At 41.1% G+C, this 72089-nt stretch overlaps 1 pseudogene across 1 annotated transcript; it reads right to left on the minus strand.

The window, feature by feature from the left end:
• Window positions 1–20968: 20968 nt before the first annotated feature.
• Window positions 20969–55689, minus strand: LOC307121844 (cytochrome P450 2K6-like; annotated as a pseudogene). Its single transcript has 6 exons — window positions 55538–55689; window positions 54288–54389; window positions 25169–25277; window positions 22233–22395; window positions 21226–21375; window positions 20969–21144 (listed from the first exon to the last, which is right to left on the minus strand). The product of its transcript is annotated as a cytochrome P450 2K6-like (transcript).
• Between the last annotated feature and the right edge of the window lie 16400 nt (window positions 55690–72089).

The raw sequence follows: 72089 nt of genomic DNA on the forward strand, positions 1-72089 counted from the left end.
CACGCCCCTATTGGAAGCCTTGACCCGGTTCAAAAGGAGAGAAGGTATATCAGTTGAAAAGCTTCACATACTGTTGAACCGTCGAAACTGTGCTGTGTCTGTCCCAGTGTTCAGCCGACGTGAGCGCCCCGCTCAAAGTGTCCTCCCCGCCTGGTGGTCCCCACACGCCCTTATTGGAAGCCTTTACCCTGCTCAGAAGAAGAAGAGAGGTAATTCAGTCGAATGTTCCACATATTGTTGGAGAGTTAAACCTTGCTGTATCGTTCCAGTGGCTCGCTTGCCCCCACCTCTGAGTACCTCCCTCCGGAGTGACCCCAGTGACTCGCTTTGCCCCCGCATCTGCATACTTACCTGGTTCCAGTCTGAATGGGGTTCGTATGACCACGGCCTCCCCTCTTGAGTCCCGTAGAGGAGTACTTACCCAGTGACCTACCTGGACGGCGCGGGGATTCCCCCCTGATTCCCCTCCAACGAGCCTCCGGTCCGTCACGATCGTCCCTCCCCTCCCGTCCCGGGAGGTCTAGAGACTCTGGAACTGTCCTGGTGGCAAGAAGAAGATTTTAATTAGGACCTATCCAATTCATTGATCTTTTAATATAATAAATAAACTGTAATATTTTATTCCCTTGTCTGTCTGGTCCTTGACACGTTCCTCGAGGTGGTTCCCGGGTTTTTCAGGGGTGGGTGCAGTCTGGCTTGGCCCGGCCCGACGTGTGACATTAACATGGATATTTCTATCGGACAGACTGTACAAAGGATTGCAGAGGCAACAATGGACCTGGAGAAACTCACAGCTGAGTTTTCTCTACAGCAAGACACAGTCCAGCAGTGGACTTCAGGTACTTTAAAAAAAATGATTTGATATATTTTAAAGAATCATTGGCTCTGCTCTTGTACAGGGGATCTGAAAAGAGGCTGATTGTAAACTGAAATGGGCATTACTTAATTTGTTTGTTGTCATCCAAAGGAGAAACCATCAAAAATGACCTGCAGAGGACCATCGAGGGGCTATATTTGGGCATCAAACAGCGAAAATTTCAGCTGTATCGTCAGTCTGGTGAGAGCAGAAAAGGCCACTAGTAATTCAGATTTGTGAAAAAATACATAGTAAAAACAGCAACGCCATTTATTTGAATGGCAGCATGCTGAAAAAATGTATTCATAATAAGGTTGAGTGCAATATCCAAATATTTCCAATTAGGGATGTCACAGTACCAAAATTCCAGTAGTCATAAAAATTTGACAGTACTCGGTACTGTAGAAGATTTTATTAGTTAAAAATTAGCAGTTTAAGGCTAATGAAAAGACACTATTATGTTCAAATGTGTGCTGACATCTCAAGTGTGTTCAAATGTGTGCTGACTGTGTTTGAATGTATGCTGACTTTGAGAATGCCCTTTAGAAGGACAAGAACAGAATTAGAACTTAGAATGTGGTAATATGTGAGCCAGGGGGTTGTTACCATGTTAGGAGGACAACAGTGGTTACCAAAATAGGAAGACAACTATGGTATATATATGACAGAAAATTCAAGTAGCGGGAGGGCCGGTGGCTGACGGCCCTCCGGCTTCATTGCTGTGTTTGGTGTGAATAAAGCCTCTTCTGGAATCTCTAATCCTTTGTGAAGAAATTTTTATAAGAAGAGAATTCTTCAACATATTTGGCACCCCAGATGGGACTGGCTCAGGAGCTGATAAAGAACCGCGGCAGGGTGTTCCTGGACGAATCAGCACAAACAAGTGGCCACGGTAAGCAGTTTTTGCTTAAAGTTTGTGTTATTCGCCAGAAATGTACCTGTTGTGGTGAGACAGCTTCTCCAAATTTAAAGAACTGAAAAGGATTTTTGATTTCAGAATAAATGCATGCTGTATAATTTCTAACAAAAAGGCCTTGGGGCGTAAATTAGGTTATGTGTATTCTTGTCAAGCCAGATAGTTTTAAAAAGGTTTTAATTGAGCTTTATCATGTTGAGGAAGTGTATTGATAAAGTTTCAATTGTGTTTTATCATGTTGAGGAAGTGTATTGATAAAACTTGAAAAAAAGGTTTTAATTGAGCTTTATCATGTTGGGGAAGTGTATTGATAAGGTTTTAATTGTGTTTTATCGTGTTGAGGAAGTGTATCGATAAATTTGAAAAAAAGGTTTTAATTGAGCTTTATCATGTTGGGGAAGTGTATTGATAAGGTTTTAATTGTGTTTTATCATGTTGAGGAAGTGTATTGATAAAACTTGATAAAAAGGTTTTAATTGTGCTTTATCATGTTGGGGAAGTGTATTGATAAGGTTTTAATTGTGCTTTATCATGTTGGGGAAGTGTATTGATAAGGTTTTAATTGTGCTTTATCATGTTGGGGAAGTGTATTGATAAGGTTTTAATTGTGGTTTATCATGTTGAGGAAGTGTATTGATAAATTGGACAAAAAGAGTTTTAATTGTAAGTTATTGAGTTGAGGAAGTGTATCAATAGACTTGACAATAAGAATTAGTGCATTGATTTGATTAAATTAAAAAATAAGAAATACAAATCGTGTTGAGGAAGTGTATCGATTTGATTAAGTTAAATAAATAAGGAAAAAATTAAGAGTAAAACAATAATTAATTTCTTAAAAGTATAGAATAGAGTGTGTTTGCTGGACTGCCTGTGGCTAAGAATAGTGTGTGTGTATGTGTGTGCAAGTTTGAGTGTCAGTGGTTAAAAATAAGCTTTTCCTCTTGTGAGGTTGTCTTCCAGCATTCTGTGATTGGAGGTGCACATTTCATTTGAGAAAGAGATAAAAGAGTCTGTATGAGCCCTGTTTCAGAATTAGAACAAAATAAAGAAGAGATATGACAAGTGGTGAATAATTTTATTAATGCAAAGTAGAGTTAAATAGTAAAATTAAAAATTGGAAAATTAAAAAGTAGCTGGTGATTAACAGATATTATATATGATAAAAATAAAAAGGCAAAGTTAAATAAAATAAAAGAAATAAATAAGTGATTAATTTGAAAATTATATTTGAAAACAAGTTAAAGTTAAAGAAAGTAAAGTAAAGTAAGTTAAAGAAGTAAATCAAGTCTAGAAATTGTTTATTAAAATAGTTATTGATTAAAGGACAATATGGCCACTCCAGTGGAAATGCTAGGGTCAAAATACCCATTGAGAATTAATAGATAAGATATCAAATAAATGGAAAAAAAAAGGATATGATAACCAAATGGCCAAAAGAAGGGACATTTGATGTAACATTATGCGAAGAAATGGAAACCTTGATAAAAAATTACAAAATCAAGAACAGTTTAAAGAAAAAGAAGAGAGAAATTAAAAGAAAAAAGGAAAAAGCAGTGCTGGCATTGTTCAGAAAAGAAGGAGAAGAATTATTAAGAAACATAAGACAGGCAAGGAAAATTTTAAAAGAAGTAGAAAGAAAAAAGAACACATGTTTTCTAACACTCTGTCAAATGTAACTCCAGAAGGGCAGTTCCCAATCCTAAATGCAAATGGAAGGACAGGTGGAGTTAGAAAACGAAAAACAAACAAGACAAGATGTGAGACAAAAAGAGAAAAGTAAAACATAAGAGAAAAATGTACCGTTAGGTTATGTATTAGAGCAACTAAAAACTAAGAATGAGGTTAAACAGGCAGAAAGAAGAAGAAAAGAATAATACAATAAAAAATAAATAAAAAGGTGAAACAGAAACACAAATAGAAGAATTAAATAAAAGCATCAAAGAAATAGAAGAATTATTAAAATGCACAGAAATACAGGCGAGTGATAGAAAAAAAATTATTAGAGAGTTTAAATATAGAAAATGAAGAGGAGGTAACATTTGATGAAGAAAGGTGGTCACAAGTAAGAGAAACAGGGAAGTAAAACAACTCCCTATTTTGATTATGGGTGACAAAAGATTTTGAGGGGCTTGTCAACTGCCTTCCTGACATCCAGGAGAGAGCTGGGAAATGGATAAGACAATGGGCAAATTGTGATCTGTGGGGGACATTAAAACACTTCTGGGAAAAATTCTAAGTGGATCAAAAAAAGGAAGAAATTCTTCAAGCCTCTGAACGAGACAGAACTGTGAACTCTTGCTATATGGATGAGACTGTTTTTGATGCATATCGTCCGGCAATATGGCAGGCATTGCAAAAGGAGTATCCAACCAAAGTAGACAGCTGGGAGACACAGAAAGTCCAATCATATATGTGCAAAGACAATAAAAAAAAAAAAAAAAAAAAAATGGAAGCAAAAGACTGGGAATCCAGAAGGAGACCCATTGAAGAGAAGAGTCAGACCAAATGGCAGTGCTCCTGTGAATGCTTCTGTGAATACCTCTGTAAATAACCCACTGACTTGTGCAGCTTCCCCCACCAAGGACAGAGAGGGTTGTGAACAGCCTGGATATAACAAAACCAATTGCCCAAACAATCCATGGCAACAGTCACTCAGGGGTGAAAGGTGGGGTGGTTGGCAACGACCCGCTCAAAATTTGCAAAGACAGGGGACAAATACAGTTAATTCCTCTGACAACTCCAGTTTGATTACAGACTAAAAATAAAAGTGTGACCTTACCAGTTCTTGTATCAAATCAAACTCCTGTAAACTTGTTAGGAAGAGATGCATTATGTAAATTAGGACTTCAAATTTGGTGTTCTCCAAAAGGAATGTATATAGACTTACAAGAAATAGAAACTCAAATGATGATTTCTGAGCCAGAAGCTCAGTTACTAAAGTCAGGATTTCACTGTACTATGATATATGATGAAGAGAGAGATGAAAAAATAGAAAAGAAATGGCAAAAAGAAACGGACAGAAAAAAAATTTAGATTACCTCAAAAGACATCATAATAGGTAAACAGTGAGCAGTAATGAAAATAACTGAAAATGAATTTATAAAAAAGTTGGTTCAATGTACCATAGTCTGTTCCACTTATCTTTATACAGGAAAGAATTAGGAAGCCAAAAGATTTACAGCCAATGATGAAAAAAGCTGAACAATGCCGGTTGAATTCAACAATAAATCCATAAATTTTTACTCTATTGACAAAAATTTCATAAAAGTCTTGTATGAAACAAAATTAATGGGGATTACTCAAGAGATAGTTATAAATCAAGAGTACAAACATAAATGATAGCAAAATCCCAATCAATAGAGACTGTTGAGAGTGAGCTATTTAAGGATGTTTAGTGGCAATACTTACTCCAGTAGTTTTGATAGAACCACAACCACAACTGGAAGATATTGTTCGAATACAGCAGCAAGCAGGCCCTTATGAACATTCTATGTGGTATCAGAGGGGGGCCAAAACAGATAGGGAAAAAAAAAAAAAGATGAAAACGATATTTGGCGTTCACATGAAGGACAGATTGTTGCACCAACAATGCTTTTGAACATTCTCATTTCAGATGCGCAGGGATTTGATCACTGCGCGAGGGGGGAAGTAATAAGAAAAATTAAACAACAAGGATATTGGTCTCCATATTTATATGCGATGGTAGACAATTTTAGGCATCTGGTGATGGATTATGTGGACATGATAAAGCGAGTACAAGGTAAACGATATATGCTTGTGATAATTGATCGATAGAAGCAGTACCATCTTCGGATGAGGGTTCAGGAAAAAAAAAAAACTGTAAAACAAGTATTGCAGCAACTTAGGATAAAACAAAGACTTGGTTGCATTTAAGGGCCTCACTTGCACTAATGACTTGTTGCATGCAAACTAACAGAATCATACATTTAACACCGCATGGAATGCTTACGGGTCGACCCATGCCTGTACCATATTGCAGAGGTAGATTGATTAAAATTGATTGATACAAAGGACTGCCTATAGAACAATTGCAAATGGAATTAAGATCTTATATGAGGAAACTAACTGCAAAATGTAAAGCTATATATTTACAGGAAAAAAGAAAGCAGCCCAGTGAGGAGACAGAAACATCTTGTCCAGTTGACCAAGGTGGCCAGGTGTATCTGAGGGTATTCAGGACCATGAGAACCAATGGACAATAAAGACTGGCCTGATAAATCAAACTGGAGGTTGCAAGCATTGGAAGTTGATTCAAGTACCTCCAATGAGGACGAAGAAGATGAATGATGAGCCTAACCCCTCCCCAAAGGGCGCAAAGTATCTGGGTTGAAGAAGATGACTACAATATAAAAAGAACTTTTGATAGTATAATGTATGATTTGATGTTTGATTATACTACATAACTGTGACAACCACAGGCAAGGCTGAACAAATTGCACACTCACGCTTATAACAATGTACTGATGATAAGACATAGGAATTAGGGAAATTAGAATATTTTACTCCATTCCTGAAAAAGAGAACAAAAGCAAAATCTGGAAGGAGATGTTTGGTTCTAATATTCCTCCGGAGTGTGGTTGCATAATCTAGTCATTGGTAGTGAAACTGAGTGACTTATTTTAAGTCATTAGGTAGCATAACTGAAAAAACTGGATTCTGAAACCTACACATCTGGGAAAAGGTTAGTAAAGGTGGGGCTTAGTTAAGCCCCAGAGGGGGGAATGTAGAAGATTTTATTAGTTAAAAATTAGCAGTTTAAGGCTAATGAAAAGACACTATTATGTTCAAATGTGTGCTGACATCTCAAGTGTGTTCAAATGTGTGCTGACTGTGTTTGAATGTATGCTGACTTTGAGAATGCCCTTTAGAAGGACAAGAACAGAATTAGAACTTAGAATGTGGTAATATGTGAGCCAGGGGGTTGTTACCATGTTAGGAGGACAACAGTGGTTACCAAAATAGGAAGACAACTATGGTATATATATGACAGAAAATTCAAGTAGCGGGAGGGCCGGTGGCTGACGGCCCTCCGGCTTCATTGCTGTGTTTGGTGTGAATAAAGCCTCTTCTGGAATCTCTAATCCTTTGTGAAGAAATTTTTATAAGAAGAGAATTCTTCAACAGTACCAATTTCGGTACCACAGCAAAATGCTATTTTTCAAAAAAGTAATTAAATTCAATGTGTTTATTATTTATATGATAATCATTATAAGTAAATAATACATACACATTTAAAGTCTGTATGCTGTTGAAAATTAAACATTGTTTATAAAAAAGATCAAGTGAAAAATAAACAACCATCTAGGCATAATTATTATTATAAGTAGAGACGTAATATTATACATAGAGACGTAACGTTAGTAGGCTACAGTAGTAGCCTAATATATTTAGTCAATTTCTTCATCTTACACCAAACTTTTATTCTGACGGGTTGCCGTGAAGACCTTTGAGTGTCTGTGTTCATGATATGGCAGTTTTCTCAATTAAGCGGTAAATGCTCATGAAGTGATAGTTCATGCATTTGTGTCCTCATATAATGACCTGATAGTGGCACACGGCAGTCAGCAGAGACTACAAACTAAGACAGCGAGCGAGTGTCGCATGCATGCCCACGCATCTGCGCCCGTCATTCACAAAGAGACGCAGAACATGCAGGACTAATATTTTAACAGTATTCTGCAGTTTAATATTGACATACTCTAGTATTTATTCGGCTACAGTCTGGAACCCTGCGCTTAGATTAGCACGGAAGCGAATGAACGCAGCTGTGGGTACCAGATATACTCAGGAGGTGATACTACCGGTACTACAGAAATGCTGGTATCGTCAAATTTTTTACATTTCAGTACCGACTTGGTACCGAAGTACCGGTACTTGTGACATCCCTATTTCCAATATTTCTGCAAAGTGCAGAGATGTCCTGACCTACCAATTTTGTCCTCTATTTTTTTTTATTTTTTATGATTTTTTAAAAATAGATTCTGATACAAATGTCCCAAGTTTTTTCACAATTTTTCAAAAGATAATGAAACGTGATGCAAAAATGATCACACAACATCTGTCACAATAATCATAAAACATACATCTTATCTTACAAGTCTTATTTTAAATGGTGCTTTTGTGTAGTCATCGTGTGAATGCACACTCATTTTGTGTTTCTCATTGTAGGTGGGAACAAGCGAAGGCATCAACTGAGAAGAAAGATTGCTGTTGAGAAGAAAGCCTTGGAAGTTGCCATCAATGACCACAATGCTGCTGTGGAGGAAGTTGAAAAACTGCCTCCTACCAATGAACTCCTGGCTGTGGACAACTACTCCTGACCATGGGAATGTAAGTAATTCCTCTGAAATGCACTGAATACAAATTTTTTGATGCACACATCTTGATGTAAATATGGAATCTCATTCTGTCAGGGTTTATTTCTCTATTGTCGTAGTACAAGCATGCAAAATATCTTCTATCCCAATATTTTATAGGAGGTTGTAAGATAACACTTTGATGTAATGTATTGCAGGTCATGGGGATATGGAGCGGAAAAAAAAGGTTTTTTACAAGGTAATGCTGCTGGCTAGACTGAAAGAAGAAGAAGTTATTGTGGTTCGCGAAGTCAAGCAGCACATGGAGTACATGAGGAGTGTTGCTGGACTGATTGAAGAGTTTAGCATTCAGCTCACTGAAGACGCCAATGGAAAATGTAAGGAAAATAAATAGTTTGTCTCTTTCTTCTATTTGCTTCTCTGGTTACCATTGGCTCATTTTAATATCACATTCTTAGGCAGTACAGAGGGCTTAATGGAGAAAAGACGTGAGGGACTACTTTGTGTGCCGAAGAGAAGACAGTGTGAAGTGGAAGCACAACTGGCTACAGCACGCACAACATACAAAAGTATTCTTGGACTGCAAACATTGCCCTTAGATGACTTCTCTGAAGAGGATGACTTCTCTGAAGAGGAAGACTTAGAGAATATTTTCTCAACTGATGAGGAACTGGGAGAGTAGTTATTAGAGAGATATGTATGACTCTAAGAAGATGTCTTCACAGTGTGTTGAACCCAAATGTCAATGCTGTAATAACTTGTATGTGAAACCTGAGGTTATTTTACTACTATTGTAAGATTTATTTATGTTTAGAGCATGTACTACAAATTCCTCTGAAACTATAAAAACCCATTATGTTAGCCCTATAGTCCCCACCCTCTGCCCCAACCCAATCACTGGTGATTCACAACTGTCAAACATGACATTACCTTGGTCATTTTTTTTTTTTTTTAGCATTACATTTTTGGTCGCAATGTATTGCGCATCCCTACATAGCTTCATTATAGTTTGTATATACTGTACCTACTGTAGTTTACATAGCCTATATTGTATTGTTACTCTCTCCAAGAGTGTGTTCCCATTCAGTCGGTCACTCTCGACGCCACGTCGGAGTACCGACGAATAGGAATCTCGCTCGCGAGAGCCAATCTACTTCGAGTGTAACTAAACGAGCCAATGCACATTGGCATGCAATGATTGCACCAGGTGCTCATGCCACGCCGTGCGGGTATAAATGAGACACAGGTGATTGCATCAAATCAACCTTTTGCTTCGGAGCCGGGTGGTAGATGGTAACGCCAGATATCACTCACTACTTCGCAGTCCTGACTGAAGACGGAAGCCGCCTTTCGGAAGCGATCTCTTCAGTCGGTGTTGGTGTGACGGCACAGCAGCGGTCGCGTGGTTTTCGGATCATCTCTCTGTGTTGTTTGTCTAGAGCAATCACAAAGGCTGTTCTCACAGCTGGTTCGGTGCGCTAGGTGGAGAGCGCTGAAAAGCCGTTCTTACGGCTGATAAGAGAGAGCCTTCATGTGAGAGAGCGCGCACGTCAGGCTGCACCCACCCCCTGACTGTGTCGCCGCGACCCCGCCCCCTGCGTGCTTCAGCACCAAGGAGAGCGTCCTTCTGAAAGAGCAAACACAGATAGAGCTTGCGTCTTTTTCAAGATGACATTCTATCTGTGTGTTTCTGGATGCGGTGGTTACCTGTCACCAAGGGATGGTCACCAGCGCTGTATCTCGTGTTTGGGCGTTCAGCACGCTGAGGCAGCGTTGGTGGATGACTCATGTTCTCACTGCGGGAACATGACCATCTCGGAGTTGCGGTCTAGACTCCATCTCGCAAGGGGTGGAGTCCCCGTTCCTCTGCCTCGATCTAACCCTCCACAGAGGGTTACTTCAGGCAGTAGCGCGGGTGATTTGAGGGTTACGGTGAGCGCGCTTCCCCCAGGGAACCAACCCCCGGGGAACCCTCATCCCTCACGCACTCCGCAGCCAGTAGAGCTGCCGTCGGAACGTGGTGGGCCGTCCTCGAGTTGTGCACCATCCGTATCCTTCGGGGCTCCCCCTGATGATCAGATGTCCATCGCTGCATCGGAGGGAGGGTCAGACTTCTCTGGAGATGACGTGTCGGCGCAGGGGGCTCCTTCGGGAAGATCCGCTGTGCCCGATACGGATCCGGAGATGATGGCCATGCTTTCCCGGGCCGCCGAGAAGATCGGGCTCGTGTGGAACCCTCCACCGTGTCCCGAACCTTCAAGGTTGGATGATTGGTTTCTCGGGGTGGCCCGTGCTGGTTCTCAGCGCCCCACCCCGGTTCCTTTCTTCCCGGAGGTGAACGAGGAGCTCACTAGGTCGTGGACGGCACCTTTTACTGCCCGAAACCGGCCCAGTGGATCCTCCTCCCTCACCACCCTCGATGGCGGACCTGCAAAGGGTTACACGCAGGTTCCTCCCGTGGAACGGGCCGTTGCTATGCAACTGTGCCCTAACTCCACATCCAGGGGGAACCCGTGTCTCCCCTCCCGAGCCTGTAGGTACTCGTCCGATCTGATCGGAAAGGCCTACCAGGCTTGTGGAGAGGCAGGCTCCGCCTTACACACTGTGGCGTTGTTGCAGGTTCATCAGGCCCAGGCACTGAAGAACCTGCACGAGGGTGGTCACGATCCCGCAGTTCTCCAAGAACTGAGAACCGCAACGGACCTCACGCTTCGTGCGACGAAGGTTACGGCGCGGGCCGTGGGTCGTGCGATGTCCACTATGGTTGTCCAGGAACGCCATCTCTGGCTGTGTCTGGCAGACATGAGGGAGACCGACAAGATCAGGTTCCTTAACTCCCCCGTCTCCCAGACCGGCCTCTTCTGCGACGCGGTCCAGAACTTCGCCCAGCAGTTCTCGGCCGCACAGAAGCAGACTGAGGCCATCAGTCACATCCTGCCACGGCGGTCAGCTGCTGTCTCCACCCCGCCGCCGGCAGCACCTCAGTCTGCTCGTCGCCGAGGGCGGCCGCCTGCGTCTGCCTCCGCTCCCGCGTCGCAGCAGCAGCCTCCACCCAAGCGTCATCGTGGAGCCGGGCGCAAGCAGGCCGCCCAGCCCGTCCAGGCTCCTGCCAAGAGAGGTGGCAAAGGCAGGGGCAAGGGCAAGCGGCCCTGAGACGGGCGACCCAGAGATGGGGAGGACTGCTCTTCTGGAGACGGTGACCGCACCGCTCCATCCCCCGGAGGAGGGCCGGGAGGAGAATTTTGTGTTCCGTTTTGTTTCTGTTCCGCCGCTGGGCTCAGCCCCAGCGGTACCCAAATTTTCAATAAAAGAGCAGTTTCCTCCATCTCTGGGTCCTCAGGGGGCTCGGAGAGTTGTGGCCGGTCAAACGCCGGACCACACTCATCCTCCCCCTTCGCCAGCGGGCAGCAGTGGACGACCTCCTCACGTTCCTCCTGCCCACCTGTGGAATCAGGTAAGTGTTGCACAGCACACTCTCACCTCGCTGCGGGCCGCCTCCACGAGACAGCCGCCCCAGCCCGGTACCTGCATTCCACCTCGCTGCCCCACCGTAGGTACGCCGGTGGTCCCTATGGTCCCGCTTGCACAGTCTCTGCGAGCCTGGCTAGAGCTCCCCAGTCCGTCTCGCTGGCTCATTCGGACCATCAGGCTCGGCTATGCGATTCAGTTCGCCCGGCGCCCCCCCAGGTTCAAGGGCGTCCGCTTCACCTCGGTGAATGCTGCAGATGCCCATGTCCTGCGTGCGGAAATCGCTGTCCTACTGGCGAAGGACGCGATAGAGCCGGTCCCTCCAGCCGATATGAAGACCGGCTTCTACAGCCCGTACTTCATTATACCCAAGAAAACCGGTGGGTTACGGCCAATCTTGGACCTGCGAGTCCTGAATCGGAGCCTCCACAAGCTACCGTTCAAGATGCTCACGCAGAAACGCATTTTCGAATGCATCCGTCCCCAAGATTGGTTTGCAGCGATCGACCTGAAGGACGCGTACTTTCATGTCTCGATTCTTCCTCGACACAGGCCGTTTCTGCGCTTTGCGTTCGAGGGTCGAGCATATCAGTACAGAGTCCTGCCCTTCGGGCTGTCCCTGTCCCCCCGTGTCTTCACGAAAGTCACGGAGGGGGCCCTTGTGCCCATGAGAGAACAGGGCGTTCGCATCCTCAACTATCTCGACGACTGGCTCATTCTAGCACAGTCCAAGGATCAGTTGTGCAAACACAGGGACCTGGTGCTCAGACACCTCAGCCAGTTGGGTCTTCGGGTCAACTGGGAAAAGAGCAAACTCGCCCCCGTGCAGAGGATCTCTTTTCTCGGTATGGAGTTGGATTCGGTCGAACAGACAGCGCGCCTCACGGAGGAGCGTGTCCAGTCGATGCTGAGCTGCCTGAACACGTTTCAAGGCAGGATGGCGGTTCCACTGAAACAGTTTCAGAGGCTCCTGGGGCATATGGCGGCCGCTGCGGCAGTAACACCGCTCGGCCTGCTTCATATGAGACCGCTTCAGCATTGGCTACACGGCCGAGTCCCGAGATGGGCGTGGCAACGCGGCACTCACCGGGTGAGCATCACACCGGCCTGCCGCCAGTCCTTCAGTCCATGGTCAGACCCCTCGTTCCTTCGGGCCGGAGTGCCCCTGGAACAGGTGTCCAGGCACGCTGTGGTTTTCACGGATGCCTCTGCCATGGGCTGGGGTATGGAGTCAGAATAGTCTCATTAATAATTCACGCAAAAAACAAGATGCACACATGTGTAACCAATTTCACATGCATGAAACCAAATTCACGTGCGCAAAATAAAATTATATATTCATAAAATACATTTCACAAATGCAAAACACAATTCGTAGATTTACAACTGTGCACAAAAACTTTTGAATGTTTAAAATTTACACATTCATCCTGTAATGCGAATGTGCAAATGGTCATTCACGTGTGTGAATTGCCTGGGATGTGTGTGTGTGTTTTTGAGACTTTCCTGGCAGCGCAATCCTCCCTACACAGAGGAGTCGTACTCTTTAGCCAATCAGATTTAAGCTCATCAATCGACCAATCATAACCGCGTGAGGGCGGGCCCACCTGAATGTTACGTCATCAGCGTTCGACCACAGTTAGAGATCATGGCTAAGCAGCAGAGGTATGTATGTGAAGTTTGATCGGTTCATTTCTGTGTTTACTGAACTTAGCAGTTAAGAAACTATCACTTCAACTGATCTCTGTGTGAAAATAAACATTTAGTAGTATTGATGATTTCTTATGTTTACTTCATAAAGTATTATGCATATGCACACCATACAAATGTAGGATTTTAGATTCATAAACTCCATAACAATGGTTTGAATGATGAGAGAAAGTGTATATAAATAGACGAATTAGATAAATAGATATTTTTCACGTGGTTTTTAATTTAACTATTATTTAATTAGGAAAGAGCAGTCACAACAGTGTTTGAACCTGCATGTCATGTCCACCACACATTCAACTGATAATAATTTATTTAATGAAGTGCATACATTGGAGACCATTTATATTTAATATATGCTTTGTTTTAACTTTAAGCTGCACATATATGCAGTTTTATTGTTTCAGATTTCCCAGACAGATGATGTATGAAGTTGCAGAGACCAGTACCGTTACCTTACCATTCCTACTGTAATTCTTTCAAAACACTCATGTTGCATCCCTTCATTTTGACTGTTGTTTCAACAAGAGGCTGAAAGTCATGCATTGTTACTGTATTAATGTACACACTCAATGAATAAAGCCCTGCTATGCATTATTAAATGTTCTTGTTTTATGTCAGAATTAAAAGAATCAAAGATATTTGCTACAGTTGATGTATACGGTTTATTCATTTGAAAGTTTCTGAATCCTTTGGGAATAAAACCTATATGAAATTACTTGGCCATGATTAAAGAGAGTTCACCCAAAACATTTTTTTTAATTCATTTACTCACCCTCAAGTTGTTCCAAACCTATATGAATTTCTGTTCTGCTGAACACAAAGGAAGATATTTGTAAGAATGTTTGTAACAAAGCACATCTCTGCAGCCATTGACTAACATAGCAGGGAGAAAAATACTATGTTAGTCAATGGCTGCAGAGATTTGCTTTGTTACAAACATTCTTACAAATATCTTTCTTTGTGTTCAGCAGAACAAAGAAAACTCAGTTCAGGTTTGGAACAACTTGAGGGTGAGTAAATGATGAAGAAGCACAACATGTAGTACAGAGAAATATATATATATATATAATTGTATATATATATAAAACATTGTATATAAATATATTCTGTAGTTGTGAGATTGGCTGATTAACAGTTTGAAGCTGGGTTAGTTCTTCAGTCACGGGGCACTGGAAGCACAATGTCGTTGCATGGCTGGTCAGGGATGTTGGTAGTGTTCCAGTAAGTGTCTTCTTTTCTTTTAAAGTAGATAAATGTTTATCTCCAAATGATACATTTCAGTGCAATACATCAGGTGAATGTTAACAAATGAAATGTGTTCAATCTAGTGATCACTAGCCCTTTCTCTGTCAGAACACGTCAGATTTTGGTTTGATATTTAAAGCAGTCAGCACGCAGTACAAGAGCTGCAGACAGAGGAAGAGCAGGAAGCAGGAGATGAAGTGATGGTAATATAATTTTATATAGTTTACTGAGTAATCTTAGTATGATGTTAATTGCATCTGTCTGATCAGCATAAAAATGCTTTTTTTGCCAGGCAAAGTAAAATCAATGCTTCACAACATTGTCCTGTAACATTAAAAACCTTGAGATGACAATACAGCACAGAGCATGAAAGTACATGTGTACTGAATAGATTAAGACATTAATACAAATTATAAAAGAGAATAAGGAAACATGAATTTAGATGTTTGTGACTGCTATCCAGAAGTCACGCCAAAGGTGTGTAATCCTGAAAAACACAAAGGAACAATACGTGTAATAATAATTTAACACTGTATACTGTTGCACAAATGGCAAAATATCTTCATTACTAAACAATGAGTGCTCATAAAAAAAATTGTACATAGTGAAAAAATATCTCGATGAGGCCAGTGCTAAATGGGATCTATTGGCCACACAGATTATTGTTTTACAATCATTTGTGTGATTGTAACTGAGAGAGATGTCTGTCTCTGTACCTGCAGCTAAAATACAAAACAAGCATCATTTCTTCTTCATATGGGACACCTGATTACCACAGCAGTTGCTTACATCTGTTAATATTGAATAAACTATCACTTCAACTGATCTCTAAGTTCTTAGTTTCAGTAAACACAGAAATGAACCGATCAAACTTCACATACATACCTCTGCTGCTTAGCCATGATCTCTAACTGTGGTCGAACGCTGATGACGTAACATTCAGGTGGGCCCGCCCTCACGCGGTTATGATTGGTCGATTGATGAGCTTAAATCTGATTGGCTAAAGAGTACGACTCCTCTGTGTAGGGAGGATTGCGCTGCCAGGAAAGTCTCAAAAACACACACACACATCCAAGGCAATTCACACACGTGAATGACGATTTGCACATTCGCATTACAGGATGAATGTGTACATTTTAAACATTCAAAAGTTTTTGTGCACAGTTGTAAATCTACGAATTGTGTTTTGCATTTGTGAAATGTAATTTATGAATATATCATTTTATTTTGCGCACGTTAATTGTTTTTTTGTGCACGTGAATTTGGTTTCATGCATGTGAAATTGGTTACACATGTGTGCATCTTGTTTTTTGCGTGAATTATTAATGAGACTATTCTGACTCCATACTGGGGAGCCACGTACAACGGGCATGCAGTGTCAGGGGTTTGGACGGGCCCGCACCTGCATTGGCATATCAATTGCCTCGAGTTGCTAGCAGTGCATCTTGCTCTGAGCCGCCTCAAAGCGCGGTTACGGGGAAAAGATGTACTGGTCCGCACGGACAACACTGCGACCGTTGCGTATATCAACCGACAAGGTGGTCTGCGCTCCCGTCGCATGTCGCAACTCGCCCGCCATCTCCTCCTCTGGAGTCAGAAGTGTCTGAGGTCGCTTCGGGCCATTCATGTCCCTGGTGTGCACAACCGTGTGGCCGACGAGCTTTCACGAGCTGCACTCCCAGGCGAGTGGCGACTCCACCCCCAGGTGGTTCAGCTGATTTGGAGACAGTTCGGGGTGGCACAGGTCGACCTGTTTGCCTCCCCAGAAACGTCCCACTGCCACTGGTTCTATTCTAGACTCTGTGCAAGGTCAGGGAGGACGAGGAGCAGGTCCTGCTGGTGGCGCCGTACTGGCCCAACCGGACCTGGTTTCCAGAACTTATGCTCCTCGCGACAGCCCCTCCTTGGCCGATTCCTCTGAGGAAAGACCTTCTGACTCAGAGACGGGGCACCCTTTGGCACCCGCGTCCAGACCTGTGGAAGCTTCATGTCTGGCCCCTGGACGGGACGCGGAGGTTCTAGGTGACTTACCCCAAGAGGTAGTTAACACCATCACTTCGGCACGAGCACCGTCTACAAGACAGGCTTACGCCTTGAAGTGGAACCTGTTCGTCGAGTGGTGTTCTTCTCGCCGAGAAGACCCCCGAAGATGTTCGATCGCTTCTGTGCTTTCCTTCCTGCAACAGGGGTTGGAGCGTAGGCTGTCGCCCTCCACCCTCAAGGTTTATGTTGCTGCAATATCCGCCTATCACGACCATGTAGAAGGTAAGACGGTTGGGAAGCACGACCTGGTCGTCAGGTTCCTTAGGGGGGCGAGACGGTTAAATCCTCCTCGCCCCCCCTCCATACCCTCTTGGGATCTTGCTCTGGTGCTCCGAGCACTTCAGAATGCCCCATTTGAGCCTTTGCAGTCAGCAGAGCTAAAGATTCTGTCAATGAAGACTTTGCTGTTGGCTGCATTGGCCTCCATCAAGAGGGTAGGGGACCTGCAGGCATTTTCGGTCGACGAATCGTGCCTAGAGTTCGGGCCGGGTGATACCCACGTGGTGTTGAGACCCCGGCCTGGCTATGTGCCCAAGGTTCCTACCACTCCCTTCAGGGACCAGGTGGTGAACCTGCAAGCGCTGCCCCAGGAGGAGGCAGACCCAGCCCTAGCTTTGCTCTGTCCCGTCCGCGCTCTGCGGGTTTACGTGGATAGAACTCAAAGCTTCAGAACCTCAGATCAGCTCTTTGTCTGTCACGGAGGCCAGCAGAAGGGAAAGGCTGTCTCCAAGCAGAGGATGGCCCACTGGTTAGTGGATGCCATCACCATGGCTTACCAAGCACAAGGTGTGCCCTGTCCGCTCAGGGTGCGAGCACACTCTACTAGAAGTGTTGCATCCTCCTGGGCGCTGGCACGTGGCGCCTCGCTGTCAGACATCTGTAGAGCTGCGGGCTGGGCGACACCCAACACGTTCGCTAGATTCTATAGCCTACGTGTAGAGCCGGTCTCCTCCTGTGTTCTCACCTCAAACGGGTAGAAGCACTGAGAGGCCCCGGCTCTTGTCGGCTTGCTGCGCAACGGCGCTTATATTCTCCAGAAGCAAACTCTGTGAGTCCTCCACCGCCCTCGGTGCCAGACGTGGCGGAACGTCTGGCATCAGGCCCCTTGCCGCTGAATCCTTGAGAACCGGTATTGGGCTTGGGCCATATGAGTGACCCTGCGGGGATCCCATATTTTCTTCCCCATATTCGCTCCTACGGGAAGCCTGTGTCTTTCCCTTGGGAGAGCCTTCCCTGCAGTGGGACTGAGCCCCCTTCTCCTGGCGGGCTACGGCTCAGCATTGTACTCCACATAACTCCTTCGGGGTACGATGTGGGCTCCGCAGCGTTCCCTTCTCTAGGGCACGCTTTCCCAGTGTTATCCAATAATCACTGAGCGGGTCATGCGGAACAGCGGTGATGGACTTCCCGGTGTGAGCCCCGTCTCATCAGGTAAGAGAGCTCAGGTGGCTCACACAGGGCACTGGATGGGGGCAGAAGCCATGGCGCTTTGGTAGGGATTCCTATTCGTCGGTACTCCGACGTGGCGTCGAGAGTGACCGACTGAATGGGAACGTCTCGGTTACGTATGTAATCCTCGTTCCCTGAAGGAGGGAACGGAGACGCCACGTCCCGTCGCCATGTCCTCTGTACCCTGCTGGGGTGCCTGTCTACCTACCCGGCTCCTCAGCAAAAGGCTGATTTGATGCAATCACCTGTGTCTCATTTATACCCGCACGGCGTGGCATGAGCACCTTGTGCAATCATTGCATGCCAATGTGCATTGGCTCGTTTAGTTACACTCGAAGTAGATTGGCTCTCGCGAGCGAGATTCCTATTCGTCGGTACTCCGACGTGGCGTCTCCGTTCCCTCCTTCAGGGAACGAGGGTTACATACGTAACCGAGACGTTATTCCAGCTTATGTTTCCACATGTTAGTATATTAATACTCTACACTTGCTCACTCACACACATACGCGCACGCTCACTCTCACACATTCACTTACACACACCACTATTATACACACACTCTCAGTCTCTCACACACACTCACTCACTCACACACTCACACACACCCCTATTATACACACACTCTCTCACACATGCACACACACAGCCCTACCTATCTGAAGATGTCTAGTCTTTATATTAAACAGGGCATAGTCTCTTAGCTCTAGAAAGCCTACTTTATTCATTTCTCCCAGTAAAGTGAACTGTTGTTTCAACTATTAGTAATGTCTCTTATGTTTGATTCATGAATAGTTTTCTTTTAAGTTAGTTTCCTGTTTATCCCTTTGTGTGAGTTATTCTTTTCAAGTAAGTATTAGGCCTATATTTTAAGGAAGGGGTCATCATCTACACTTCAACCACTCTGGTCCGAGGGCTAGAACATCCCTCTTGTAAAATTAAAATGTATCCTATTAGTAATATATTATTATTTCATATATATATTTGCCTTTGAAATGTATGTTATTTTTTTAGCCTTTGTCAGTGTTAACTGAATCATAATACCTGTACGATAGCAAGCCACTAGGGCGAAAAATATATTTTACTCTTCATATTCATGAGGCTGTCAACTGATAACGTGGGTAAGGTGACTGCCGCTGGACGAGGCGGCCAATCACAGCGAACTCATTGACATTCAGGTTAGGACTGCAGGCATAACCGCTGTCAAGCCCGATGTTAAAAAGATAGTGTTGGAGGGAAATGTCAATTATTTTGCGTGATTGTTAATTTTTTGTCTATGTTTTGTTTTTGTGTGACTCTCGAGGTTCCTGTCGGGAAAACAAAAACGGCGGACATTAAGTGGACAATTAAATATCTCTTGTCTTAAAGATATTTGTGTTTTATAACGCAGCACTACAGTAGATTGACGTCAAATATGACGGTTTTAATAATCACGCCTTCAGTTGTGAAAAATAAACGTGTGTGTGTGTGTGTGTGTGTATGTGTGTGTGTTTTCCATAGGTGTTTTCACATTTTTGGTAGCGGAAGTAGCAACAATGGCCGTGGCCGTTACTATGGAGATGACGCTTTGCGTCACGTGAGCAGAGCAGTTGGCGCACTGGTCTCCTGTTTTAGTTCAACTATCGTCATTAAACAAACATTTTTGTCTTTTCTTAGCATAGATCATATACATGCAGTATAATTATTTATTAGACAGTGGGTGATATTTTATATATTGGGTAGATATATCGTTTCACAACCCTAAAACGGAAGAACTACAACTGGGGTGCTGATGTCAACACAAGTACTGAAGAGGGGTCTAGGGAGTTGTAGTTTTTTTTTTAAACCCAGGGTTTTGCCTAAAATTGGAAGTTGTAAATACTTAATTAGTGGCATCCCATGGGTTTGAGGGGATATCAAACACATTTTTGGCATGATACTTTAAATATTGTCTTGTTCAATGGGGGATTTGTATTTTTACACCATAAACCCCCCACCACCCTACCCCCACCCCTTGGTGACTATGCTGAACTTATAGCCCATATCAACACCTTTCTATAACAGTTGGTCTCATGTATGTAACCCTTTTTGTCCCAGAATCATAAGCCTTCAAATATGCCCTGTGGTTAAGGTTCAAAGGTCAATTTCTCAAAGCAGGAATAATATAGAACCTTCAAATCGATATATGTTACTCTCCAGATCAAGACCTTTCCAGTGATATATTTGGTTTAGCTATATGACTAAGTTCTTTTTTTTCACATTTTGGACATGTGCCCTAACAGGCTCAGGTTCAGAGAGCACTTTGAGGGCTTTGTGTGTGTGTGTGTGTGTGTGCGTGTGTGTGTGTATGTGTGTGTGTTTCCATGTTTTATGGGGACATTCCATAGGCGTAATGCATTTTATACTGTACAAACTGTATTTTCTATCCCCCTACACTGCCCCTGCCCCTAAACCTACCCATCACACACACACTGTCCCTAAACCTACCCATCACAGGAGACATGCTGCATTTTTACATCAAAAAACATCACTTAGTGTGATTTATGACCTGTTTTCCTCATGGGGACCAAAAAATGTCCCCACAAGGACAAGGATTTTGGATATTGCCATCTTTGTGGGGACATTTTGTCCCCATACCGTAGGGATTACGAGTCCACACACACACACAACACGTGTGTGTGTGTTGGCTTGGTTTAAGGGCAGGGGCAGTGTAGGGGGATAAAAAAAACTGTTTGTACAGTATAAAATGCATTACGCCTATGGAATGTCCCCATACAACATGAAAACCCAACGTGTGTGTGTGTGTGTGTGTGTGCGCGTCCTGGTAATCCCTACGGTATGCAAACAAGCAGAATTGCAAAGAATCCTAAAGTACCATTGAACATTGTACATACAACATGACAGACACTCAAAATCATGCATTATAAATAATAAATATTTATTGTATTTCTAGAATAATACAAATTAACATCTGGGTACTTGAACTGAAGCTGATCCAGTCATCTTCATGTTTTCGTAAGTTCGTTTGATCATGTAATGTAACTTGGTGTTGCTGTACTCAAATCTGGTGCCGAAGACAATGGCTGAGATGACGTTCAAAACAGCCATGGCAATTGGCAGAGTTGTATCAAATGGTTTTCCTGCACATGAGTGAACAAGATAAAGGTTAAAACTCAGTTTCAGTAACATCATCATTTTGTCCTTGTGGTTTACAATCTTACCTTCAAACTTCTTAAATTCCTCTTTTAAATATTATTTTTCTTCAATGATAATCTCTTGACTTATTTTCTTGCCCATTCCAAAATCTCTGAGGTTCGAGAGAGCAAAGCGTCTCATTTCTCTCCAGTTTTCACCATTGGAACACAAAATCCCTACAGAGGAATAATTTATCCATTACTCCACAGTGGACCTCACATTTCTAACTAAAATACAAACAGATGATTTGCAACTTTATATACAAGACAAGTCTAAATCCTGAAGTCATTTGAAATTTACATCTACAAAAAATAATGTTTCCTCTCGATTGGATTACTGTAACTCTCTGTACGTTGACCTACCTCAATCTACTCTGTCTCTTTTACAGATGGTCCAAAATTCAGCAGCCAGATTGTTAACAGGAACTAAGAAAAGGGATCATATCTCCCCTGTCCTTGCCACTTTGCATTGGCTACCAATAAACTTTAGAGTAGACTTTGAGATCCTTCTTTTCGCATATGGGGCACTGCATACATCGGCCCCGGATTATATTTGTGATCTTATTACCATACACAGCCTCTAGGTCAATAAGATCTTGAGATCAGTTATTTTTATCGGTCCCTCATTCTCATTGTAAATCAAAATGTGATAGAGCTGTCTCTGTATTCGCCTCAAAGCTCTGGAACAGTCTACCTTTGAACATCAGGGCCTCTCCATCACTGGATGCTTTTAAATCTACTTTAAATACTTATTTTTACTTTCTAGTGTTCGAGTGATGCTGTGTATGTACTTTATATTAGCTGGTGTTCTACGCTATGTATGTATGTTTATACATTTTGATTGATTTTGATACTTGATTTCTATCTCCATTTCTGTTTAGTTTTTTTCCTACTCCTTTTCTCTTTATTTTCTTTATTAATTTATTTTTGTATTGTAAAGCACTTTGGATCAACTATGGTTGTGTTAAACTTGTAACTTATAAAAACTCTATAAAAAAACTTGACTTGACTTGACTAAATATGCAAAATCTTACCATATCCCTGGTTGAAATCATGGAATATGGGTGTAATATCTCTGTCTCCAAACTCCTCTGAAAGGTTCACTAGTGCCTGTTTGATGGTCTTGTATCCTGACAATATTACGACTTTTTTGGGGCCCAAGTGCACCGTGTAAACTGACCCATATTGTTTTGACAGCTGCAAGAGAGAAAAGATCAAGAAAAGCCATTAATATCTATCTATCCATCCATCCATCCATCCATCCATCCATCCATCCATCCAGCGAGCCAGCCAGCCAGCGACACAGGACAACACCTCCATAACATTCCCTCAATGGTCACACATTACCCATTATTAACCTAATGGGAACAGTGACCTATTTTAATGAACTATCTATCTATTGGCATCAGCTTACCTATGGCCTCTCTTTTTGTGCATTTGCCCATGATGGCATGGTCAAACATTACCACTGACTCTACCCTAGTGAGTGTGAGAAATACGTGATCAACATGTTGCTATTTTTAAACACAGTAAGCTTGCCAGTGAATGCATACTTTGCATGTGTAGCACCCTTTAACATCATTTAGGATAATGTCTCGTTTGCCTGTTCACCTGGTCACACATTAACCCTGAGATCCATTCATAAACTTGATCTAAATCACGTCTGTTTATTAGCATTTCGTTAGAACATAGTTGCCACAATTGCTGGTTAGCACTCACGAAGACAAAGGAGATTCAACAGACTTTATTAACTATACTTACTCTGGATACTATACTATACAAAGCACTGGATAAATGCAAACCAAACAATACATTAACAAGAACAGGCAGAAAACTGAACAGAACCAGGGGCCTGTACCATGATGGTAGTTTAACAAACTCAGGGTTACAGGATTAGTTTCGAGTTGACAAAACCAAACCAATCTATTAAGGCTTTGTTGGTCCCATGATGCTGATCCTCAACTTTCTCTGTCAACTCAGGCTTTGATCCGGAGTTTAGGAGTTTAGCTGTGACATCAGCAGTGAACAGCCAATCACACGCTGTGGATCAGTGAAACTGAGATTCACTTCTCAGGAGAGAAGCAGTGTGATTCACTTCACTCTTCTGCAGAATATACATGATTGAAAAATATTAAGAATTTAAACAAATTTACACAGAAGAAAAGAGCTGTCGAGGACAACTTTAAGAAAAATCTTATACGTCAATGCAAGTAAAAGTTATGAAGTTAGTTTAGTTGATATATAGAGAGAATTTAACATTTATGCTCACATGTAATTTTTTATAGATTTAGTTATTGAATTTAAAGCTTATTTGTATGACCTTTATATAGGCTATTTATTTTAATATTAACAAAATGCATATTAATGATTGATTTACTAAAATTATACATGTGTAATTGATTAAGGGTATAATAATTACATAAATTATTTTTAAATACTTCAAAATTATTATTATTATAAATAAGCATTGTTAAAAGCCAGAGGCTTAAGTCTTTAATAGCCATTAGCTATGTAGTAACCTTTAATTTGGAGTAGAAAAAGGGGGAGTGACTTTATTGCATCAGATATGTGTCACCTTGCTCACAGCTGATTGGTCCAATTTCAGTTTGAGATCTCTTATCCAGAACATAACCTGCCCTGGAGCAGGTTAGCTGTGGAGCGTAAGTTACTATGGAGATGAACACTGCTAAAAGCCAAACCACTTTAATGGTACCTTAAACCCAGGATTGGCACAAACTAAGCTTAAATATATCTGGCTAGCCAGCTAAACCGGCTTCTAGTGATGTGGAAATGAAGCCTCATGAAGCAGTGAGGCTTTAGCTTTACCCTAACTGTTTCGGGAAAAGATTCAAAGCTTCGAGAGTGTCAAGAACAGCGCCATCTGGTGCTTATTTAAAATAAAGCAGGCAGAAGTCTGTGGAAGAACCTCTGTCAGATGAAGCAACCACAACACACTCCATCGTTTCAATGCTATGTGTACAAATAAAAGCTTTATATGTTTGTGTTTAATGTGTCCAGTAAATAAATTAATTTAGCCATTAAAGTGTGTCAATAAAATATAATATGAGCTTATATGATTCAATAAGATGTAACGTAGGCCTACTCTCTCTCTCCACACACACACACACACACACACACACACACACACACACACACACACACACACACACACACACACACACACACACACACACACACACACACACACACACACACACACACACACACACACACACACACACACACACACACACACACACACACACACACACACACACACACAAAATAAGGACATTGTGTGATAGTATCATCTGTAATTAAATGTGCTTATGACACTTGGCAGTGATAGTGCTTGTGTAACAGTAGGAATGACAGTAAGGCAAATATTTTACCAAAATACAAAGACACAACTCCAACAAACAAAAAATAATAAATAGTGACAAATAAATGTTTATCTAAATGTAATATATTATTTAACTTTCAAAGTACAGCACTCTCCTCACAAAACCATCAACCAGACTGAGGCAACAAGGACTTGTTAAGTAAGATCTGGGGGTTCGAAGCTTCTGGCACGCAAAGTGAAACGCGCACGTGATTGGACAGAAAGTGAGGCTTCATTTGTCATCGGTCACGTGACTCTAGGAAACCAATACACACCCCGATACGGAGCTTCACTTCAAAATGTGTTGCATGCGCGATACGCGCATCGACGCTTCAGTGTCATACGTAACATCACTACCGGCTTCATGGTATAGGCCCCAGGGGTATAAATACACAGGAGATAACAAAATAACTAAATTAGACACAAGTTAGGAAATTATAATAATTAGGAAACTAGGTCAACCTACAATGTCAGGGAACAGAGGCAAATGGGAACAGGGAAAAGAACCAAAACACAATGAAACTAAACCAAAACAGAAGCATGTTTCACTAGTAAGTAAAATCATCTTATTTAAACATTTTTGCTCACCTCCCACAAGCTCATGTAGGATTTCTTGAGGTCAAGCATGTGCAGGTTTCCCAGCAGAGGCAGTGGTTTGGGTCCTGGAGGATATTTTCCCTCATCCTGGGAGCTGGAGCTGATGGAGAAGAAAAAAATAACCAAAAACAACAGCAAGGCAAGTATTGCACTTGTGCCAGAGCCCTGCGAGATTAATGCTTCTATTAAAGCCATAGTCAGAGTAAGATCTTGTTTAGGTTATGTTGGTTTTAGTCTTGCTCTTATGTACTCTGGAGACAAGGTATATGAGGGGCTATAAGGGAGGGTAACCTTTACTCAAAATTAAAGGAATCTGGGATCAGAGCCTAAAGAAGAAAAAATACATTACGGTCACAGATAAGCTAATTAACAAAATAAGCTAACCCTAATTGTAATTGCAAATATTGCTACTTGTTTGAATTTGTATCAATGAATCCAGACACAGAAGAGGTTGTTTTACCAGTTTTTCTACTTTAAGAATAGCAGCCATTGTCATGTCACTGGACAGCTTTGACAATCAGTACTTTGTTTCACAGGATATAACATATAATCACATTATTAAAAAGAAGTATTCAAATAAGATATAGAAAGAATTTAAAATACACTGAACTTTATGCTGGAAACAAAAATAGAATGAATTTACATGTAAATTGTTCATAACTGCATAAAAAAAAATAAAAAAAACAACAACAACTGTATTTGGCAAGAACAGCAAACTTCCACATCGCACTTTGAACACCAACCTGAATTGCTGGGGCAACTACAAGATAGTTTAGATATTAACAGCGCCACATGAATTGAATTTGTGTTTTGCCAGTATATGTTTCAATAGAACAACTTGTACGTCATGACCTACATTTTTACACCGCTGTTGTATGACCTGTTTATCTCAGTATAAATGTTTATGAATGAATAGGTCCCTGCTGGGAAACAAAAAACGTGCCTAATCTGATTCGCCGCGTGCGGAAGTATCATCTTTTTATGCTCATTTCTTTCTGAAAAGAAAAAAGTCTTCACGCTTTTAGTCATTTGAAATGGTGTGAAAAAAAAATAATTTTTTTTTGGATCTGATGTGTTATTGTGGTTTAAACTCATGCAACAAGATCAGTCCAACTGAAAAAAAGCTTGTTTTGCTGGTCTCTCAACTGGCTCTCAACTGAATTCAGCTGGTCAGGGGTGCTTTCGTTTTCATACGACGATGTAACTGTCAGGGTTGTTGAAGGGAAATGCGAGGACTCAAAGATGCAGAGGAATGGGCTTTTTAATGATAATAGTAAAACAAAAAACAAGACAAAACAAACTACCCCGAGGGGGAAAAACAGACTTGACGCCGCTTGACTTGACTGGAGCAGGGAAACATGAGGTAAAGGTGACGATTCCGCACTGGACTGCAAACACAAGGAGATTAAATAGGGAACAAATAAAAGAGGGTAACGAGGGAAGACAGGTGGGGCAAATTAACCAATAATCAGGAAACAAGGTGGGCGGGGTTAGACAATGGACACGAGCACATGGCACAAAGAAACACTTAACAAGACATGTGCTCACACCAAACATGACATGAACATGCAGCTAATGAGAACTCATCAGCTGCATGTTCACACAAAACATGACAACATGACGTAGCACGTAGCCAGTGAAAAACACCAACCACGTGCTACACAACATAAGACAAAACATAACATGAAAGCACACGGCCGATGAAAACATGAACCGTGTGCTACACAGAACACAGACAGAAGAGCACACGCTCACATGACAAGACAGAGCGCACAAGAACGAGCGAATGCTCTTTCTGTGCGCTCGAGACAAAACAAACATGCGGAGCATGAATGTCCGAATCCCAACACAAAACTGAAACCCAAACTAGACCGAAGTGCTGGGATCCGAACACCACGCCCCGCACACAAAACACAAGGACACAAGACAAGACAAACAATACAGGATTGTCAGGGCTCTGTCACAAACCAAGAGTAAACTAGGCCGAAGTGACAGAACCCTGACAGTAACTTACCCAGATAGAATGTAATCATTGAAACAATGTTGAGTCAGTGTTGATGCGTCAACGCCAATTACATTGAATTAATGTTAAAAAGTGATGTTGCTTTAGCAACACTCTTGCACCCTCAGTTAATGTTGAAGCAATACTGATATTTTAACCATAAATCAATGGTAATAATATTGATTCAACATTACAAAGTGATATTTTTTCAACATCACTTTTGCACTGTTGAAACAATGTTGAGATTTCAACCACAAATCAATAATACCATTGAATCAACAGAATATTTTTTCTACATCACTTTTGCACCCTCAGTTACTGTTGAAACAATGTTGAGATTTCAACAAAAAATCATTTGTAATATCATTGAATCAACATTATGAACTGATGTTCAATATCATGTTTGCATCCGCATTTAATGTTGAATCAATGGTGAAATAAAAATGGTAATGGTAATGCTATTGAATTAACATTACTCTATGATGGATTCTACTGATGTTAAATCAACACTGAAATAAAAAAATATATATATTTGGTAATATTGTTTGATGTTGATTCTAGATCACTTTTGTTGAAACTGAAAATACAACTGAAATGTAAATAATGTTGCCATCTGATGTACCAAGTTAATGTTGAAACAACATTAATATTTCAACTACACTTCAATGGACCATTTCAAATTTGGAGAAAACCTTTTAAAATATAAAGACACCTTCTCAGCAGTTGAGTCAATTTATTTTATTTAAAAGATCCTTCTTTAAAAAAGAAGTGTGTGTGTGTGTGTGTGTGTGTGGGGGGGGGGGGGGGTATGACAAGCATTACAACCTTTAAAAATAAAATTAGCAGAAGTCTGATGTCGTTATAACTACAGGTAGTCCAACAGATTTGTAAAAATCTGGCTTGCATAAGACTACTGCCTCTTTTCCTTTGGGTTCTCTGAAATCTGAAAAAGGAAGCGAGATATTACTAAAAATCCCTGTAAAGGCAATTCTGAGATTTTTTTCTAAACACATTATAAATGTTAGAAATGTATTGCTGAAACAAATTACAAAGACTGTGAACTATGTAGTACTGAATTCAGAAGTTAGACCGTTAAACAGTTTATCACCGTTGCTGTGTTCAGGATTTTCTGGGCGGGGCTAAAACGGTGGCTCGATGACGCACTGGAGCCACCGAGCCTGGCTCCTCCCCTAACACGATCATAACTAGAGCACATTCGCATCAGTTCGCCTGCTCGATCGCGAGTTACTGTCAGTACTGTTATAGTCTACAACTTACAAAACAGCTTACAAAACAAACACGATGATCAAGAAGAGGTGGATTAATTTTTTGAACAGCCACCTTGATGGAAAGCTGAGGATAACCACCGACGCCTGCAGTGACAATACACCGGATCATTTTACAAACTTTCACCGGAGACAACTGGGATTCACTGATAATCCGCTGCAGAACCGACTATCCCCCGCCCCGGCCTTAGTCCTCCCGTCCCGCCGACATCTGGTGCGTCGTGATCATAGACGGTCGTGATCAGTGAGTGTTGTCTTGTGTGCCACGGCCGCTTTCCCGCATGGCATGGTTTCGGCGCAGACAGCGGACACACCCCCAGCGTTTGAGAGCAGAGAATGCTGCTAATTTTTTCAAGTTTTTGATAAGCTATTTTATGTACTTGGCGGATTTTTTAATGATTAAAATTTGGCTGGGTGGTTAATAACACATTTATCTGTGGTGTGAGAAACTCAGAACACATGTTTAGTTTTGACTTTACAGGGACTTTAAGAACAAGTCAATTCAGTTGTCAGACATAGTCACATTCAAGAATGTTAATATACTAATCACAATATGATTCACTTATGATCGCAAGGATTCTAAAAAATTTGCTCAACGCAAAATATTCAAACTATGATAAGAGCACCGTTGAATTCTGTATATTTATTCTAGTTTTCTAAAATCTATTACAGTTTTTCTCCATTGGTTTGACTAATTTCTTGAAACAGAAATTACATTCTCAAAACAACATCGACAAATCTCCAAACCACTTGGCAATTGTTCACGCAAATATTTGCAAATGATTAACTACAGGTAGCCTACATTTAGCACAATTTCCAAGTGAATAGATCTTGTTGATCTAAACTGATTGTTTGATTCTCAGTCTAATGGCCGTTCGCTCCAAAACGTATCAGCGTAATCTCATTGTATAAGTCATCACATGCACAATAGTCTGTTCAATTGTCAAAATTAGTCAAGAACATAATACCGAATACCATATATGAATCCCTTGGAACATTTGATACATTTATTACAGCAATTGACAGTCAGGTGAAACTATAACTTGACTAATGAAGGAGGACTTTCACACATCTCAGATGACCAATCAAAGAGTATGTTTAGTTACCTGACAGGTGCTGTCCATGACTGTGAAAGCTGCCAAACATATATGTAAAGAGCTTGACCATGCAGGACCAGTACAATTTCTGAACATGGAGGCACCTGGCCAAGTAAATGAACAAGGGCAACTGCCTGCTTGAGGAAGAGGAAGAGTGAGGATGAGAGGGGGAGCCCGTGGGGGAAGAGGGGTAGAGAGGGGTGGGAAGGGGGTAGAAAGGGGTAGAGAGGGGTAGAGAGGGGAAGAGAGGGATGGGAAGGGGGAAGAGAGGGGTGGGAAGGGGGAAGAGAGGGGTGGGAAGGGGGTAGAGAGGGGAAGAGAGGGGTAGAGAGGGGAAGAGAGGGGAAGGGGGTAGAGAGGGGTAGAGAGGGGTAGAGAGGGGTAGAGAGGGGTAGAGAGGGGAAGAGAGGGGAAGGGGGTAGAGAGGGGTAGAGAGGGGAAGGGGGGATGACAGGGGTAGAGAGGGGAAAAGAGGGGAAGGGGAAGAGGGGGGTAGGAAGAGGTAGACCTGGAGTAGGATATAGCCAAAGAAGACGGGGACCAAATTTATCAGATGCGATTCTACTGAGTACCCATGGGTTGAGACTGAGAGAGGCTGGACAGAGACTTCAGCCCAACCTCAGCAGATATAAAAAACAAACCTTTGAAAATGCATGAATTAATCGAATGATTTTACAAATGTGGAGATAAATAAATATTTTCATCAATATGCAGTACTGGTCTTGTGTGTACTGTTTGGTCAATATATTCATATACTTTACTCTAACAATATCTCTGAAAAAAAATAAAACCCAGATTATATCATTAGAAAAGTAGAAATTTTACAACATTACAAGTGTTTACAGTAGGATTGAGAACAGCAGTGTGTGGATGGCCAGGAGGGTGAGGACAGTAATTTTCATGTTTTTTTTGTTTGTGTGTTATATTACAGTATATTATGCTGTATACATTTTCTTTTTACTCTAATGTATGGAAGTTACTTTATGTGTGTGAATGATAATGGTTACAATTTCCTTGGCAGTATGTGTAACGAAGACTCAGGCAGGTTGGAATCCATATAGTTTATTACCATAAATCAGTGTCAAAGAACAAACAGGCTGAGGTCGAATCACCAGGCAGAACATTAGTGTCAGAGGCAGGGCAGAGAGAATGGTCACAACCAGGCAGAAGATCGGGGCAGGCAGCAAACAATCAGAGTCCAGTATCCAGGCAAACAGTAAACAAGAGGCAGGCAGAAAACAATCGTGAACGAGGAACAAAGCAGAATCAGAGCACAGGAAAAGGCAACACAGGGTAAATAACGCTCAGTAATGCAGCCGGGGCCAACAAGACTTCGCAATGAGAGCTTGAGCAACCCGAGAATAAGTAGTCTGTGTGATGAGGAACAGGTGTCTGGCAATTAGTCCCGGAGTGTGGGTGGGAATTGTAGTCCGAATGACTTAGTACTCCGGAGAGTGAGACCTCCGGTGGCCGCTGGTGGAAACCTCACCGGCGTTTGTGACAGTATGAGTGCAATGTGTGATGTCAAACTTTGGAGGTTACTCTTACCCTAAAATCCTATTTCTTTTTTTTCTTTTTTTTTCAGTTTTATACACAATTGTATTCTGTTAGCTAGACAAAAATGAAGGACTGGGTTAAGGCTGAAAGGTGGACATGAGGGATATTTCAATGGTCCTCTGCCATAGTGACAAAACATCTAAACATTTTGACTTGCAGTGCTTACACAATGCCAAAGGGCCGAAGCATTTTAGGGGCACTAACTGTTTAAATGAGAAGGAAATTTTGATGAGTGAACTGTTTTGGGAGAGGTATGAGGTTTTGCAAGTGAACCATGGTGTTGTGCTGAATCATCCACGTTATTTTGGCAAAAGCACCAAGAGTGTTGAGAACGTCCGGTCTGTTTCAAGAAATGAGCCAAACCAATTGAGAAGGATCTTTGCCATTTTCGTGGCACTGACTATTTATATGGGAAAGGAATTTAGTTCTGAAGCATGAGTGAACAGTTTTGGGAGAGATATTAGCTTTTGCAAGTGAGCTATAGTGTTGTGCTGAACTGTAAGACTGTTTTGCCAAATGATCTTACAATTTTGAGAATGTAATTTCTGTTTCAAGAAATGAGCCAAACCAATGGAGAAAAACGGTAAAAAAGAGACATTTTAACGACTCACCAATTCACTTGTGTATTAATGATATTTCTTATCGGTGGAAAACCGCGACCCATACACACACACACATGCGCGCGCAAGAAAGGAATGTTATTTCACTATTTTAGATAGCCCGTCAGCAGGCAGGGCTTACGTTTTGGTAGCCCATTTGAAAAACACATAGCCCCGTGACGTTGGGCTTTGCGAGCCCTGGTCCATAACGTTACAAGTCTGAGTCTGATCTCGAATGAACCAATAACATCTCAAATAAAGGATTCTTCAGCCTTTGACAGTGTGCTAAGGTATGTTCTGTTACACACGTACACAGAATTAACATGATCTGTAACAATGCAATACTATCACAAATAAAAAACATGTTTTACTCACATAAGTGTGTAGCACCATTCCTGTCAGATCCAATATAGAAGGCACAGCATTGTGTTTTAATTTCAATATGTCTCGAAATCGAGACCTGTATCTTGTTTAGAAACGATTCCGCGGTGAAATGAAGTGAACAACCGCGCAATGTCTTACACACGTGAGCTGGAATCGCCATGTTTATTGCTCGGTAGCGTGATCCGTTTAGCTCCATGAGTCAGTGGGCGGGGCTACAGAAGCAGGCATACTTATTCATCTGTAGAGTCAGCGTTTCTGCATTCTATGACGTCAAAATGGTCAACATATTCTGAGATTGAGCGTTTTCTGGGCCTGGTGTCAATAAAAGCTTTTCTTTGACTAACTAGGAAGTTTTCAGCTCTGAAACCTACAGTATATTCTCATATCACGATTAACTTTTATATATCAAAGGCTCAAGGGAAAGTTGATTTCTCAGTTCATCACCCCTTTAAGTCTCCTCAGACTTGAGAGAGGGAAGTGTTTTTAATCCATTTTTCATGTACTGTTGATTGTCAAGTCAAGTCAAGTCAAGTCAACTTTATTTATATAGCGCTTTTAACAATGCAGATTGTTTCAAAGCAGCTTCACAGTGTTAAACAGGAATATAATGCAACAGAATTTTATTCAGCCCTATAGCCGTTCTGGAGGAAACGGTGATGTCATCAGCTCACCTCAACCATCATACAGTGACAACGCGGGCATTAGAACAGTAATTAGATCAGTAATTTATTTTATATGGCTAATTCAGCTTAATAACCAGATCTATTTGGTTTCAACAGCGTGTGATTATTATTCTGTCAACTTTACAGGTCAGAGGTTATAAAAGAATATTCGAAAAGTCAGCGGTAGCACACGGTTTATTGAGGACGATGTGTCGATTAAATAATTATTAAATAGGAATAATCAAAATATCGGAGTCAACACGCCGGAGACAGGTTTATAGAGGATGACATATCGATTTAACAATTTTTAAATTTTAATATTCGAACAATCGGAGTCATCACTCCGGAGACGGGATTATTGAGGATGCCGTGTTGATGAGGCAATTTTAGGGGGAGTCTAATTGACATGGTCTCTGCAGACACTTCAGGGTCATGCGTTGGTCTTGTCTGGGCGCAGGTCCACCATCTGATCTGGATACGGCCCGGATCCGGCTGACTGCAGTAAACCTCGGGATAAAACAGAGAGACTATCATTAGCATAGATGCCATTCTTCTGATGATGTAACGAGTACATCAGGTGTTATGGGAAGTGTTCCCGGTTCCGGCTGACCTAGTTAATGCAGCCTAACAATCATTTAATTGAAAAAGTGTTTTATGTGTATGCCATAGTAAAGAGATGTGTTTTTAGCATAGACTGTAAAAAAAATATGGACGTAGTGTCTGTGACGTCACCCATAGGATTCTGATGAGCCGTTCTGAAGCGCAAAGTATGGACGAGATGGCCGTTGCCATCTTGGCAGCGCGTCACTCCAGGATAACAGAAAATGGGCAAAAAGGCGGGCCGTGGGCGGAGCTTAAGTGACACGATGACTAACAGACAGCAGATAAATGGCTATCCACCTGTCACTCGAAGTGACCACGCCCTTAATTATGCAGAACTTTAAGGCTTTATATAATGCAAATTAATGAGTTATACAAAAATTTACCCCCCTCACAGTTGTCATGAAGGGTAAAATGAGCTGTATAGACCAAAAGCACAATTTGTACCAGGCTGTAAACATGTTTTATTCTGCTCTAAAGTTGGCCATTTTAACATGGGGCTCAATGAGATTCTGCTCCCTTCTGGATCCTGTCCCTAGCGGCCAGTCGATGAATTGCAGTTTGAGGCACTTCCGTATTGGCTTCAAGAGAAACTGCGGGAGGTTGCCGCTTGGTTTTTAGTCTAGATTTAAACTGACAGAGTGTGTCTGCTTCCTGTACAATGTTAGGAAGACTGTTCCAGAGTTTAGGTGCTAAATATGAAAAGGATCAACCGCCTGCAGTTGATTTCGATATTCTCGGTATTATCAACTGGCCAGAATTTTGAGGCCGCAGTAGACTTGATGGAGTATTATGTGTTAAGAGCTCGCTCAAGTACTGGGAAGCTAAACCATTTAGTGCTTTGTAAGTAATAAGCAAGATTTTAAAATGTATGCAATGTTTCATAGGGAGCCAGTGCAGTGTTGACAGAACCGGGCTAATATGGCCATATTTCCTGGTTCTAGTAAAAACTCAAGGTGCTGTGTTTTGGACCAGCTGGAGTTTGTTTATTAAGCGAGCAGGGCAACCACCCAGTAGAGCATTACAATAATCTAGCCTTGAGGTCATGAACGCATGAACTAACTGTTCAGCATTTTGCATTGAGAGCATGTGCCGTAATTTAGATATATTTTTAAGATGGTACAATGCAGTTTTACAGATGCTAGAAATGTGGCTTTCAAACGAAAGATTGGTATCAAAGAGCACACCCAGGTTCTTCACTGACGACGAGGACTTGACAGAGCAGCCATTAAGTGTTAGACAGTATTCTAGGTTACTACTTGTGGAGCTGTTTTGTCCAATAATTAAAAATTCAGTTTTTTCTGAATTGAGTTTTTACTGGTCATCCAATGTTTTATATCAGCTATGCATTCCGTTAATCTTGTGAATTGGTAAGTTTTGTCAGGGCGTGAAGATATATAGAGCTGAGTATCGTCAGCATAACAGTGAAAACTAACGCCATGCTTCCTAATGATATCTCCCTGTGGTAGCATGTACAGGGTGAAGAGCAACAGTCCTAGCACTGAGCCCTGCGGTACTCCATACTGAACTTGTGATCGGTATGACATCTCTCCATTTACTGCTACAAACTGAAAACGGTCACAGGTATGATTTAAACCATGCCAATGCAATTCCACTAATGCCTACATAATTTTCGAGTCTATTCAAAAGAATGTTGTGGTCGATAGTATCGAATGCAGCGCTAAGATCGAGTAACAGCCACGATTGGATGAGTGTAAATCATTTGTAACTCTGATGAGAGCAGTCTCAGTACTATGATACGGTCTAAATCCTGACTGGAATCCTCACAGATACCATTTCTTTCTAAAAAGGAACATAATTGTGAAGACACTGCCTTTTCAAGTATTTTTGACAGAAAGGGTAGATTTGAGATTGGCCTGTAATTGACTAATTCTGTAGGATCAAGTTGCGTTTTTTAAATAAGTGGTTTAATAATACCAACTTAAAAGTTTTCGGTACATATCCTAATGACAAAGATGAATTAATGATATTACGAAGAGGATCTATGACTTCTGGTAGCATCTCTTTTAATAGCCTAGTCGGTACAGGGTCGAGCATAGGCCTACATGTTGTTGATTTTGATGATTTAACGAGTTTAGCCAATTCTTCTTCTCCCATAGCAGTGAATGAGTGTAATTTTTCCTCAGTGACACTACAATGCTCTCTGATGTGATACTGTAGTAGATGGCTGCATGGTTAAAATTCCTAATATTCTCAATCTTACATGTAAAGAAGTTCATAAAGTCATTACTGCTGTGCTGTTTACAAACATCAGAAGTTGAAGCTTTATTTTTGGTTAATTTAGCCACAGTATCGAATAAATACCTAGGGTTGTGTTTGTTTTCTTCCAAGAGAGTCGAGAAATAAGCTGTCACAGGGTGTTTTGGTGACAGTTCATGTTCATTGTTCATGTGTTTTAGTTTATCATGTTCATGGTTATGTTTGAGTGTGTCATGTTCACTGTCTTGTTTCCTGGTCTTGTCATGTGACTCCCATGCCCTCATGTGATCTTTTGTTGTGTCATGTCATTAGGCTTGTTCGACTTCACCCAGCGATGCGCAGACCGATCGGTGGCTGACTTGAAGCAGTGCATGCCGGTTAGAAATTTTGTCTGACTTGAGGCAGCGCAGACGCCACGTGACAGTGACGTATGTCAACAAAGTGCCGCGAGAGCGATTCGAGAGCAGCCGGCGAATACAGCCGGTGCAGTTTCTCGAGAGCAACTGCATGAGGCTGCACGGGCTCTGATGACGACACAGCCGTTCCACGATTGGCCAGATTCACCGCATGACAGCGATCACGTGTGTTTCGTGTTTATTCGAAAACCTTCAGCTCCACTAATGCGCACAAATCTGTTTTTTATAACAGTAAAACCTCCTTTCATGTAGTCGCGATGTTATATTGTCATGTTTATCAAAATATAACTGATTAAAAACATAGACCCCAAGATCATTGATAGTGTAGGCTTATATGTTGAACTTTGTCCTTGTACAAACACACGCTGTATTAAGCAGTGCATAAAGTATTACATGACAATAATGTCTATGAAACATCTGTGTATTGCCAAATATTGCATTTATTTCACTTCAGCTGATAAAGTGTGCAAACACAGCGCGAGCGTCACTGTTGGGAAGCAGAAAGTGTCCGACTTCACGTCTGTGAAGTCACGTCTGTGAACCCCTCCCCGCCTGCACGCGGCTACTCTCGCCGATCAGTTGCATCCAGCCGCAGCCGATGTCGAACACACCTAATAGTTAATTGTTTAATCACTGTTTACAGGTGTCACTTGTCTTGTCATTAGTCTTTGTGTATTTAGCCCTCACGTTTGCCATGTGTCTTCGTCTGTTATTGTATGTGTAACTGCTGATGGTGAGTTTTGTGTGATGGTGAGGTTATAGTTCAGTCTCTTTATAGTTTGTTTTGACAAGTCCTTGTTTTGATTTATGTTGGAATAAACTTCACTTGGGTCCAGCAACTTGCCTCTTCAGTGAAATTCGTTACATAAGCAGATCTAGCAGTTTTTACGGCCTTTCTGTATGAGATCATGCGCTCTTTCCATGAATTAAGAAAGACTAGTTTTGTTTTCTTCCAGCTGCGCTCCATTTTTCTGGCTGCTGTTTTAAGGGCCCGGGTGTGCTCGTTGTACCATGGCATTGGACTATTTTCTTTAATCTTCTTTAAACGCAGGGGAGCAACTGTGTCTAAAGTACTGGAAAAGAGAGAGTCAATAGTTTCTGTTGCAACATCGAGTTCTTCTATCTATTGTATGACGGGCAGCGGGTGCGGGAGGGATGTTGGGGAATAGTGAATGGAGGAACACGCCTGAATAATTCACTGTGTGCTGAGTACTGTTGCCTCTGTAGTACTGGAGAGTACTGTGTTGCTTCTGGCTTGGCGTGCTCAGTTGGGGACACTAAATTTTTCATCTAAACATCGAAATAAATCTAATTAATAAACTAAATTAACCATTTAAACTAAATTACTGATCTAATTATTGATCTAAAGCCCACACTGTCACTGTATGATAATTGAAATGAACTGATGACATCAGTGTTTTTTCCAGAATGGCTATACAGCTGAATAAAATTATGCTGCATTATTTTCCTGTTTAACACTGTAAAGCTGCTTTGAAACAATCTACATTGTTAAAAGCGCTATATAAATAAAGTTGACTTGACTTGACTACTGTAGGCAGACGTGCTGCTTTTGAGTATATGAAACACTTTTTAATACATGGAGCATGAAACTCACTGTGTGCAGATAAATTGATGTGGTGTATTGCGGGATGTTCCTTTTCCCCTTCTCCGTATTGACTCTTACACCTGTGCCTGTGTTAGGAATTTGATTGTTCTTCTTTGAAACCGGCTGTAGTTTAATATTTTGTGACAGACGTGCTTGGGGTTCAACAAGGTTTTATTACAACTGTTTTCCTGTTCAAACATTACCACTGACTCTAGAACTAGGTGACCTACTTTTGTCAATTTTAAACACAGTAAGCTTTCCAATGAATGCCTACTTGGCACAGCTCTCTATCTATGATGCCAACTTGTTCACAAAAATGATGGAACATGAAAGTGTTTTTAAAACGCCTGCAATACAATGGAAATTGAAGGAAAAAAACAATTGGAAAAGAGCTAGGAAAGTGACTGGAGATGAAATGTCGGGAAAAGGTGTTTAAAATCCTGGGATTCAGATGGAATCAGATATGAGCAATATTGATGAGCCTGCCTCAGAAAGTGGAAGTGAATCTTCAGGGTCTGTGAATTTAGTGTCATAACATTTTGAAATGTTTATACAGAAAATCAGAAAATTCAAAGGTAATGAAAGGGGTTAAACCGAAAGATTATTTCCCAGATCGAGAATTGATTCAGCAAGAATGTCGATGAAAAAGAATGGTGCAAATAGTTTTCATTACTTCAATTAACAGATTGAAGAAATATGTGTGGTATTTAAAAATTAAATGAAGCATTCTTTTATGAGTATGCTAAGATTGGGCACACTCGATATAAATTGTGCATGAGCGGTAAGAGAACAGTGCTTTTTGAACTAATAAGACAAAAGAAATATGTGATGTTGGTTCAAGAAACCCATAGTGATGTTAAAAATGAAAGTGACAATGGTAAATGTAATGAAGTTATTTTAAGTCATAAAAGTTCATCTAGTGGTGGTCAGTGATGGGAATAACGGCGTTATAAACGGCATTACTAAAATAATTATTTTTCAGTAACAAGTAATCAAACAAATGTCTGTTTCTCCCGTTACAACGCCATTAGCGTTACTGAGAAGAAAAAAAAACGCAGCGTTACTATAATTGAGCTCACTGAAGCGGTTTTCATCCGAACAGGCTCTCTGTGTCAGAGCCGGGAATCGAACTCAGGTCTCTGGCGTGAAAGTCTTAGATTCCACCACTGAGCCACAGGAGGGGCTTGAACCCAATAGTCAGACGCTTGCTTAAATTGAATCAAAGAGTTTATTACCAAAAAAGGAAAAGGGCACAAAAAGCCCTTTCTTCCAGGCATTCACAAAAACAGAGGAATATCCAGTCCAAAAAGGACATAAAAATCAAAAAGGAGAGACAACAACCTCAAAAACAGAAGCTCAGGAAAAAGGTTCCCGTAACAGCAAAAAGCAAACTCTGGAAACAAAAAAAGGCACAAAAGAAAACTTCTTGGGACAAGCGCAAACTTACGGCAGTCACAGGTTTAGGAACCACAATAACCAAGCAAGGATGCAGAGAAACAAACCAGCTTAAATACACAGCACAGAATGAGACACAGGTGAAAACAATAGCACAGATTACAAAAGGCACATGTTTAGACATTAGTCCTATGGGGACCTCTAGTGGCCAAAATAAAACATTACAAGACAAAAACTCTGACACTCTGTCAGTCGGACCTGCAACGTTTTTCTTACTCTGGTTGGTTGGTGTGTGTTAGTGATGTGTCGTTCATTTTGAACAAATCTTTAATATGACTGAGAACAACGGGTTGTCTCAGAGAGTGATTTTGTGTTGACTGCGCATGCGCAACATCCAATATGTAATGTACAGGAAACAGAATTGATTAGTTCACCAGTCTCGAGTCTTCAGGCTTGAATCATTCGTTCATCAAGTCCCAGACCCATAGTCAAGGCTATAGTCACCGGAAACAGAAAAGATTAGTTCTTCTCTCGAGTCTTCTCGTTCAAATCGTTCGTTCAAGTCCCCATAGGCTGAATGCAGAAACAGTTCATCTGTCGAGGCTCGTTCTTTTGTCACGTGACGTGACCGCCGTGTTGGATACAGAAATGAGTTCAATCCTTTACAGTCTATGGTTAATTCACAATTCCTTACAAACAAGTGAGTAGTTTTTTTATGTTTGTTTAGTTCAGGGTTTTTTTAGCTAGATTAATTGATTTTCCTATGAAGCCTGGACACATTGGGTTATTAAGAACGGATAGGCATAAATGTTTATTGCACATATCTTTTGAGGATAAATATATTACAACATGCAGTCAATAATACGACTGTAATGTTGTATATGTTGCGAGACACTGAACAGGGAAGCGGTTACGTGACAAAAGAACGAACGACTTGAACGAGAAGACTCAAGAGATGAACTATTCATTTGTGTTTCTGCATTCAGCCTATGGGGACTTGAACGAACGACTTGAGAGATTAACTAATCTTTTCTGTTTCTGGTGACTGTATAGCCTTCCCTATGGGTCTGGGACTTGAAGAACGAATGACTCAAACCCGAAGACTCGTGAACTAATCAATTCTGTTTCCGGACGCATGTATTGCATATGAGGCTGTCACGGCCCAGATCAGACATGATGACCGAACTAACGGCTCATACCCGAAGACACGAGAGGTGAACTAAACTTTCCAGGGAACAGACGTGATTTAATGTGAAGTGACAAAAGAAAGAACGATTTGGATCGGGAGGTGAGGTGAACTAACAGACTGCATACATAGACTGAAGCAAGCTAAGCAATTCATTAATAATTTATTTCTCAAAGTTTGCCCATGGCTGCATTAGCTTATAGTTTATTTTTTATAAAAAAAAAAATCAAAAGTACTAAATGTGTTGAAAAATGTAGCATGTAACATTTTAATTAGTTTCTGCTGAAATGAACGAAATGACTTGAAAAAAGATTTGTTCATTTTGCTGAACGAGATTCAAAGATCCGAGTCAGTAAAATGATCCGAACTTCCCACTACGTGTGTGTGTGTGTGTGTGTGTGTGGGGGGGGGGGGGGGGGGGGGGGGGGGTGCATGCCATGCGTGTTTTGGTACACATAACTGATGATGATTGGTGGGTGGGAGACAAGGTTGAGGTTGATAGGTTGAGTTCACACAGTTACTAACTTATTTACTATTTATACACTAAAAAATGCTGGGTTAAAAAAAACCCAATTGCTGGGTTAGTCCATTTTCAACCCAACTTGGGTTATTTTTAACCCAACATTTTTTAGAGTGTAAGAAGTAACTAGTAACTATAACTAATTACTTTTTTAAAGTAATGTGCCCAACACTGGTGGTGGTATAGCTGTCTTTTTTCAAAAAACATTTTAAACCTTTATCATATGAGGTTGAACACATTGTTAAAGGACAATCATTGAAAGTCAGAGATTGTTTTTGTTTTTGAAAACATTTATGCTCCTGTTCTTGGTCCTGAGAAGGTTTGTTTTATAAAGAAATTGAAGGATGTTCTTTCTACAAGAAGAGTATATATTTATTGGAGGAGATTTTACACTCTAAAAAATGCTATTGGGTTGTTTTAACCCAGTAAATGGGTTGTTTTAACCCAGCAATTAGGTTGTTTTAACCCAGTGAATGGGTCGTTTTAACCCAGTGGTTGGGTTAAATATTTGCTTAAACAACCCAATTGCTTGGTTAAAACAACCCAATTGCTGGGTTAGTCCATTTTCAACCCAAGTTGGGTTGTTTTTAACCCAGCATTTATTTGAGTGTAATTGTAATACAGAAAATTACAAAGTAGACAGGAATCATAAAGAGCCTCATATTGCATCTCAGCATGAAATATTGAAACTCATTCCTGAACATGATTTCTATGATATAGGGAGACAATATACATGGGCACAGGCAAGAGAGAATTTTATTACTTTGGCTAGACTGGATAAATTGTATTGTTTTAAACATCATTTTAATGTCATAAAGAAATGTGATTTCACCTGTTTTTCTGACCACTGTTTAGTTGACTGTAGCATTTATATAGTGAATATAAACCCTAAAAATTCTTATTGGCACTTTAATGTCTTGTAGGATAAGTTTTTTATTGAGACGATAAAATATTTTTGGAAACAGTTTGGGTTGAAGAAACATGGCTGTAGATCACTGCGGCAGTGGTGGGATTATGGTAAAATGGAGTCAGTACACTCAATGCGTGCGTCTCAATCAGCTCCCTAGTTCAGTAGTCAGGGCACTGATAAGGACATAAGTCAATGGGCTGACTCCCTGATCAGTGCCCTGACTACTGAACTAGGGAGCTGATTGAGACGCATGCAATGTTTCTAAGGACATATCCTGGTCAATGAGAGACCTAGAGATTGAAATAGTGGAACTGCACAGGAAATCGAGGGCATAGTGAGTTCCTCAAATCCAATAGGAAAATTTTAGATGCACTGTTAGGTGTTAAAGCACAGGGCACATTGTGTATAAATATATATATATATATATATATATATAATTCAGTATATTTTGGACGTCTTTAGGTTATTGATCTTATTTCCATAGATCAAGAAAATGCATTTGACCGGTTTGAGCATAGCTATCTCTGGCGTACACCGGAGGAGTTTCGCTTCAGCTCCGATTTTATTGATCAGGGTCTTGCATGACATTGAGAGTGTACTGAAAATAAATGGTGGTTTGTATGCACATTTTAAAGTTCAAAGTGGGATCATTTAGGGATGTGCATTATCAGGAATGCCGTATGCCTTGGCTATTGAACCTCTGCTTGTGAAAATTAGAAAGAGTATTGAAATCCATCTCTAGACTATCTAAACCATGTTAAATCAAAGTTATTGTGTCAATGTTAATTGCACTGAAACAACATCACTCTTGCACCCACAACTAAAGTTGAGAAAATGGTAATGCCATTAGATCAATGTTACAATGTGATGTTGATTCAACAACTACAACTGACATAAAGCCACACAGCCTGAAATCAACTGCAAATAAAATAAGACATGAAATATATCAAGATCTCAGCAGAAGTTCTTTTTGAGAATTAACAGAGGTTTAGATGTTGATATTTTTAAAAAATGTATTCAGCATTAAGGTGATCAGTGTTTCCTTTGTGCAGTTTGACTCTTGCCTTTTTTCTTGTCTGGAGTTTTTAACAGTGTTTACTAACACACATTATTTGTTGCAATGAAAGCCAGAAAGAAAGATGACCAGGTGAGAAAGTTTTCAGCATCATAAAGTAAAATAATTAATTAATCTTATCCTTGATCAAAAGTGGCTATTTTTTATTAATAGATTGTAATAGATATTCACCAACAATACTTTGATACCAAGGATCAGACTTTCTGAATTTTGATGATATGAATCTCAGCAATGGTGACATGCTTGTCACAATGTCACAATTCATGCTGGTAGCCACCATAGTGTAAAACTCATAGCTCCCGGCATGCATTGCGGCATGAAGCATGTCACCATTGTTGAGATTCATATGCTGATTCTTGATGTCTGTGTGTGTTTTTAAAAAAGTAACCTACAATGTATTTAAAAATTTGTTCTTGATGTCTTTGTGTGTCTTTTTTTTACTGTAATGTATTTAAAAAATATAAATACAATGATGAATATAGTCTATTAATAACAACTTTTGGTCTTGGATAAGATTAGTGAATTATTCTACTTTATTTTGCAGAACTATATCACTTGATCATCTTTGTTTCTGACTTTCATTTTTTGCAACGAATTATGTGCTTTTGTAAATACTGTTACATTGTTATTAGATTGTTACAAACTAATAAAAAGACAAGAATCAAACTTAATGTCATCTGATTTTAATGTTTTTTTTTTTTTTTTAAATGCTCACCTCCCACAAGCTCATGATTTCTTGAGGTTGAGCATGTGCAGGTTTCCCAGCAGAGGCAGGGGTTTGGGTCCTGGAGGATATTTTCCCTCATCCTGGGAGCTGGAGCTGATGGAGATGAGAAAAAATAACCAAAAACAACAGCAGGGCAAGGATTGCACTTGTGCTGGAGCCCTGCAAGAGTAACGCTTCTATTAAAGCCATAGTCAGAGTCAGAGTCAGATCTTGTTTAGGTTATGTTGGTTGTAGTCTTGCTCTTATGTAAGCCATAAGCTAAGGTAACCTTTACTCAAAATTAAAAGAATCTGGGATCAGTACCAAATGAGGAAAAAACATATTATTGTCAATGGTGAGCTCATTAAAATAAATAAGCTAACCCTGATTGTAATTGCAAATAGTGCTGCTTTCTTTAATTTTAATCAATAAATCAAGACACAGATGTTGCTGTTTTACCAGTCTTTCTACTGTAAGAATAATTGCCATAGTCTTCATTTTTGTCATGTAGAACAGCTTTGACGATCAGTACTTTGTTTTAAAGCATGTAAAATATAAGCACATAATTCAAAATAAGTATTTAAAGAAAGTATATAAAGTATTTAAAATACACTGAACTTTATGCTTGAAACAAAAATAGAAAAAATGTACATGTAAATTGTTCATAAATGTACTTTTAAATAAAACTGTATTGGGCGAGAAAAGCAATCTTCCACAATGCACTTTGAACACCAACCTGAATTACTGGGGCAACTACAAAATTTTAAGTTTAAACAATAACAGAGCCACGTGCATTGAATTTGTGTAATGACTCAGTATATACGTGCTGAACTGAGTTGAACTGTTTCAATAGAACAACTTGTCCTACATTTGATTCTCATTTCTTTATGCAAAAAGTCTTCTAGCTGCAAAATGTGTTAGGTATTTGAAAGGGAATCAAATAGGTTGTGAGGGGGAAAAAAATCTGATCTAATGTGTTATTGTGATTTAAACTCATGCAACAAGATCAGTTCAACTAAAAATAAACCTGTTTTGCTGGTCTCTCATCTCAGCCTGGATTAAATTATCCGGTGTTGAATTAACACCGCTCTGTGTTCATATGGGAACCACCTGCAGGATGTTGAAGTAACACTGAAGAATATTAAGTGATTAGTTGAGTGATGATTGTTTGATTATTGAAGACACCTGATGATAATGAGCAGAATCACAGAAGGAAAGAGAAACACAAGAACTACAACAGACTTCAGCCACAGCCTTATGCTGAGTTCAGACTGCATGATTTTCCAAACTCGTCGGATCACTGCTCTTTTCACACTGCATGACTATCTGGGCCAGCATTCAGTTGCTGCTGCGTTCACCCTGCTCGATAGTTCGGCGACATGGGATTTCACACTGCAAGAATTTACAAAGGAATAATTGCCGACAGCTCTGTCCCCTCCGCAAACTACGTTTCGCAACAAAACACACGCGAGAAGTGAGAAGGAAACAATGCAAGATCAATCATACGTGCGTCAGACTGGAGTTCTCGTGCAAGCCTGGAATTGTTAATAAAAATATAGACTGCAGTGCAGAAACTTGAGATCCAAATTTGCAGCAAAATAAAAAGATTATGGTGGAGGAAATGGTTGGTGAGACACAGAGAGCAAGGGTTGTGTTCTGCAAAGAGATTTATTTTGCGTAAATAATTATTCTGGTCCATAACTCCTCCACGAACCTCCTGTTGCCCTGTATCTTGCCCTCTCATTGGCTGTCAGTCATCGCAGATGTAATTTTCAGTCAGAACACATTTCACACAGCAGGAGTTTGAATCACCGACAGGTCCAGATATTTAGCATGTCAAATATCTCACGGGCGTCTGCGAGTCAGTGATTCTCTCTGATCACGTCTTTGATCATCCACACTGCGTGGTTGTCACTCACGTGCAAAAGCACCGATTTGCCTATGATTTCGAGCATTTGTCAGCAATTTCGCAAAACCTGTCGGCGAGTCAAAATCGGGCAGTTTGAACTCTGCATTAGATGAAATCAACTGTTAGACATTAGGCCCCATACACACGGAGATGAATTTAGCTGTGTACGTAAAAATGTTGTATCGCATCTGCATTTTGTCCAGACGGATCCAGCGTTTTGGGAGCCTGAAACCGCTATTTTTTTAAACCGGGTCCCAGAGTAAATACATTTGAAAATGACACCCTTGCATCATCAACCCATGGCTGCGTTCGAAACCGCATACTCATTGAGTAGGTACTCATTTTCAATAAGTATTTACTTAACAAGCTCTAAAAGAGTTGGTACTATATTGCCTGATCTCGTTAAGATGAATGCGAGCCGCACGTTATGCGCCATGCATGTTGATGTTATCATGTGACCTACGACGTTATCACAAGCAACAACTTGAAAGACGAGTGACAGGTTTAATTAATCGATCTATAAATATCTTAATATTGATTAAACTTGCTAATTTTGTGGTCTTGTTGAAGAAACAGCTGCCCATTTATTTTGTGATATTAACCCTTCTAATCTGACCCAGTTTTATCCTTACCAAAACCCAAAATCGTGATCTCTTGAATATGTTGTTAATTTCTTTATTTTTTATGCAAAAAATTTCATCCACAAGCAAAATTGGCCTAAATCTCCTTTATATTTTCCTTTTTCTTGTTAAATGTAACTCCTGTTTCATCCCTTAAGCTTATGAAATAACATTTTTATTGCATTATGATGAATTATTCAAAGATATCTAACCTTGTTATTGTTTTTTTCTTTGTATATAATGTATGCAAACCCATGATATTTGTTTTGTTTTATCATTATGATTGTTAAAGATACAACCATGAAATTATAAAATAAAAGATATGAGTGACAGGTGCAGTGAGAGCTCAAAGCTTCAGTAACTCCACAGCCCGACCTGTGCGGTTTCCCTCAGTGTCTGCACAGAGACGTCTTTCAGCTGCTCGAGGATCTCACCTTTGGAGAAAACTGTTGATTTTATACTCGAAAAATTTAAGTATCACTATTAAAAATTAAGATTACCCCAGAATGAATTGCATTGCTCGCCCACTAAAACACTTACAATAATAATAACAAATGCTGACCAATACTTAATTATATTACTTTTTCTTTTTACTGAAAAGTATATTGTTTTAGTAAAACAAGCAAAATGCAACTTGTCATATATGACATAGCGATGCATGAATACACACTAGACAAATGCAGCCGATATGAATACCAATTTTCAGTCAAGCAATGAATAAATGCATGAGTTAATAAAATATTTTATTTACTGACAACAATAGGAAACATGAATTAATGAGTAAAATAATGAATACAAGTAAACATCACAAATGAATAAGTCACCAACACATGAAACAAAGCTTTATTCAAACGTATTGTTCTAACAAACCATCACACATTTACAGGCAGTGAACCCCACATCTGCTTCCATCTCAACACAGCTGTACCAATTCTGTGGCTTTATATTGATGAAGCAGTTGACCACCGTGAACACCTTCGCCTGTCCCAGCCGTCCATCATGTCCCTCCTGTCCCTCCTGAACCCCACAACCTTAAAGCAAGAGTGGGAGAACATGTGTGGGACAATCTCTGACTGCTGATGTCTGCTCCAAACATCCGTGTGCCTGCTCTCCATCAGCATGACTACTTAAAACGTTTTACAATTCATGTTGTCAGCATCCCATTTCTTGCCATATTTAATTTAATATTTTTACAATTACATTCTATTTGTATTGTAGCTTTATAACTTTTGTGGTGTAGTGGGCTAAACACTGAACTGATAAGCAGAAGGTTTCCTTGAGCAAGGCTCAACCACAGAAGCTCTGCAGCAAATGCACAGACATCAAGAATCAGAAAAGTGCTGAAATAACTCTGTTTGAAATTAAAATAAAATACAACTTAAGATTTAAATTGATGTTCCCTTTCAAAATGTACACTCAATGCTGCATAAGCTTATGCAAATGGGAAATGTCTTTGACATAACCAGCTGTGAAAATAGTGTGAAAACACGTCAATGAAATTGACCCGGAGGTATTTATAGCCTCGGCCGGTGACGTCATAGGCGCACCTGCTGCACGAGGCTATAAATAGATGAGCTTCAGCTGGAGCAAACCAGGTCTTTTTGTTTTCAGACCAACTCTGTGTTATGGTGTGTTATAAAGTCTCTGAAAAAAAAAAAAAAAAAAATCTCTCTCTCTTTCAAGACTCAACTCGAGATCTTTGTTAGGAGTTAGTTTTCAACATGGCAGTGTGCAGATTTCTCTCTCTCTTTCTCATCTCTGTTACAAAGAAACATTAGTGGAAAGAGCTTTAGTTAAATCTAATCAGTTGGAAACGAGTCAGCAGAGTAAAACGCTGTATATCCATGTTCTCTTTCAAATAGAACTGGATGTGCACGTTTATTGCGTTGTGTGTTTGGGGAAGAGCATGCGGTCGCTGCATTGAGTCAGACGAGTGCGAGCATTGCAAGCCTTTACAGTTAGAATGCTTTATGCTCGTCTGGGCTACTTTCAGTCCGCACCAGTTTTCGGAGCTCTCGAATGGGTTTGTGACGAGCAAGAGACGGGTCCGTCCCTTTCGCTTGCTCGCTCACCAAATGCATGTTTCCCCGCGTGATCCCGAAGCGCGCTCCGGTGTTTCTTCGGCTCGCGAGGGGAATGATGATGAATCTCTGGGTCCGCGGACCTCGAGCAGCCGGCCTGCGATCGTTCCTCACATGATGGTGAATCCATACGAGGAATTTATCGAGGTGGTTGTTCGCGCGGTGGCCAGGGCAGTTTGTCTGGTACCGTGAATGAGAGATCCCCGAACGCAGTGAGCTTGAGGTTTCTGTCTAGAAAGCATTTACTTCACGTGTTTTTGTACCCTTGACTTCGACATTTTCGACTATCATGGGTGCGAAATCGCGTGTATATGTGAGAATACCCCAGGTGGGAGACGCTCACGAGCTATCTCTCACCTGGGTCTGCATTTTCATTAAAGACACATACCTCCCCACAAAGCCATGTAGAAAATAAACGTCGGCTGTCATGGGCAAAGCTTATATATATGAATTATATATTGTATATTATTTTATATGGAATATATATATATATATATATATATATATATATATATATAATAAATTATTTTATATGGAATATATATTGTATATGATTTATATAAAAATAATAAATATAAAGGGACAGGCTGGTGCTGCGCTGCACACTATGGCTGTCTTGCAGGCATATCAGGCTGACCTTCTGAAGGATTTGAGTGGTTCATTTGGTGACACAGTTAACTCTGTAGTGGCCAGATTTACAGGAGTGGAAGAAACATGAAGTGTTCACTCAGTTTCTTCCTCAATGCACTCAAGGGGAGGGGCTATCAGCCACATAACCTCTCTTCAGTCCTTCAAGATTTAGGGGGGTAATAAGCAGAGTGTGGCGAGTCGCGCTCTCCCTCGTAAAGACTGGAGACCGGCTCGTCATCCTCAACAACCTCCCAGGGCAGACCTCGGGACTGTCATCAATATAAGAAGTCCGGTGGTCTGGTGCCCAGTCTGCCCCCACGGGACAGGGTGTGTCAAACATTTGTCGCCCCACCCAGTTATCCTCACAACTACTCCATCCCCGCCGCCTCTGGTGATTCGGGGGGGCAGTGGTTTCCAGTGAAATGTTAGACGTTCAGTTTTCATCCAGGACATAGAACGTCTAACATCCCCTCAACAGGAAGTGTTAAAATGTTCACTCTCAGAGTCTCAGGCAGCGTGTGAACTTCTGCCAGGCGTTTCTGCATGGGTGTTAAGCATGGTAAAAATTTGTAAACTAATTTATTTGTCATCCTCCTTGTTTGAACGGCATGGTCTCCACTTCCGTGAAGGCGGAGTTGGCGTTCGTACTGTCACAAGTGACAGCAGTTACTTCCTGGTCCCCAGTAGGGTGGGGGGGTGTCCAATCTCAGATCTTCGAGTCTTAAACCGTGAAGCAGTTAAAGTACTCAAGGTCAAGATGTTACAGTGAAGGTGGTCGTGTCGCATATTCAACATTGTGATTGGATTCAGCACGATTGATCCGAAGGACGCATGTATTCGCATATAAAGTCTGCCACAACACAGGAAGTTCCTGAGGTTCGCACTTGGGGGCAAAAGCTTACCAATTTCGGGTCTTCCATTTGGCTAGCCTTGTAACCGCACGTATACAAAATGTATGGATGTATTACAGGCTCCATTGGGATTCCGGGGCATTCAAATTTTGAATTACAGAGGCGATTGCTAAAATTAGCACAATCACATGAGATGGTGCTTCAACACAGTGTGTTGGCTCATCTAGTTTCTCTAGGGTTGAGACTCAACACCAAGAAAAGTGTTCTTTCTCCTGCCCAGAGAACGACTTCTCTAGGGTTTGTTCGGTTTTTTTCGGCACAATGGTTTCCCGCTTGAATCAAGACCATTCAGTATTCCCTGAGCAAAGTCAGGCTAGACCAAGATCTTACTGATCATCAGTGTTAGGTCTAATGGCATCAGCATCCACGGGTTTCCCTTTGGGGTTGTTGCACATAAGACCGTTTCAGTTGTGGCTCAAAGCCAGAGGACTTAGGGCCAATCCTCAGGCAAATAAAGTGGCGCGCCATGTGGCTTCGTACACTAACTATGTGGTTCAGACCCCGGTTTTTGCCTTGGGTCCCACTCTAGGCGTACCTTGTCGTCGCAAGTTGCTAACGACGGACGCTTCCCTGACGGGCTGGGGTGCGGCCTTAAGTGGTCGTCCAGCCCAACGGGAATGGGAGGGTCATCAACTCAGTTGGCACATCAACTGCCTCGAGTTGACGGCTGTATTTCTGGCCCTGAAATACTTTCTCCCCCAATTGAGGGGCTGTCATGTCCTAGTGCGGGTGGACAGTACAGCTAAATATCTCATATATAATCACCAGGGGGATCTGTGCTCACGCTATCAGAATAGCGAGACAGATTTTTCTCTGGGCTCAGAACAAGTTCCTGTCACTCGAGCAGTGTACATTCAAGGACGGTTGAATGTGGGAGCAGATTTACTGTCCAGACAGAGTTACAGATGGGGGGGTGGAAACTCCACCCAGAAGTAGTCAAGCAGATCTGGATCAGATTTTACAGAGCTGACCACAGGGAGTGGACCTCTTCGCCTCTTCTCAGACAGCGCAATGTCCCTGCTTCTCTCTGTCACCCAGCCCCGCTGGGTCTGGATGTGATGGTTCATACATGGCCCAAAATGCGTCTGTATGCCCTCCTTCCAGTCGCTCTGCTCCTGGGAGTTCTAGCCGGGGTTCGCCAACAAGGGTCTTGCTTCTTATCGATAGCGCTGCGTTGGTCGAACAGGGTTTGGTTCTCGGAGATAGTGTCTCTCCTCAGCGGCTCGCCTTGGGCGATTCCGGCGAGGAGGGACCTTCTGTCTCAGGCAGAGGGCACGATATTCCATTCCAGGCCCGACCTGTGGAACCTTCATGTTTGGCCCCTGAAGGGCACCAACTGAGGGACACGGGGCTTTCGCCTGCAGTTATTGAGACCATCCTAAGTGCTAGAGCTTCCTCCACTCTGATAATAAATGGGGTGTCTTTGAAAGGTGGTGTACGACACAATGTAGATTCAGTCAACTGCCACGTTACTTCAGTTCTGGTTTTTCTGCAAGAAAAGTTGTCATCAGGCACCTGCCCCTCCACTCTCAGGGTTCATGTGGCCGCTCTTTCGGCTTGCCACACCTTGGTGGATGGGGTGCCGCTCGGGAGACATCCTCTACTCGCTCGCTTCATTCGTGAGGTAGGCGGTTGAGGCCACCTGTTAGAACCAAGATCCCTTCATGGGACTTAGCTTTAGTCCTCAAGGGTCTGGTTGAGACCCCCTTTGAAACATTAGCTTGCCCCTCCACTCTCAGGGTTTATGTGGCCGCTCTTTTGGCTTGCCATGCCCTGGTGGATGGGGTGCCGCTTGGGAGGCATCTTCTGCCTGCTCACTTTGTTGTGCCAGGCAGTTGTGGCCTCCATTAAGAGCCAAGATCCCTTCATGGGACTTAGTTTTAGCCCTCGAGGGTCTGGTTGAGACCCCCTTTGAACCTCTAGAATCAGCGTCTGACGAACTTCTGACTCTAACTCATATGGCTATAACTTCTCTGAAAAGAATTGGGGATATGCAGGCTCTGTCAATATCGCCATCCTGCTTAGACTTTGCCCCAGGTTTGGTGAAAGTGATTTTGCATCCCCACCCTGACTACCTGCCTAAGGTTCCTTTGTCGACTGTACATCCTGTCACTCTTGAAACCTTCTGCCCTCTGCCGTTCACAACGCTGGATCAGGAGAAACTTCATAGACTGTGTCCAGTCCATGCTCTTCAGGCCTACGTCCACCGCACTAGCCAGTGGCGTAAGTCAGAGCAACTGTTTGTTTGCCATGGGGGCTGTAACAGTGGTTCTGCCACCATCAAACAATGTCACATTGGGTCAGGGATGCTACTGCTCTTGCCTATGAGGTGCGCGGTCAAGCTTCACCTATAGGATTAAGGGCTCACTCCACCAGGGGAGTCGCCTCTTCTACTGCGTTAGCAAGGGGTGCTCCCTTACAAAGTGTTTGTGATGCGGCAGGTTGGTCCTCTCCGCACACATTCTTAAGGCTTTATAGCTTGGATGCTCATGCCACTCTGGGCTCTCATGTCCTTGAGTCGACATCACAGGCTAATGCCTGAGGCTTCTTGCGTTCTTGTGCACACCTACACAACCGTAAGGGGTCCAGGCACCATCAAGCACGGCGGCGTGGGTATTCTCGTTCCCATATGCATAAGCTTATGCAGCATTGAGTGTAGCGTTTGAAAGGGAACACTTGGGGTTACTTGACTGTAACCCTGTTCCCTGATAAAGCGGAACGAGATGCTGCATTGCTAGGCCGTGCTGATGATGCTTCAGGACTGGTCTTCAAATAAAGAAGATCTGGTTTGCTCCAGCTGAAGCTCATCTATTTATAGCCTCGTGCAGCAGATGCGCCTATGACGTCACCGGCCGAGGCTATAAATACCTCCGGGTCAATTTCATTGACATGTTTTCACACTATTTTCACAGCTGGTTATGTCAAAGACATTTCCCATTTGCATAAGCTTATGCAGCATCTCGTTCCGCTTTATCAGGGAACAGGGTTACAGTCAAGTAACCCCAAGTGTTTTATTCATTTCTGTAGTATACTCAAAGCCTTTGATGACAGCCTTCCTTCATCACTCTCTCCAGTCTCCACCAGATAAACACACATGTGCTCTTCTGCCCCTGTAACATCAGACAACATTCATCTTACCTGGATCTTAAAAAACACCTTGATAAAAGTTTATGTGCTCAAAACTACATTTAAATGTTGAGGTAGTTGCTGATGTGTTAATGTTCCTCAATTCATCAACAGTACTAATGGACAAATAAAAAAGATAACTTATGTTTAGTTACTTTATGTAGATCTATTAACATTACTGACGTTCATGTAAAGAAAGCAGTGTTGACCACAGTGAACTCTACATTGTAGCACACACACATCATTCTGATCAGATGTCTATTTCATGCTGTGATGTCATCTGCAATACTTAACGAAAATGTTCCAGTCAGATGTTAAATAAACATTTAGTAAGCATTTTTATGTGGTTTATGTAAATCCACTTTGGAGACGTGTGTGTGTTATTGGAGCCCATACATAATAAAACGTGTTTTTACAGCACAATCACAACTATACTATACTGACTGTCGTCTTTGCACCTTCAACAATTCAGTTGTTTATTCTACAGTAGTTCAACATTGCGATTTTAACACAAGGAACCGTGATTTTGGTTTGTAATACTCACATTTGATTGGCTTTTCTCTGCCTGACGTATCCTTTCCTGTGGCCTCATGGGAAGGCAGGGATAGAAAAGTATCCGACGATGGGTGCTTCACAATCTGGGCGGAATCAGCAGGCCATCCGGGAACTTCTCGCCTACTCTTTTATGATTACTGAGGTTTCGAACATACTTCTCCTTTCACGTACTGTTTTCGCCTACTATATAGTAGGTAAGTAGGCATTTTCGAACGCAACATCAGTATACGCACGTCCGAATCTCGCGAGAAATACTCCAAAACCTGGTAGTTCTCGTCTACTCTTTTATGAATACTATGGATTCGGACATACTATTCGCTCGCCTACTGCTTTTTACATACTATATAGTAGGAAAGTATGCGGTTTCGAACGCAGCCCATGTCTCGCACATGCTCCAAGTCTTCTTCTCCATTTTTAATGTATCTCTGTGTCAGAATTACAGCACCACATACTGGTCTGGCATGTATGCTACATGGTTTTGAGTCAGTTTGAGTGGTTTTGTGTGTACTTAGATATTTATTGAGACGAGGATCGGATGGTGAAAGCTCTGGCTTCGTGTGGATGTGGCCTATCTCATTACAAACCAGACTGACTTTATTTCTGTCATTTGTCTACAGTTCTTTTTGAGAATTAACAGGTTTAGATGTAGATGTTTTGTTGAAAAGGTTTGCTTTATTTGGTCAGTTTGTGGTTTTTGTAACAGTTTTAACAAAACACATAATTGGTTACAAAGGAAACCATAAACAAAAATTATCATGGAATATAGTTATCATCATAAATAAAATTGTTTAACTAGACTCATCACTGACCTGATTTTGTTTTTAAAATAGTGATGTTGAGATGAAGCCTCATGAAGCATTGAAGCTTCCAAATGCTAGTTGGCAGTGAATTATTCTACTTTATTATGCAGAACTATATCACTTGATCATCTTTGTTTCTGGCTTTCATTGTGCTTTGGTAAATACTGTTACATTGTTATTAGATTTTTACAAACGAATAAAAAGACAAGAATCAAACTTAATGTCATCTGATTAAAAAAAAAAAAAAAAATGCTCACCCACAAGCTCGTGATTTCTTGAGGTTGAGCATATGCAGGTTTCCCAGCAGAGGCAGGGGTTTGGGTCCTGGAGGATATTTTCCCTCATCCTGGGAGCTGGAGCTGATGGAGATGAGAAAAATAACCAAAAACAATAGCAGGGCAAGGATTGCACTTGTGCTGGAGCCCTGCAAGAGTAACGCTTCTATTAAAGCCATAGTCAGAGTCAGATCTTGTTTAGGTTATGTTGGTTGTAGTCTTGCTCTTATGTAAGCCATAAGATAAGGTAACCTTTAAGAATCTGGGATCAGTACCAAATGAGGAAAACGTCTCGGTTACGTATGTAACCCTCGTTCCCTGAAGGATCTATTTTCAGAGACCAATCTACTTTGAGTGTATAGAAACGAGCCAATAAACATTGGCATGCAGTTCACGCACCGCCCCGCAGCGCGGTTCCTGCGGCCGTTGGAGGCGAGTACACGGGAAGAAACCGGCTCCACACGGAGGCTATAGAATCTAGCGAACGTGTTGGGTGTCGCCCAGCCCGCAGCTCTACAGATGTCTGTCAGCGAGTCGCCTTGAGCCAGCGCCCAGGAGGAAGCTACACTTCTTGTGGAGTGCGCTCGCAACCCGAACGGGCAAGGCACGTCTTGCGATTGGTACGCTAAGACGATAGCATCCACTATCCAGTGGGCTAACCTCTGCTTGGAGACAGCCTTTCCCTTCTGCTGGCCTCCGTAACAGACGAAGAGCTGCTCTGAGGCCATAAAGCTTTGAGTCTGGTCTATGTAAGCGCAAAGAGCGCGGACGGGACATAACATAGCCAGGGCTGGGTCTGCCTCCTCCGAGGGCACTGCTTGCAGCTTCACTAACTGGTCCCGAAAGGGAGTGGTAGGAACCTTGGGCACATATCCGGGCCGGGGTCTCAGGATGACGTGAGAGTTACCGGGCACGAATTCTAGGCACGATTCGTTGACCAAAAGTGCATGCAGGTCCCCCACCCTCTTGATTGAGGCCAATGCAGTCAGGAGTACTGTCTTCATAGACAGGATTTTTAACTCCACGGACTGCAAAGGCTCAAAAGGAGGGCCCTGAAGTGCTCTGAGCACCATGGCTAAGTCCCATGAGGGTAGCGAGATAGAACGAGGAGGATTTAGTATCCTCGCACCTCCTGATGCACCTCCGGGAAGAATGGCACTGGGGCGGGGCGCTGAGAACCAGCATGGGCCGCCCCGAGATACCAATCATCCAACCGCGAGGGTTCGGGACACGGTGGAGGGTTCCACACGGCGGCCCGGGAGAGCATTGCCGTAAGTTCTGGATCCGGCTCGGACAACGCTACCACACCCGAAGGGGGCAACGCAGCCGGTTCGTCATCTCCAGAACCCATTAGCTCATCCTCCGATGCAGCCAGCAAAATCATGTCCTCAGCCGGAGCCCCAAAGGAAACGGCCGGCCCACCGTGGGAAGGACCAGCGCGCTCCTCCGGAAGCTCCACCGGAAGCTCCACCGGCGCGGCAGAGGGTGGGAGGGGCCCAAGGGGTTTTTGGCCCGTTGGGGAAGCCCTGACCGTCACCCTCAGATCTCCACCAAAGGCATCAACCAAAGTAGCAGCCCTCTGCTTTGTAGCGGGAGGACCACTAGATCGGGGGATGCGCAATGGGACTCCACCCCGTCTGAGGTATTCGAGCCTAGATCTAAGCACTGTGATGGTCATGTTCCCGCAGTGGGAACATGAGTCATTCACGAATGCTGCCTCAGCGTGCTGAACGCCCAAACAACGATCATGACCATCAACTGCGGACAGAAAACGACGGCATCCAGAAACACACGGTTTGAATGACATCTTGAAAAACATGCAGGGTCAAACCATGTATTTTGCTCTTTTATGAATGGAAAAATGCTCTTTTACAGTGCTGAAGCACTCAGGGAGATGGCCGCAGCTCCCCGCGGTTCGATAGTGCAAGCCCGCGGTTGAGCACTCAAAGGAAACGCCCAGCGAACCAACACAGGAACTCTTTTGCAGCCACTCGCTGACTCTCGCCGTCACGCCAACACCAGGAAGAGCACTCTCCAGACTCGTTCTCTTGAACACTCTTGAATTTTAATCAATAAATCAAGACACAGATGTTGTTGTTTTACCAGTTTTTCTACTGTAAGAATAATTGCCATAGTCTTCATTTTTGTCATGTATAACAGCTTTGACGATCAGTACTTTGTTTTAAAGCATATAAAATATAAGCACATCATTCAAAATAAGTATTTAAAGAAAGTATATAAAGTATTTAAAATACACTGAACTTTATGCTTGAAACAAAAATAGAAAAAATGTACATGTAAATTGTTCACAAATGTACTTTTAAATAAAACTGTATTGGGCAAGAAAACCAATCTTCCACAATGCACTTTGAACACCAACCTGAATTACTGGGGCAACTACAAAATTTTAAGTTTAAACAATAACAGAGCCACGTGCATTGAATATGTGTAATGACTCAGTATATACGTGCTGAACTGAGTTGAACTGTTTCAATAGAACAACTTGTCCTACATTTGATTCTCATTTCTTTATGCAAAAAGTCTTCTAGCTGCAAAATGTGTTAGGCATTTGAAAGGGAATCAAATAGGTTGTAAGGAGAAAAAAAATCTGATCTAATGTGTTATTGTGGTTTAAACTCATGCAACAAGATCAGTTCAAATAAAAAGAAACCTGTTTTGCCGGTCTCTCATCTCAGCCTGAACTAAATTATCCGGTGTTGAATTAACACCGCCCGGTGTTCATATGGGAACCACCAGCAGGATGTTTAAGTAACACTGAAGAATATTAAGTGATTAGTTAAGTGATGATTGTTTGATTATTGAAGACACCTGATGATAATGAGCAGAATCACAGAAGGAAAGAGAAACACAAGAACTACAACAGACTTCAGCCACAGCCTTATGCTGAGTTCAGACTGCATGATTTTCAAACTCGTCGGATCACTGCTCTTTTCACACTGCATGACTATCTGGGCCAGCATTCAGTTGCTGCTGCGTTCACCCTGCTCGATAGTTCGGTGACATGGGATTTCACACTGCAAGAATTTACAAAGGAATAATTGCCGACAGCTCTGTCCCGTTCGCAAACTACGTTTCGCAACAAAACACACGCGAGAAGTGAGAAGGAAACAATGCAAGACAAAAGGGTTTTTTTCTCGAGGCTTCATTTGCTTACAATACCACCTGGAGGTGAAAGAGTGTAAAACAAGCAGATACTTTACAGATGACCTGATGTGATCTGTGATACACTGTATTTTGCGTCAGTTAAGGCTTAGATATAACGATGAAGAAAAAAAAAAAATTTCCACAGACTAATCTAGACTATTTATAAGAATATAATGTGTATTTTCTGGTGGTATATAATGATTGTATAACACAACTGTGTAATAAACGTATTGGCTTGAAATGAATGGGGCTATCAAATGTGTGGATTAGGGTTAGGGTTCTTTGGACATATTGCAGGAGGGGCAATATTATTAAAACTGGAAATTGGCAGGGTTTAACTGGGCAGAGGGCACAATTTGAACCACTTCCTGAACCAGTCAGACTGAAGAGTGGCTTCAGACGTCAATGACTTCATTGGTCTAAAGTGATACAAGCCTCGATACGCACTTCGATGAAAGCTTCCAGGATTTCTTGACACACGCTCGGAAACCTCGGCACAGAACGTAACATCACTAGTTAAAAGATAATATTCACCATCAATACTTTCTTGCCACAGATCAGACATTCTGAATTTAGACTTTTTAAATAAATCCTGGGGTAAAAATAGTTTAGTCACACACAGACATCAAGAATCAGCATATGAATCTCAAGAATGGTGACATACTTAAAGGGTTAGTTATTCACCCTGAAGTCATCCTAAGTCAGGGGTGTCCAAACTCCAACTTAACTCAACACACCTGCTTGGAAGTTTCTAGTGTGCTAGTAACACTTTGAGTAGCTGGTTCAGGTGTGTTTAATTGGGGTTGTAGTTAAACTCTGCAGGACAGTGGCCATCCAGGAGCAGGACTGTACACCCCTGTCCTAGGTGTATATGGCATTCTTCTTTCAGAGTTATATTAAAAAAGTCCTGGCTAATACAAGCATTATAATTGTCAGGACACAGATGGAGGCAGAGGATGAGGGGAATTTAAATGTATTTATTGACAGAGACATGAACACAGATTGAATGGGGTATTCAGGTGAGTAAGAGAACAAGCACTTCTGAACAGTCACTTCGCTGAAGATAATGGAGGTTGTCGTTTGCAGGTAATGGAGAACATGAGGAACTGGAGATGAGGAACACTTGGAAGAAGACACAGGTAAGAGTGAAAGAGTGAAATCACAGGTAAGTAGCGGGTAAGGAGTCTAGGTACGTTTGACGAGACCAGACACTGTTGTAAAGGGAGTGAGTGTCTATATAGGCTGCGTCCGAGAACCTAGGCAGCTGTCTCGTTGCCTCATTGCCTTATCAGACAATGGCTTGTAAGGCAACGTTTGTGCATGAAGGCACTTCACAAAACTGACTTCTTAGGCAGTGTGACTGTTTAATGATCTACAGCTAAATAGAGAGGGCTTTGGTGAGAACTAAACATCTATTTAATTACTACATTAGTAATTTCTTGCTGGAAATGACATCAGAGGTAGAAATGTTGGTAAAAAACGTACATTTACACACAAATTGACCAGTAAACGCAACTTTCGGACACCATCTTTTTTTCCAGCTCAACTGTCACAGAGTGGAAAGCACAGGATTGTGGGATATCAAAGGCAGCGAAGGATACAAATATGCTGCCTTCAAAAATCGATCAGATGAAGGTATCTCAGGGGACAGGAAGTGAAGCTAACATTAGATTTGGACGTGCCTTGGTGCCTTCCTGCCTTGAAATGTGTCCTCCAAAGGCGGCATTTTCCAGGTTTTGGACGCAGCACTCCTGTCTGTGGTGACAGTGCAGGGACGTTGGTGGGTATTGGCTGTGACTCTGTGACAATAATGGCAGTGAATTGTTGCATCGTTTTTGAAGTCCATAAAAGTGCATCTGTCCGTCATATAACTGCTCCACACGGCTCTGGGGGGTTAATAAAGACTTTCTGAAGCAAAATCTCTGACAAGCGTAACTGGTGTGCAATGTCGTCAGACATAGCGTAAGCATTTTGAATTGCGAGAGGCACTACACATTTTCCGTAAGTTGAATACGGAAGGCGATCGTCCGGAAGCTAGATAATTAACTTCATAAAGTTTTAAATATGGATATTGTTCTTACACAAACGCATAAATTCACTTCAGAAGGCCTTTATTAACCCCCCGGAGCGTATACACCTAGAATCATATACACATAGGATGACTTGAGGGTGGGTAAATCATGGGCTAATTTTCATTTTTGGGTGAACTAACCCTTTAATGCTGCAATGCATGCTAGGAGCCATGAGTTTTATACTATGGTGGCTCCCAGCATGCATTGCTGCATGAAGCATGTCACCATTCTTGAGATTCATATGCTGATTCTTGATGTGTCTAAAGATTTTTCTCACAATGCATTTCAAAATCTAAATTCTGAATGGTTGATCTATGGCAAGAAAGCAGTGTTTGTGAAAACCTGTTGATGAAAGATGACACTGGTAATTTTTTTAATGATTGTAACAGAGTGAAATATCTGTCACAGCTTTTTTTTTTCATATCATCGAGGAATGAAATAAAAAATTCGGTCTAGTATTACTATGAGGCACTAGAGGACGCTTGTTAGACTCACTTGACTTGCGTATAAGGTGAGTGCTTACCTGAAGTAGGAGTTCAGTTGTGGTAGAGGGAACACGTTTCTTTATGGCAACCTTGGAAAAGTCCTAGTTGAGAAACTGTTGGTTTTAAGCTCAGTATATTTTGAATATTGTCTTCTTTTCTTATTGTAGGATGTGGGAGGAATGTTTAAGTTTGTTTTTGGTATTTTCAATTTTTTTGAAGGACTTTCATTTTTTCCTGACTTTTTATGGTAAGTTTGGATTCATGCATAATTTGAGCTGTGTTCAATCGGATGCTGTGCTGTGTGAATTTGCTCCTTTTTTGGATTCCTCTTTTGGAGTCTTATTCATCTGTCAGTCGGAATGATCAACGCTAAAGCAGAGTGTGGCGAGGGGCTACGAGGGTAAAAGGGGTTTATTTTAATGAATTATAATAAATTAATAAGATAATACCATTCAGACTTCGACTACGCCACCTAGGGTTTGGTACCGAAACCCGGTGCCAATATGTCACACATCACAACTATTCAGTGTTTTCAGCCACATCATGTTTATTTTAGGTTTCAGTTATTTAAATGCTCATAAGTACTAGCAAAAAATACACACTGATGTCTATGGAAGCGGAAATGACAATCCTTTCAGACAGTTATAATTTGACTACGTGTTTTATTTATACAAGATACACATTATATAGTTAACTATATAGTTTACTCTATTCTTCTCCCAGTTCAGCGGTCACTTACTTTCATGTATTCTCTGAGGCGCAAACCAACATGCCATCGCACATTATAGATCAACTAACACACATTCACTTATACATATTTGAAAATAAGAATATCAGATAGTTCATGACATAGTTAACAAGTTTGTGAATATTTTGAATATAAAAGAAATAAAACCGATACAGCTTTCATAGCACTATTGCGACTGCTGTGTGTCATGTGAGAAGCATGACGCGTCACCATGGAAACAATAAGGCGATGCGTTCTAAAATATTTTGCCAGAGAATATGGTCATATTTCAAAATAAAGCTGAACCTTGAAGCTGGTTTGTAGCAAACCAAGAATACCAACTACTTTGCTGTTATTACTGGAACTGTTATTTAGATTTAAATTAGGCCTGTTGTAGTTGGGTCAGGTGGCTTAGGTTTTACTGTGGATTTGTTAAGTAAATTGTGTTTTCTAGTTATTTATAATTATATATTTAAGTATTCTTTAAACTTTTAATAAATTGTTCCATTTAAATTATCTGTGTGTGCATGCGTGTGTGTGTGTGTGTGTGTGTGTGTGTGTGTGTGTGTGTGTGTGGCACGCGTGTATGTGAGCGAGAGCGTGAGTGAGAGACGCAAGGAAAGGAAATGCAGATGAACGTTATTTGCTCTATAAAGACATTGATAAAGACGAAAACTAAGGACATTTAATCTATAATTTTATTTTAGTTAGTTTTGCAAAACACACATTACAGATTTGGTTAGTTATGGTTTTTTTGTAATGCCTCGTTTTTATTTTTATTTCAGTTAATGACAACCCACCTCGTTTTCGTTTTTTCGTTCATTTTCGTTAACGATTATAACCTTGGTAACGACGAGACGAGATGAATCCTCCAGGCAGTAGCGCCCGGTCTGCAACGCTCTGAAAGCTGCCACAGTTCACACCAATGCAACGAGACGCGGTGCATCATCTTGATAGCAAAACTACTCTTTGTACTTCTGTCCAACTTCCGACTTTTCAGCTATTTTTTTGTAGCTGGATATAGAGTTTGTTGCATCTAAAAATGAATGAGGATACGGTTATTGATAATTAAAATTGTTGTTTTTGTTCTTATTATCATTAAGGGGGGCTTAGGAATATTTTGGGGTAGCTTCAGCCCCCCTAAAATAGGCCTAACGACATCCCTTCACTCCGACTCGTTACATTCAGCATTCAGCAGCCCAAATGAATACCTGTCTGTCAATAATGTTAATCAAACAACGACAGGTGTTAAATAAATGTATACATATTAAATAAACCTACTGTATCTGTATATTTTTTTTAAGAAATGTATTATTGTTTTTGTAATTTGCTTCTTTGTTCTTTTATTTAGCCTATATTCAATTTCTCATATTAGCCATATAATATCAAATTTAATTTCCAAGCAGCAAAATTGTGGCCAGTGAAAATGTTTCACTTTGGAAAACCACTAGTGGCCGGTGGCCGGTGAGCAAACAATTTAATCTCAAGCCCTGTGTAGGATTATCTATTGAACAGGCATCGATTCACAGACACATCAGATTTCAGGGACTCCCTGACCACCCCCCCCCCCCCCCCCTTTCTCAATCTTCTGATTAGTTAGTCACAAACCCAGCCTGGGGGCCAGTTGGTCAAACTAGTCCCCCCAAACGTCCGGGCGTCCAGATGCCCAGCCCATCTCAAACCCAATTCACAAGGACACGTTAAACAACAGACAGACATTCCTTTGTTCTAAACGCTGTTCTAAGTGCTAAACGCTTCCTGAATGGGCCATTAGCAAGTATTCAGGAGATCCCAAAAACATGGGCTAAAACACACACCCCCTCCTTTGACAATGACCACTTCTCAAAGACCCTCTTTGTAATCCAAATACAAAGACTTCTATGTAACCAACTAAAAACTGAACTATATGTGTGTGGTTTCATTAGTTTAGATTGTATGTCTTAGAATAGCTCAATAAAGTCTTGTATTAATTTTTCATCTAAACGTGTGTCTTGTGCTTCATGCTCATAACTTGTTGCATTAAACTGTCAATCGTGTTAACGTTACCGTGCTCATATGTTCATTAATATGACCCATATAAATGGACATAAAATTAATGATATTATGACCTATGGCCAGGGCGTAATATTCTGACCAGAATTGATAAGATAACTCTAATATCGACGTATTGCTGGACGAATAGTTGATAAGGTGTTAAATATTCATTCTGAATTATTCTTATAGGTGATTCGGTTCCTTTAATTGTGAATCAATTCCGCAAAAGAGTTATTTGATCCGAATATCCCTTACACCAGTTTGTATGTACAGTGAAAAAAAAATCTTCTTCCTGAAGCAATTTTTTATTTATTTCCTCAGCATATTAGGTCAGGGCACTGATCAGGGAGTCAGCCCATGTCCTGATCAGTGCCCTGACTACTGAACCAGGGAGCTGATTGAGACGCACCCATTATAAACATTTGAGAAAGCATGTTTGAAACTCTTGTGTAACAGTAAAATGGGTTCGTACAGTCATTATTTTTAATCAAACAAGAAAATAGACAAAGATAAAAACACTCACTGCTCTTAATAGAATTAATAACTTTTGTAATTTTAAATAAGCATTTCGTTCATCAATTGATGTTGCGATGATTTATATTAAATAATTTAATTACTTTAGTTGTTCTGAAGTCATTCTCGAGTCATACAGTTCAAGTCAAGTCAAGCCTCGAGTCATTGGATCTCAAGTCAAAGTTAAGTAATTTTCTTTATTTAGTTAAGCAAGTCTCAAGTCTTTAAATTTGCGACTCGAGTCAAGTCATTTGACTTGAGTCGCCCACCTCTTTTTGTCGGTCTTCCTCATATCTGCCAGATTCAGCCAGAGATAGTGTTCCTGGACCACCAGAGTGGACATCATCTGACCCAGGCAGAGGTTTAAAGGACTTGAGTAATTTTACTTGATTAGTGTAATTAAGTATTATTTTTGGGGATTTTTACTTTACTTGAGTACAATTAAAAATCAATACTTTTACTTTTTTTAAGAAAAAAAAGTACTTTTTACTCCTTACAATTTTATTTACAGTCAAAAAGTACTTATTTTTTGGAGATCACTTCATTCTATTTCCCCTTGCTATTACCAAACCAATTGGAATTGGGCTGATGCCCAGTTTAATTTAAATGTATTTATTCTACCAATGAGATTAATTTTCACATTCCATGAAATTGGTCAGACATGTTAATTGGTCCTTTGGAAGTGACGTCATGCCGCATCAATTACCACAATGCAGCACCTTGACCTGGGCTGCGTTTCCCAAAACCATCGTAAGCTTAAGTTGATTGTAGAAACCATTGGTGGCGATTGTTCTACGATCAACTTAAGCTTACGATGGTTTTGGGAAACGCAGCCCTGGAAATTAGAGTGAGAGGCTTTTCAGCACAGCAAGAAAGCTTTTCAGCCCCAAAAGACGCTTGACACTCACAATTTTGAAAATGAGCTTCTGCTTAAAGGGATAGTTCACCCAAAAATGAAAAAGTGATGTTTATCTGCTTACATGTAGGTGTCTTTGTTTCTTCAGTAGAACATAAATTAAGATTTTTAACTCCAACCGTTGCAGTCTATCAGTCGTATAATGCATGTGAATGGTACATGACTACTAGCATCATCTATGAGAGTAAAAAAACCTGCACAGACAAATCCATATTAACCCTCTCAAATCGGCCGGCGTGATTGGCTTGCTTTTTTTCTTATCAGTGCCAAAGAGACTCAAATAACTCGTTTTTTTTTTTTTTTTTAGTACAGTCACAATAAAAACAAATGGTTGTGCTTTTTGCAAAATAAAGAAATCAAACATGATGCGCGATCTGCAGCCTCTCTGTCAAAGACGTTCATTCAGATAGTGTTCAGCAAATGACCTCTAGCTTATTGAATACTTGTCTGACAAACATGAGCCATAAATCTAAAGAAACGCTGAAATGTCAGGTTTTAACCACTGTAAACCAAATCAAAAACAAATATTCTGTGTTTATGTAATCCGTTTGAAAGCAGATCGATGTTAGTCGTTCCTGAGCGGCTCATTATAGACTAATGTGACCACGCCCACGAAGCGCGTGCTCTATTGAGATTCAAATACTGAAGCGACGCCCACACACACATCAGCTCAAACAAACACATCATGCACGAGGCGCACTGAAGCTTTCTTTGTTTAAATTAGCTCAAAATAACTGTCAGATGTAAGTAATTACCTTGACAAACTATACATCATTTAAAAGATCTAAGACTCAAGCTTCCATTTTTGACCTCTGTTTTATTCTCAAAGTCATATAGTGACCGTAATTTGTTAATATGTGTCAGGAATTGTGAATATGAAAACCGTCGGTACCTTCTAAAGATTGTAATACCAGCGTCAGCTGCTATCATTCATAAAAACCTCTTCATACTTCATACTGGCAGCCGGAGAGCGCTCCGTGCACATGTAGTCCATAGCTGTGTCCCAATTCAAGGGCTGCATCCTTTGAAGGCCGTGTCCTTTAAAGTGCGCGGCCGACGCGGCCTCCAAAGGACGCACCGAGACTCGTTTACAGTGGAAGGTATAGCGGATTGCGTCACCGCGGCGCGACGAAGGCTGTCCCAATTCGTAGGTCCTTCGAAGGATCCTTCAAAATACGGCCTGCAAATGCGTCCTTCTTTTCCCATGAAATGAAGGATAGTTGGATGGATGCTTCGCAGCCTTGCCTACCCCAGAATTCATTGCGCGCCGCGACGTCACATTTTTGAAGAGAAATTGCCAGATTACACTTTTAAATGCTAGTATTGTGTTTCAATTTACTCCAGTAATCTAATGTATGTACTGATAAAAATAAAATGTTGACTAAATATGTTACCAACATACGATTTTATATAGTTTACTACATATTTAGTGGTTTTGTTTTTAGGCAGTTGAATATAACTTTAAAGTCCAGTATAAATGTTAATTTCAGTTCTCTTCAACAGCAGCTGTCAACAGTTGCTAAATATTACTAATAATGTAACGAAATGCATTTACTCTGTATTTGAGTATAATTGTGAAGTACCTCAGATTTGTATTCAATTTCATATCAGAGGCAAATATTGTGGTTTTATGAAAAACTGACTTTTTACACATGATTATTAGATTTCGTTATTAGTTATCGTTTAAAAAAGAATCTAAAAATAAAATACACTGTCTTAAATAAATATGTCTTCTAGATGAGGGATAGGCACCGTTGGTCTTGGAGGGCCGCTGTTCTGCAGTCAGAGTTCAGCTCATAGAACAGTTATGCATGTTAAAATATTTTATGGTTTGATTTGAGGATGTGAGGTAATTTAATTTATTCTTCCCTCTTTCTGAAAACATATTAGCTACATGGCAGCCGTCGAATAAGTCAGCACTGCAAACCTGTTGGCAGACAGTGGAAAATGCACTGATCCAGATGATGTCCCGCTGACAGAGGATTCACCAGGGTCTCCCAGCCCAGCTCAATAAAAGACTACAGAAAAACATTTTCTTCCATCTGTTTTATGTACTGTTAATTTTAAAATGTATTTTGTTTTTCTAATCTTAAACGTAACTTATGTAAATAGTTGTAAAAAGTACTGTAAATAAAAATGTATAGAACAATTTATTGTTTCATTTACAAATGAATTGACATAAATGTACATAATTATTTATTTCATTTACAAATTATAACTTGCATTACAAAAATAATATGTAGAACGATAATATTTAATTTACACATTTTAATTTACAAAACCAAAATTTTAGTTCTCAACAATCTCTCAAGAAGAGAAAACAATCAGTCCATTCTCTCCCTGCTCTCCTCTGTCTGTCTCTTCATGTCCTCCCTCAGTATCTCCATCAGCTCATCCTCTGCTCAAAAACAGCTCAAACCGCGTTTCCTCTTGGTGGAGTTGCTCCTCATCTTGGTCATCCTCTGCTGAACTTGGCCCTGGTGTGTCCTCAGGGATGGAGGCAATGAGGACAGTGGGGTTGTCCCAACACCTCATTCATGAAGACAAACCATGGCCAAGTTTCCCAATTCCTCACCTGTCCCAGGACACTTTCAATACTAAGGCAGAGGAAATAAACATGTCACTCAATAACAAACACAACAGCACAATACATTTCAGTAAAGATGTGTCTGTTAACTTGCATACTTTGTTTGTTTTTAAGTTGTAATTTTTTTTTTAACCTGCAAGGCAGGGGTGCAATCTTAAGAAAATTAAAAAATATGATGCATCAGTAGCCTACAAACATACAAAATACTCCAGAAATCATATTTATAGATACTCAAACTCTATATTCTTTTTTTTGTGGGGTTTGTATAGGATAAAGCCTCCCTATAGCCTACCTACACAAGAACCTATGGAAATACTACAAATGGGTCGTATTCCAATCCACACTGGCCGAGTTTTTCGGCCCGGTAAATAAATACTCATTTGCTGCCCTCATTTTAATAAAGCTGTCATCCATAAAACTTCATCCATAAAACAAAACGAAATATTACATCAGATCACGTAACGAATAAAGCCGTGCAGTGGTAACACAGAAATAAAGACCACCGGCTTTTAAAACGTTTCATTGGTTATTTGAGTAAATGAAAAAACACAATACTTACATTTATAAGTGTATTCCTCGGCCGCGGGATGGGCAGAGGAATACACTGCGAAGGATCCACTTGTTCTGGTTGGTTCTATCCTTCGCGGCCGGGGAGAAGGACGGTGGGTAGGGTTGCCAAGTCTCTGCAACAAAAGTAGTCCAAAACTGCCAATGCGATTTTCTCCATCGAGCGGCCAAATTCTCCACTGGAGTTGTACGTTTGGGGGTGTTGGAGCGGCGAAATCGTACTTATGGGGTAGAAACAAACCCGCGGAAATCATTTTTCACCCGCGGAAACAACTTAAAAGTAGCCTAATTCGGCTGAAAAGATGCGGACTTGGCAACACGAACGGCAGGCTGCATTTGAAGGCCTCTTCGAATTGGGACAGCCTTCGTCGCGCTGCAGTGACGCAATCGGCCTTCAAATGCGGCCTTTGAAGGATGCAGCCCTTGAATTGGGACACAGCTCATATATAGCACGCATGAATCTTCTTCATGCGTGCTATATATGGACTACATGTGCACGGAGCGCCCTCCGGCTGCCAGTATGAAGTATGAAGAGTTTTGAAGAGTTTTTTGAAGAGTTTTTTTTATGAATGAGAGCAGCTGACGCTCATATTACAATCTTTAGAAGGTACCTACGGTTTTCATATTCATTGATTGATTTCTGGAAGCTGTTTATGTCAGTGTCACATGGTATCATTTATACCATGTTGGGTGTTTTCATAATAGATTATATTTATAATGCAATGCTATTCGAGCTTTTATAATTATGCAGAATCTTGTAAAATATATTTTCTGTCTGATTTTTTGATCCAAAGCCAAATGAGATCACATAAGGTTATTTAAAACAATTGGTGTAATAAATCATAAATTGTTGTGGCAGAGAATATAGATTGTTTTAAGTTATCTGGTCTACCTTTATGAAGCAACTCTGCACTGTACCTGAGCAGAATTTCCCCTTGGGGACAATAAAGTTAACTAACTAACTAACTAACTAACTAAGCAAAAACTCACTTCATTTTGATTTCCCCCCCAGAAATGTTTATAAATAAATACCAAATAAGAAGAGCATTTTTTGCTGTGTAGTCAAATCTCTTCTGATCATTTAAAATATAATAGGCCTTTGTTGATTACATTCCAAATAAAATAAACTACAAAAAAATATATATATTTCCTTTGCTCTGTTGCTCTCTGTCACATAGGCCTACCTGCAGCTCATTCATTATGCAGCTCATTAAAGCGAGTCCTCTGTTATCTCAGGTGCTATCTCATCATTATTCATTAGATTTCACGCCTCCTCGCATATTGGCTTTGTGAAGAGAAACTGTCTTAAAAATTTTAAATCGGTTTATTGTTGAGTAGGCTCAATGATTTTCACATCAGTATAAAGAAAAAACTCTATGCAAATACAGACAGGAGTCAAAAGTCTTGGGAACAGATATCTATTGTGTGTTTTGAGGCCTTCATTTTTTAAATGTTTTTTTCAAAATCCGTGCATAAACATTTTTCTCTCAAAAATACAAGCATGTACATACAAGTTGCTCACATATTATGGCAGCCCAGTTTGTGCTGAATACAGTGTAATTACACTTTTGCCATTAATGTGTTTATAAGCAACTGAAAAAAACACAAATGTCAGAGCATGTCAAAACTTCTAAAGGGCCCCAAAACAGCTCAGACTCCTAGGGGTTAAACTCCGCAGCTCGTGACGACACATTGATGTCCTAAGACATGAAACGATCATTTTTTGTGCGAGAAACCAAATAATATTTATATAATATTTTTACCTCAAAAACGACCTTTGTCCAACACCCGTTGAGCGCCATCACTTCCGGTAAGTGTGGTCAATGTACATAATAATAAAAATAATTATAATAATTTGTTACATTTATATAGCGCTTTTTTGGATACTCAAATCGCTTTACATATAGAAGGGGGAAATCTGCTCAACAAACACCAATGTGCAGCACCACCTGGATGATGTGATGGCAGCCATATTGCGCCAGAACGGCCACCACACACCAGCTTATGGTGGAGAGGAGACGGAGTGATGAAGCCAATTGGTATATGGGGGTTATTAGGAGGCCATAATGGACAGAGGCCAATTTGGCCAGGATGCCAGGGTTACACCCCTACTCTTTTCCCGAAGGCAAAGTGATGGCACGTTAAACGGGTGTCGGACATAGAACGTATTCGAGGTAAAACATTTTTAACAAATACTGTTCGGATTCTCGCACAAACCGATCGTTTCGTGTCTCAGGACATCAATGTGTCGTCATGAGCTGCAGGGTTTAACATGGATTTGTCTGTGCATGTTTTTTTTTACTCTCATAGATTTTGTTTCCATTCACATGCATTATACGACTGACAGACTGCAACTGTTGGAGTTAAAAATCTTAATTTGTGTTCTATTGAAGAAACAAAGACACATCTTGGATAATAATAAAAATAAAAATTATAATTTGTTACATTTATATAGCGCTTTTCTAGGCACTCAAAGCTCTTTACATAGAAGGGGGGAATCTCCTCACCCACCACCAATGCACATCCACCTGGATGATGCGATGGCAGCCATATTGCGCCAGAACGCTAGTTTTCATTCTTGCTGCTACTTTTACGCTACTTTAACTTTTTTAATACTCAAGTACAGATTTAATGTCGTACTTTTTTACTTTTACTCAAGTATGATTCTGGCCAGATACTTTTACTTTTAATTGAGTAAAATTTTCATTCAGTACTTGTACTTTCACTTGAGTAACATGTTTGAGTACTTTTTACACCTCTGGACCCAGGGAGCATGCAGTGACTTTTGTCGCTTGTAGGGCAAGGTCTGTTGCTATGAGTAACTCCTGCAATAGCCCTGGGTCTGCAGTTTTTTTTAAGTGCCTTGGCTTGATATACCTGCCGGAGAGCCATGGCGTACAGGGTGGAGGCGGCCTGTCCAGTGGCTCTGTAAGTCTTGGCCGCCAGAATGGACAAGAATTTACAGGCCTTGGATGGGAGACACAGATTTCCCCGACAGGCGGCAGCGCTCTGCGGACACAACTGCATCGGTATTCCGCGCTCCACCGGGGGATCTCCATGTACCCCTTGGCCACCTTACCATAGAGGGAAGTGAGGGGGAAGTGGTACCGGCTCGGTTTCGTGCAGAAAAAGGTGCCAGTACTTATTCTGATTGAAAATCAGCAAATGATTTGATTAAGTTTGCATGTTGCCCCGGTGGCCTATATACAGTAGCCACTATAAATGTAAAATGTGATTACTTACACTAGATAATGTTACATAAAGCACCATCACTTTTTTATATTATACTTTATTATATTATACTTTATACTTTAAACTAGATCTGTGAGTAATACCTTTGAATATTACTATAAATTACAGCAACTAATACCCCTTTGCCTTTCAGATGAGGCTCATGTTTATAACAATAAAGCAACATGCAGAATAACATCTGTTTGTCTGCTTATCCTTGACTGAAGCACAGGCTATACTCTTCAGCACAATGGTGACCCACAAAACTCAGCCAACAGAAACCCTTTAAATCCCAACAGAACATTAAAAACATGTCAGCAAGGGTGCAGAAATACAGAAAGAAGAAGATGATGATGATTTAAAACACAAGAGACAAAAATCACACAGTCATCCACAGAATGTTCAGAACTGAAGCAACTTACACAAGTTAACTCTGACATAGACTGGACAAACACTGAGTGAAGGTGAGGAACTGATACCCCTTTTCCACCAGAATGAACCGGGTGCTAGTTCAGAGCCAGTGCTAGTCCCAGTTCACAGTTGGTTCGACTGAGGAGCCTTCTATTAGAACCATTTGCTTTTCCACATGCTGAGAGCTACAACAGAGCCAGGTCTTACGTCACTGTATACGTCTCACCTTTCTCAGCAACGCTAGCAAGGCAGCAGAAAACACAAACAAACCAGGCTTGTTTGGAGATGCATCGGCGCTGCGCAGACCGATCAACGTATTCTATAAAAAAAACTGTGAATCAAAAGTGATTCAAAACTAGGCTCAGGCTCCGAACTAGCACCAGCACTGCCTTGGTGGAAAAGGGGTATAATAGGCCCTTTCCCAAATGGCACACTTCAAGTACACTTTCGGTCTTGTGGACTATAGCCACTGCGTGCACATGTCCGTTAAGTCAACGAGACCGCAGGGAGTCCCATTTGTCATTTTAGGTCTCAGAAGGGTGCTCACGAGAACCCCCTTTGAGGTCGATATGCGCCCTCGATGCGCACTTCTGCCGAGCTCGCACTGGTGCGGGTTACGCATCGGACTTCTTCCCGGCAGTCAAAGCAGCATTACGTTGTGAAAGTGCTGACTCAGAGGAAGACCATGAAGGTTTAGGGTGCCATTTGGGACAGGGCGATAGACACATGGTGATGAACTAATTTAACAGCTGTGATGAGGATTAATGTCCATGGAAACAGATGAGTGGCGGGAAACTCAAACAAAGGAACACTTGTTTACTAACCTAAAAATCCATGAAAACGAAACTAACAAATGCAACTAATATAGTGTAACAATACTAATAGATCTATTCTATATCTATATATGTGCAAAAACACATAAATAACACTTCATTTCAGCATTTACTGTCCTTTTATTGAGTTCACATAACTTTTTTGTACTAAGTGCAATGTCTGAGTGAAAATATTTTGTTTCATTTAGTAAATGTTACTGTTTCACAGTACATTGCTTTTTTTTTCTTGATTTTATGGTAAAA

This window comes from Gobio gobio, assembly GCF_949357685.1.
Source record: "Gobio gobio genome assembly, chromosome: 1".
Taxonomy (NCBI): Eukaryota; Metazoa; Chordata; class Actinopteri; order Cypriniformes; family Gobionidae; genus Gobio; species Gobio gobio.